At 51.8% G+C, this 69,575-nt stretch overlaps 3 protein-coding genes across 6 annotated transcripts in view; 2 read left to right on the top strand and 1 right to left on the bottom strand.

Annotated features, from left to right (window-relative positions):
• Window positions 1-10,271, top strand: part of mcf2l2 (MCF.2 cell line derived transforming sequence-like 2) — an 83,005-nt gene extending 72,734 nt beyond the window's left edge. Inside the window, 5 exon segments of the mRNA XM_064329983.1 lie at window positions 419-502; window positions 1,143-1,214; window positions 2,247-2,366; window positions 3,391-3,506; window positions 8,630-10,271. Of these exon segments, the coding sequence (XP_064186053.1) occupies window positions 419-502; window positions 1,143-1,214; window positions 2,247-2,366; window positions 3,391-3,506; window positions 8,630-8,719 (482 nt within the window). The 3' untranslated portion in view covers window positions 8,720-10,271.
• Window positions 10,272-14,143: 3,872 nt separating this feature from the next.
• Window positions 14,144-48,953, top strand: ect2 (epithelial cell transforming 2). 4 transcript variants are annotated; one of them, XM_064329970.1, is made up of 26 exons: window positions 14,146-14,482; window positions 15,450-15,610; window positions 15,741-15,820; window positions 17,292-17,384; window positions 18,183-18,365; window positions 20,695-20,784; window positions 21,494-21,601; window positions 23,370-23,443; window positions 23,604-23,734; window positions 24,185-24,300; window positions 25,279-25,341; window positions 27,261-27,483; window positions 29,472-29,596; window positions 31,087-31,206; window positions 31,559-31,627; window positions 31,853-31,963; window positions 32,440-32,536; window positions 33,389-33,470; window positions 33,631-33,709; window positions 34,900-35,019; window positions 36,475-36,613; window positions 40,004-40,158; window positions 40,601-40,708; window positions 41,472-41,612; window positions 44,574-44,856; window positions 47,998-48,953. In XM_064329970.1, exons 2-25 carry the CDS (start codon window positions 15,478-15,480, stop codon window positions 44,841-44,843), a joined length of 2,910 nt encoding a protein of 969 aa, XP_064186040.1. In that variant the 5' UTR covers window positions 14,146-14,482; window positions 15,450-15,477; the 3' UTR covers window positions 44,844-44,856; window positions 47,998-48,953. The 4 variants fall into 4 exon arrangements, with proteins under 4 accessions (XP_064186042.1, XP_064186043.1, XP_064186041.1 ...); XM_064329972.1 differs by lacking the exon at window positions 44,574-44,856 and having other exon boundaries at window positions 14,144-14,482; XM_064329971.1 differs by lacking the exon at window positions 17,292-17,384 and having other exon boundaries at window positions 14,145-14,482.
• A 14,926-nt stretch (window positions 48,954-63,879) lies between these two features.
• LOC135254069 (spermatogenesis-associated protein 16-like) overlaps window positions 63,880-69,575 on the bottom strand; it is a 60,389-nt gene continuing 54,693 nt past the window's right edge. The window contains exons 11-12 of the mRNA XM_064334020.1: window positions 67,234-67,317; window positions 63,880-64,612 (exon numbers count right to left, since the gene is read on the bottom strand). Of these exons, the coding sequence (XP_064190090.1) occupies window positions 64,463-64,612; window positions 67,234-67,317 (234 nt within the window). The 3' untranslated portion in view covers window positions 63,880-64,462. The remainder of the gene's footprint in view (window positions 64,613-67,233; window positions 67,318-69,575) is intronic.

The following is a 69,575-nucleotide window of genomic DNA, read 5'->3' as shown; positions in this document are numbered from 1 at the left end:
CTCTGGCGCTCTGTGTCTGTCGCTCTGTGTCTGGCGCTCTGTGTCTGGCGCTCTGTGTCTGGCGCTCTGGTGTTCTGTGTCTGGTGTTCTGTGTCTGGCACTCTGTCTGGTGTTCTGTGTCTGGCGCTCTGTGTCTGGCGCTCTGGCGTTCTGTGTCTGTCGCTCTGTGTCTGGTGTTCTGTGTCTGGCGCTCTGTGTCTGGCGCTCTGGCGTTCTGTGTCTGGTGTTCTGTGTCTGGCGCTCTGTGTCTGTCGTTCTGTGTCTGGCGCTCTGGTGTTCTGTGTCTGGCGCTCTGTGTCTGGTGTTCTGTGTCTGGCGCTCTGTGTCTGGCGTTCTGTGTCTGGCGTTCTGTGTCTGGCGCTCTGGCGCTGTGCGGTTTTGGCGCGGGGCTAATCGCTAACGCTGCCTCTTCCTTCAGCGGCTCCGCCTAAGGAGACTGATGTCCCCCGCCGCTTCTCTTTAACCTCCTCTATCAGCGCCGCGGCCGCCACACGCACAAAAGGTAGCTGATTGCCCCCCCCCACCCCCCCGTCCCCCTCCCCATCCCCCCTCCTCTGCTCTTACACACTCTTTTAACTGCCTGGAGCAGGAACAGACCAGTTCGTTAGAGAGCCTTTGTGGAGAGTCAGCTGAAATAATGAAACCTGGAAAGAGAGAACCCTAACCCCCCCCCCCCCCCCCCAACTCGTCCTGCCCCCCCCTTTCCGTCTCAGTCATACAGGTTTTAAAGGCTTTATGAAATTCATGAAATGCATAAAAAAAACATAAATTTGATGCGCACAGAAAGGGATGGAGTGGAAGAATAGGGGAAACGGGGGACTCTGTTGAATATGAAATAAGTTCATTGGTAATAATGTGATGTTTTTTGATAAGCTGACATTTGGAACGGAGGCTGACTTTCACCGCAGAATCGCAAAAGGCTGTTATTGTTGGAATTCAGATTAGAATTTCAGCCCTCTCGAAGGGGTGTGGGGGAGGGGGGGTACTTCTCTCCAATCAAATCAAATCAAATCAAATTTCACAATCTTGCAGGTGATGCTAGAGAAGCATTAGTTTGAACAGAATGTTTTTCAGCCAGGAGAGGATGTTTCATTTATTAGTTAATGTGTTTTTAACGGCATGTTACCCTGTGCACTGTACAGGTCCTCTATCTGGTCACCTTAAAGCCAAAAGACAGGAAATTAAGAGTGACCCCACTCCACTGGGGTATGAAGGTATCCCATGATGCACCGGGGCTCTGCATGGGGAATGCTGACTTTATAGACGCAGTGTGTTTTGGTGTGACGTGTGTGTGCCTCTCTCTGATGTTTATGGTATTTTATTTGCATGGTATGCTGTAATGCAAATGGGGAAGGAGTGTTTCTGGCGTTGGAAATGACTCTGATATGAACGGGATAATTGGAATAATATTTTTCGGGTTATTTTCTGTGGACGCTTTTTGTTGCATGACGTACTGCATCACGCATGTCGTGTGTCGTGGACATTTTGTGTTTGGAGTTTTGGTGAAATTATGATTTCGCTTTTGGTGCATGTGTACGTTGTGACCGCGGTACATTGTGACTGCAGTACGTTGTGACTGCAGTGATGTACATTGTGGCTGCAGTAACGTACGTTGTGACTGCAGTAACGTACGTTGTGACTGCAGTAACGTACGTTGTGACTGCAGTAATGTACGTTGTGACTGCAGTAATGTACGTTGTGACTGCAGTAACATATGTTGTGGCTGCAGTAACGTACGTTGTGACTGCAGTAACGTACGTTGTGACTGCAGTAATGTACATTGTGACTGCAGTAATGTACGTTGTGACTGCAGTAACGTACGTTGTGACTGCAGTAATGTACGTTGTGACTGCAGTAACGTACGTTGTGACTGCAGTAATGTACGTTGTGGCTGCAGTAATGTACGTTGTGGCTGCAGTAATGTACGTTGTGACTGCAGTAATGTACGTTGTGGCTGCAGTAATGTACGTTGTGACTGCAGTAATGTACGTTGTGGCTGCAGTAATGTACGTTGTGACTGCAGTGATGTACGTTGTGGCTGCAGTGATGTACGTTGTGGCTGCAGTAACGTACGTTGTGGCTGCAGTGATGTACGTTGTGACTGCAGTAATGTACGTTGTGACTGCAGTAATGTACGTTGTGGCTGCAGTAATGTACGTTGTGGCTGCAGTAACGTACGTTGTGTCTGCAGTGATGTTGAAAGCAGTGTGAAATGCAGTAAACGGGTTTGTGTTCCACTGGCGCAGATACGTTGCATCACGCGATCCAAGCTCAGCGCAAGCGTAACAGCACTTCAGGTACGAGCGCTGCCGTGCCCCGATCTGCCTCACAGAGCGCTGTTGTGCACCGATCTGCCTCACAGACAGGTAAATCACAGGAGACTCTGTCCGGGACTCCATCACCAGCATCGCCTCCTCCTCGTCACAGTCCTTTTTATTTCATTTTTTATTTTTGGTCATGTAACCGTTCTTTTTCCTGTGGTCTTTGGTGTCTCTTTTGTTTCTGCATTTACTTTTATAGGCTGCATTTATTCATTTTTGAAGTGGCATTTAAACCATCAAATCAGCTTCTCCCTCGTGCCTGTCTGTGTTTTGGGGTACCCCCATGCGTACCCCCGTGCGTACCGTGCTTTGTGGGCCGAGCCTCATGATTGCTTCCTTCACAGGGTGCACTGTGTGTGATTTGTGTAGAGAGTGTGCTTGTTTCACGCTGTGTGATATTTGTTGTGTAGATAGTGTGTGTGATATTTTTGTTATGTAGACAGTGTGTGCTTGTTGAACGCTGTGTGATATTTTTGTTATGTAGACAGTGTGTGCTTGTTGAACGCTGTGTGATATTTGTTGTGTAGACTGTGTGCTTGTTGAACGCTGTGTAATTTGTTGTGTAGACAGTGTGTGTTGACATTTGTTGTGTAGACAGTGTGTGTTGATGCTTGTTGTGTAGATGGCGTTGTGTGCTGTGTAGACAGTGTGTGTTGATATTTGTTGTGTAGTAGACAGTGTGTGTTGATATTTGTTGTGTAGTAGGCAGTGTGTGTTGATGCTTGTTGTGTAGACGGCGTTGTGTGTTGTGTAGACAGTGTGTGTTGATATTTGTTGTGTAGTAGACAGTGTGTGTTGATGCTTGTTATGTAGACAGCGTTATGTGTTGTGTAGACAGGGTGTGTTGATATTTGTTGTGTAGTAGACAGTGTGTGTTGATATTTGTTGTGTAGTAGACAGTGTGTTTTGATGCTTGTTGTGTAGTAGACAGTGTGTGTTGATGCTTGTTGTGTAGATGGCATTATGTGTTGTGTAGACAGCGTTGTGTTGATGTGTGTTGTGTAGTAGACTGTGTGTGTTGTGTAGACAGCGTTGTGTTGATGTGTGTTGTTGTGTGTTGCTGTTCCAGGCTGGCCGCAGAGACGTCTCCCATCCATGGATAACGAGGATTTTGAGACCATCCCTTCCAGCGCCGAGGAGCTCTCCAACTCCTCCGACGCGGAGGACGAGTGCGGCAGCAAAAACGTACGTAAAACAGACGGGTAACCCCACCTGACCTGCCTAACTGACCGACAGGTACCACCTGACCCCTGCCTACACACGACCCACGGTAACCACCTGACCCTGCCCTTAAACCTGACCCGACAGGTAAACCCACCTGACACCTGCCCCTTACACACGACCTGACAGGTAACCCCACCTGACCCCTGCCCCTTAAACCTGACCCGTCAGGTAAACCCACCTGACCCCTGCCCCTCACACACGACCCGACAGGTAACCCCACCTGACCCCTGCCCCTTACCACGACCACAGGTAACCATGACTGTTACCACCCACAGTAACCCCTGACCCCTGCCCCTTACACACGACCGACAGGTAAACCCACCTGACCCCTGCCCCTACCACGACCCGACAGTAACCCACCTGACCCCTGCCCCTTACACACGACCCGACAGGTAACCCCACCTGACCCCTGCCCCTCACACACGACCTGACAGGTAAACCCACCTGACCCCTGCCCCTTACACACGACCCGACAGGTAAACTCACCTGACCCCTGCCCCTTACACACGACCCGACAGGTAAATCCTCCTCACTCACGCGCTGCAGACCCCGCCCCCTTTCCACCCTTTCCTTCCCTGGAACATTCACTCCTGCACTCCTTCCTTTCCTTTCACCATCCTCCTGTCCGTTCTCACTTCCTCTTCCTGTTCTGCTTTCCCATTCCCTGTTCTGGTTCTCTCTCCTTCCTTCCTGTTGCTCCCATTCCTCTTTACGCTCCTGAAGACCCGACCCGTCGTCACTGACGTGAGCGAAGACGTCCCTGACCTCTCGGGCGGGACTTGGTACAGTTCCTGAAAGCGGAACGACAGTGTGATGACGCTGCCCCTTACTCCGCCCACTGACAGGAGGCTGCCCCTTAGCTCCGCCTCACTGACAGGGAGGGCTGGCCCCTTAGCTCCGCCCCACTGACTTAGGAGTTGAACCACACTCCTCCTCACTGAACACGGACGGAGGGAAGGGTGCCGGCACTCCTGCTCCTTCACCACCTGACAGGACCCCCACCTCCCCGCCCCACTACAGCCGAATAGCACCCTAGCTCTCCACTGACAGGAGCCATGCTTCCCTTACCTACCGTACATACTGAACCAGACGACCAGGCTGCCCCTTAAGTCCGCCTTACTGTAATGCGCTGCAGGGAGTCCCCCTATAGCGTGCGATGACGGGCGCGGTGCCCTTTCACTTCTTTACCGTTACTGAAATGATCGAGCTTCCTCCTTACTTGGTCGCTTTTGCCTCCCCCTTCCCCCTGTCGCTTCCCTTACTCCCCCTGTCTGCTTCCCTTTCCCCTCTGCGCTGGCCCTTTCCCCTGCGTTCTGCCCCCTTCTGCCCCCGTAGGGAGGCCGCCCTTTCCGGCCACTGACAGGGGAGCCCAGGCCTGTCCCCTGAGTGGGAGACTTGTCGTCCTGGAGGAGCGGACACGGACAGGGAGGGCTGGCCCCTTAGCTCTGCCCCACTGACAGGGAGGGCCAGGCCCCCTTAGCTCCGCCCCACTGACAGGGAGGGCGGCCCCCTTAGCTCCGCCCCACTGTCTTTTTCACAGGAAGTTGAATCTCATTTTCTCGCCTCAATCACTGAAACACGGATATTTTCCGTGAGGGGAGGGTGCCGGGTCATCTCAGGCTTCACTGTCACTCTACCTGACCTGTGCCCCCCACCCTCAGCCACCCCCATCGTCATGCCGATATGCACCTCAGCATTTCTCTTAGTCAGGAGCCAATGAAAAACGATTACCCACCTACCGTACATATAACCAGGGCGCGCATCTTGCCTGTGTTTTATAAGGTGCTTTTTATCTGTAATGCGCTGCAGTTCGGAGTCGGCCTTATAGACCGTGCGGGATGTTTAACGGGCTTGTCGAGTGGACGTGTTTCATTCTGGCAGGGGAAACGCAAAGTTTACATGAATAATAGATTTAATATTCAGAGCATTCCTCTCTATGGAGATCTATGGTTCGCCACAAATAGAAACAGCTTCCAGAATCCGGCTCAAATGGCAACGGGCGAGCGTCTGTGCTAGTGTCACAGGCGGGCTTTGCGGTGTTTTTGGGGTGACTAATACCCCGCTCCTTTAATGCCGCTCTTTGGAATGCTGAGGAGAGACTGCTGTTTCATCAGCTGATTCATATTTCATATTTCATCTCCATTTCGCATCGTTTCCATCTCAGCTTTGAGCATTTAAAACTCTCATGATCTTGCTCGTCCGCTCGTCTCTGCTTTAAAGATGCAGGTCATTTTTTCCCCTTTTCTTCCCTGTAATTTTAAATCGGCAGCAGCCCAGCTCAGCCTGGCCTGGTGCTCCTGCAGTTTTCAGATTTTGGCACCCACACCGCCCTGTCTCTGATGGGACGAGTGACTCCCCAGGGTCCCGCACTCCCCTACACCTGTCTGGCAGCGAGTGTGTGTTCCGCGCTCTCCTACACCTGTCTGGCAGCGAGTGTGTGTCCCGCGCTCTCCTACACCTGTCTGGCAGCGAGTGTGTGTCCCGCGCTCTCCTACACCTGTCTGCCAGCGAGTGTGTGTCCCGCGCTCTCCTACACCTGTCTGCCAGCGAGTGTGTGTCCCGCGCTCTCCTACACCTGTCTGCCAGCGAGTGTGTGTCCCGCGCTCTCCTACACCTGTCTGGCAGCGAGTGTGTGTCCCGCGCTCTCCTACACCTGTCTGGCAGCGTGAGCGCTGCAGCTCGCTGTCTCTGCGCCGGCTGTTAGCAGCTTGTTTCTGTCAGAAATGAGGACAGTGCGCCTGTTAAATCCTGTTATTACACGCGCCTGACAACCGCGCTCCTGCACACGCTCAGTACGCACTCCCGCACGCGCTCAGTACGCGCTCCCGCACACGCTCAGTACGCGCTCCCGCACACGCTCAGTACGCACTCCCGCACGCGCTCAGTACGCGCTCCTGCACACGCTCAGTACGCGCTCCCGCACGCGCTCCTGCACGCGCTCAGTACGCGCTCCCGCACGCGCTCAGTACGCGCTCCCGCACGCACTCAGTACGCGCTCCTGCACATGCTCAGTACGCGGTCCCGCACGCGCTCAGTACGCACTCCTGCACATGCTCAGTACGCACTCCCGCACACGCTCAGTACGCACTCCTGCACATGCTCAGTATGCACTCCCGCACGCGCTCAGTACGCGCTCCCGCACGCACTCAGTACGCGCTCCTGCACATGCTCAGTACGCGGTCCCGCACACGCTCAGTACACACTCCCACACACGCTCAGTACGCGCTCCCGCACGCGCTCAGTACGCGCTCCCGCACACGCTCAGTACACGCTCCCGCACGCGCTCAGTACGCACTCCCACACGCTCTCCCGCACGCGCTCAGTACACGTTCCCGCACGCGCTCAGTACGCGCTGTGAGACAGCTGGGAGATTATGCGCAGCCACGCAGCCCAGGCTTCACACACAAACCGCTGACAGATTTTTGCTTAACCGGCACGTCCGATGATAGCGCTGTCAAAGGAAGCAAAAAAACAAAACAGAAAAACAGCAGTGAGAGCGCCAGAAATGGAAGGGTTTTGATCGGCCATCTTTGCTCTTCTCCCTCAGCTGCGGCCCAGCAGCTCACAGGCAGGAGTACAGAACAACAGACCCAAGCCTGAATATGATGGAGCGCAATTTAATGTTTAGCACAAAGATCAGGCTCAATATTTCAGCCTTACCAGCAGTCCCAAGCAAGCCCCACCTCCCAAACCTCATGTGACTGAGCATGAAGGACATGTGCGTGTGCGAGTCTGTGCATGTGTGTGTGCGTGTGTGTGTGCGTGTGTGTGTGTGTGCATGCGTGTGCGTGTGCGTGTGTGTGTGTGTGTGCATGCGTGTGTGTGCCTGTGTGTGTGTGTGTGTGTGTACGTGTGTGCATGCGTGTGTGCCTGTGTGTGTATGTCTGTGCCTGTGTGTGTGTGTGTGTGTGTGTGACCGTGCACGTGTGCGTGTGTGTGTGTGTGTGTGCGTGTGTATGTCTGTGCCTGTGTGTTTGTGAGTGTGTGCGTGTGTGTGTGTGTGTGCATGCGTGTGTGCCTGTGTGTGTATGTCTGTGCCTGTGTGTGTGTGAGTGTGCGTGTGTGAGTGTGTGTGCGTGCGTGCGTGTGTGTGTGAGTGTGCGTGTGAGTGTGTGTGTGTGCGTGTGTGTGTGTGTGTGTGTGTGAGTGTGCGTGCGTGTGTGTGTGTGTGTGATTTCAGCCCCAGATTGAAGGCCACTCTCTTTCGTGTTTTAGGCTAGTGAGGAATGTTATTACTCAGAAGACAGGGCTGATCCCACCCAGAATTCTGCAGCCGACAGGAGGAGCTCAGATTTACCGGAACACCGGTACTTTCCTGCTAACACACCCACTGCACCGGGGCTGCTAACCAAGCTCAACCCCCCCACGCCGCAGTAGAACGGGGGGGTCGTAGGGGAGGGGGAGCTGGGGGGAATAATCTTCTGGCTTTAAGATGGACAAATAGAGCATGAATTCTCTGCCGCATGTTCTCTCTCTCTGCTGACCCCACCCCCCCTTTGCTCTGCTCACGGCCACTGCCCCCCCTGAAACCCGCCCCCCGCCCGCTCATGTCTGCTGCCCACCACCCCCCCCCCCATGTCTGCTGCTGCGCTTTGCTGATGGCTTGGACTTCTGCCCTTTTCATAACAAGTGTCTGTTTTTTATGGCACGGGTTAAGAGGATGTCCAGTGTTCATTACTCCCTTCAGCAGTTTTACTGCATCACGCCTGGGGGGGGCAGGCTGAACCTTTATGACTGCCTCATATATACAGTACGTATATATTCATATATTTATATATATATATATGTGAGCCTTTTTTAGAAGAGGCAGGCCTTCATCACTGCAGTTCACTCATTCATTTAATTTTCATCTTTATTAATTTTTTGCATCATCACATCATGTCACATTCCTTACTCACAAATTTATTGATTTAATGATTTTTTTGGATCAGTGGATGGTTTATTCCCTCCCCCAGGTCATGTGACAGTAGCCAGGCTGGAAGTGGTTGTTGCTGGAGTCACCTCCCGTTCCCTGCTCCTGCCCCCGTTGCCTGTCACTCAAACAGAGACACTGAAGCCCCGCCCCCCCTTCCTTTCTTTTGCAGATATCTTCAGCGACATGTGCACCGCTGCTTTCACAGACACGGAGGAGCAGGAGGCGGAGTCTGTGGCTTAGGCCACAGGAAGTGGACTAGCTTATACAACCCAACAGACTGGTGGAACCCAACAGGCTTATGAAACCCAGAATAGCCCTGTAACCCAACAGGCTTAAGGAACCCAACAGGGTTATGAAAACCAGCATGGCCCTGTAACCCAACAAGCTTAAGGAACCCAACAGGGTTATGAAAACCAGCATGGCCCTGTAACCCAACAAGCTTGTGGAACCCAACAGAGTTATGAAACCCAGCATGGCCCTGTAACCCAACAAGCTTAAGGAACCCAACAGAGTTATGAAACCCAGCATGGCCCTGTAACCCAACAAGCTTAAGGAATCCTACAGGCTCGTGGAACCCAACAGGGTTTTAAAAACCAGCATGGCCCTGTAACCCAACAAGCTTAAGGAACCCTACAGGATTATGGGACCTTACTTGCTAATGAAACCCAGTACCCATCCCTGCACGCCCCCAGACTGTAAATCGCTCTGTCCCGGGACTGCTGTGGGGTTCTCCTGGGTTCCACCCTCTGCTCAGCCTCTCTGGAGAAACACGAGCCTCGGTCCTGTACATCAGATTGCCTTACACTGCAGCACCTGCAGCCGTCAGGTACTAAACACACACACGCACACACAATCACACACACACATATCCACACACATGAATATACACATACACACACACACACACACACACACTCAGCTGCCATGTCCTCTGTGGATCTCCGATCAGGGGGCTGGACCTGTGCTTCCTACGTTCCCCAGCAATGCTGCTGTGCCTTTGTCATGCAATACCGATACCTTCCTCCGGGAGGCAGCACAGAGCCATCGCTCAGAAAGAGCAGGACCAAGCCATGGGGAGACTGGAGCACTGAGGCCTAGGGCGAGGACTGCTGGTCAATGGGGCGACGGCCGGTTTGGAGACAGACTCTGTTGTGTTTTCATCTCCATTCGCTGCTGTCAGTCAGGCCCAGAACTGTACTGTTGGACTTCTATGCCAGTAGATGGGACACATTTTTAAAATTCTGCTTATTTGTTTTTTTTTTTTTTTTAACATTGGACCCAGTATGTTTTTGGATTGTTGATGACACAGCAGAAAACAAATACACCATCATTTCAAAAAAAAAAAAAAGAAAAAAAAAGCTTGTTAAAAATAAAAACAATCTAGTTCAATCATTTTTATACTTCTGAGACAGAGAACTTTTGGGGGCGGGGGGGGGCGGACTGAAGTAGATTGTTTTGTTTTTGCTTGGAAGAACAGCATTTGTATCAATTGACTGCAGGATGAAAAAGCTCCTATCTGAATGTAAATCAAACATCTCTGTGTAATTTCCATCTCCAGTTCTGCTGTCTGATGTATTAAACTTAGAGTGGTTGTTCACTTCAGCTGGTTTAAACTCATCAGCATTTTACTCCAGAGCGCCACCTTACTGTCATACCCATTTTTAGCAGGACTGGGAATTTCCTCCTAGCAATTGTTCCCCTTATTTATTTTAGTAACCGTCTACGGAAAAATATCATTATGGTAACATTGATATTTAAACAAGACATTTAAACAATGCAGTATAGCCAATGTGAGGTTTGGTGAATGTATTTCTTGTATGTTCTGTCTTTTTGCAATATTATGATTGGGTATTTATATATTTTTTTCCTTGAGCATGTCCTGACATCCACTTGGTTCACCTCAGTAATAGTCTGGCCATTAGAGGAAAAACATGCCCCTGGAATCTCTGATCTTTGTGTGCAGTAAATGACAGTTAATGCTAATTTAAACCATGCCATTAAAACAGATCACAGCGCTCGAACCCCAGCGGAGGTAAAAGATGCTTTTTCTGGCTTTGATATTTCAGGGGGATGAATGTCATTTTCTCTCAGTCCAAACAGAATGTAAAAGCAGAAGTGAAATATTAGCCCCTTCGTGTCTGGGGTGGCCATTTGCCATCTTTACAGGAACTGTATTTGTAAATGTCTGGGGGTGAGGTGGGGGAGGGTGGGGGGGGGGGGTCGAAGGCATTCTGTAAAAACGAGACTGTTCAAACCCCTTCCTGTCCTCCTGACCTTTGAGAGATGTGTACTGAGGGGATACTATGCATGTCCTTTTTAGTCCGAGGTTCTTAAGCTCAATCTGCTGATTTCCAGCCGTATGTAAATGTATTATGAATATTCTTGTTATTTAAAGAAGGAGGAAGGGAGAGACTGAAAGATCCGTGAGCTAAATCCCGAGCTTCTGAAGGCCAGTGTTGTTGGAGTGAAACGTGTAAATGAACATTTTCTGTACATTTTTATGCCCATGTAGAGAGAAATACAGCTGTTAAGCTACGTGTTTGTGCGTGTGTGAGTGTCTGTTTAATGTGCTCCATCGCGTGTGAGGCACCGCGGTGTTCGGGCTCCCCGTTACCGTCCCAGGCGACCGACCGGCTTCCTCAGAGGAGAAGACGTTTAGCGTTGGGCTGAAAGGCCCGCCCGTCGGCTGGCTGCGGCGCTCGGTCTGTGGCTGGGACGCTCGGTCTGGGCTGCGCACGTCGGTCTGTGCGCGGCAGCGTCTGTGGCTGCGGCACGCTCGGTCTGTGGCTGCGGCACGCTCGGTCTGTGGCTGCGGCACGCTCGGTCTGTGGCTGCGGCACGCTCGGTCTGTGGCTGCGGCACGCTCGGTCTGTGCGCGCACGCTGTCTGGTGCTGCGGCGCTCGGTCGTGGTGCCGCTCGCTGGTTGTGGCTGCGGTCGCTCGGTCGTGGCGCAAGCCGCTGGTCGTGGCTGCGTGCGCTGCTCGTGTCTGTGGCTGCAGGCTAGTCGGTTGTGGCTGGTGCTGCTGGTTGTGGTGTCGCTCGCTCGTTGTAGGCTCGCGCTCGTCGGTTGTGCTGCGCGCTCGCTGCTGCGCTCGCGGTCTGTGCTGCGCACGCTCGGTCTGTGGCTGTGGCGCTCGCTCGGTCTGTGGCTGGGCACACACACTACACACGATACCACACACTTCTGATCTCCTTCTTCCCAGAGATGAAGGTGTGTGTGGTGTGGCATGTTGTGTATGTGTGTGTGAGTCTGTGTGTGTGTGAGTCTGTGGTGTGTGTGTGTGTATATGAGTCTGTGTGGTGTGTGAGTTTGTGTATGCGTGTGTGAGTCTGTGTGGTGTGTATGTGCGTGTGTGAGTCTGTGTGTATGTGTGTGTGAGTCTGTGTATGTGTGTGTATGTGTGTGTGAGAGTCTGTGTATGCGTGTGTGAGTCTGTGTGGTGTGTATGTGCGTGTGTGAGTCTGTGTGTATGTGTGTGTGAGTCTGTGGTGTGTGTGTATGTGTGTGTGTGAGTCTGTGTGGTGTGTGTGTGTGAGAGTCTGTGTATGCGTGTGTGAGTCTGTGTGTGTGGTGTTGAGTTGTGTGTATGTGTGGGAGCTGTGTGTGTGTTGTGTGTGAGTCTGTGTGTGTGTGAGAGAGGTGTGTGTGTGTGTGTGTGTGTGGAGAGAGAGTGTGTGTGTGTGTGTGAGGGTGTGTGTGTGAGAGTCTGTGTGGTGTGTGTATGTATGTGTGTGTGCGCGCACATTGCAGGCTCTCCGGTGTGTGTGTCATTCTGAGACGCGATGCTCCTCGTCGTGCTGTCGGAGCGGAGAGCTCTCCTGGCCGCATGGCGCCATGGTTACGGCCGCTGTGATCAATACCTCATTAGCCCCGCCCCTGGAATTTACACCTCAAAGCACTGCAGTCAGTCAGAAACATCCTGCTACAGTATCCGACATCCAGCGGCGCAGGCCCGGAGAAATGTACCTGCTTACCTCTGTGGAGCCCCCTCCCCCACACGCTTTCACAATGAAAATACCTGCTCTGGGGAATGTTGATAACCGCTGGGGATTCTACTCACCTGGTCGATGACGAGCTTAATGCAAAGCAATTGAGGACCCCGCAGGGTCACTGAAAGCGCGTTTAATACCGACGCGATCGCCCTCTTCTCCAGCGCGGTAGCTATGGGGAACATTCTCGTTGGCGGTTGAGGGGGGATACTCCAGGCGGTTAGATTTAAATTGAGCCGTGCGCAGGATTATGTGGATCTGTGAGCAGTGGGTGCTCTAACTGAGAATTGCTCTGCAATTGCAAATTGGGCAGAGGGACAACTGCAGCACATCCGCTGAGTGTGTTTTCACGCTCAGAATCAAGCCAGCACACTTATGCTGCTTCTTAAACATAAAACCCTGCCAGTGGCCTGTTTGAGTGGAGAGCATATCTCCCTAAAATGATTGTGGGGTTGTTACAGCCTATCATTAAAAACACACACACACACGCTTGCTGTTGATCATCCATAGAGGCGGCTGTGAGTGCAGTTTTGAGGACGCAGGGGCGGGTGGGGTGGGGTGGGGTAAACGAGGTGAGAGAGAGTCTGGCTGGTTTTAAGTGCGGTTTGTGCTAGAGAGCGCCTTTTCAGGCTCGGGGGACGGCAGACGTTTGATGCTCTGGCACGGCGCGCGCAGTATGTGAGCGGAATGCAGAGACCTGTGCACGAGCCGCTCACAACATGCGCGCTATCTTCCAAGCGCTGCCAGGTCTGCAGAGGCCAAAGAGGCCCCCTGAGGTCTGGTCGGGGATTCGTCGTCTGGATTTGCCCCTGCCAACGAGATTTGCGGAAATCACACAAGGGACGTTCTGTGGGCAGCACGGAATCGCCGTTTAATGCCAAAACAAATGGCAAGATTCGCTCTTTTCATATATCCCGGGAAGGGACAATGGAGAAATTTGTACAAGGCAAGATATATTCTATTGCTGAAAAGCTGTCTGTGAAAGCCAGCATCTATAAATTAAAACCGTTTTCAACTGCAATGTAATATTGCACCGGCACTAGTTAATCAGAATACATCTGTGATAATTTCACACGCACACTATGAGTGCACTGTGATCTCGAACTACAAAACTACGTCATCGGTATTTGTGTTTCTCGACAGTATATGAGTTTTAATAATTGTTACTCGTTTCTCGTTTATATCTGTTAAAATTAATCTAGCAACATTTTCCCTCTACTGGGCTGCCAAGTAACTAGAAAGTGACAGCTTTTGATTACCTGGAAATTGACAACCAACTGGAGATTTCAGCGTTGGCGTTTTCTAAACTAGTTATCTATGGCTAGTTGAAATTAATATTTAAGTTACCACATCTAGATCCTTTGTAACTGAAAGTGTTGCGATGTAACTTTTTGACTAACGTTACGACACAGTCAGTAATCATTCCGAGATTAACCAGTAAAACGAAAAACATTGCTTTAAATTATGTCAGGTGCATTTTGAAATGCAAAGTATGAAGAAAATTATAAAAAGAATGCGGATCAAGGGGAATGACCGTAATCTATGCATTGACCTACACTACTAGCAGTTACACCAACAGCAGGTTACACATGAATCCTGTGCATTGCAGTTTGAAAATTCCAGCCAATAGGATTCATTTTCATGCGTCACTTCCGCTAAGATATCGACTCTTGTCCAATCAGAGAACAGCTTTCGAGTTTGTCTCGCGTTTTGAATTTAGGTGGAGTTTGAGAGATGGCAGTCAGCATCAATAGGATTTACTGTTAAACGATTACATGCAAAAAATGAATTATTTTATAGTGTTACGTGTTTTGCGCTCAAAGCTTTACGGGAATTGGGTAATTTAGCCTGTTCGAAGCGCATATTCTGCTACTGTAAGTCGTTTAAGTAAAGTTGTCCTCGTTGAGTGTTTACCTTTGGAAGGTTTAGCTAGCCTGGAAGCTACCTGGCCGCTACCCGGTTACTGAGTACTTAACTCGGGGCCTGTCTGTGCGTTTTTATTTCCTTACTGGCGTCGTTGCATTCCTCTTGGTGAGTTTTTCGTCGTCATTGATTATAAACGGAAAGCTAACTGTACGTTATTGTAGTGGTACACATGTCAAAGTGTTTTGTAAAGGTTTCCTAGTCTAACAAAGGTTAGGTTCCGTCTACTCGTGTAAACTAGCCAGTTTGCTGATTGGTGGTAGGAAGTCAAACCAATTAACATCGCTAACATTTAGTAGAAATTAGACTAGCTGTTTAATCGAGCAATTAGTAACGATACACACCGAACTAGTACCCTAGCTAGCATGAACTAGCTCGTAGAAAACAGCACCGTAGCCCATAGCTGGTGAACTAATTAGCAAACTTGGTTACCAGCAGTGCAGAGAGTTGGCTAACGTTACATTGTTGTTACCTAGCTAGCCAAGTTATAACCATGTGCATTACACTACGGTCATGTTCTTTTTTAGTCTCCCTTCAAAATCTTAAGTAACGTTATTTAAAAGCAGAAAAGTTAGCTGTGTTAGTTTATATCGTAACGTGTCAAACAAAGGCAACCGAATGTACTGCAAAATGTATTTTTGGTATCCAAGTTAATGTTTAAAAGACATGACCGATTTCTCTCATTTATTTAGAGCCAGTTATAGAAGAGACCATATTTCACCCTAGAAATATGAACTACAGTCCAATAATCATTCGAGTAATCTGTTCGTCTCTATATAATAAGTATTGAAAACACTTAGTGTATCACAGTACTCACTCATGAGTTGTGTGACATTAACTGTCGGGCTAAGGTTGTGTTTTCTTTCAGTAAGTTTTTGGATATAACAGTTACAGTAACTTAATATGGATTCGTGCTCAAGATACCGTATAAAAGAGAATTTGGGAAAGCCAGTTTGCGAGCTTTCCTAATTTATATGTTATTGAACAGGCTCTGCATGCGCTTGGGTTTTGGGTTGATACCTGTCCTGGGATGGAATTAGCTCGTTCACTTTGTAATATTTCTATCCCGGGTAAGATTGAGCAGCCGCCTTCCTCATCGCACCATGGCCGACAGCAGTACGATCACTTTGGGCCCTGCGCGGAGTCTCCTGGTCGACTCGTCGGTGTACGACTCGAGAATGGCCGAGACGTCCAAGGACCAGCCGTTTCTGGGCTTAACTCCGGAGGACGCAGCAGGTGACTCGGACCGTTCCTCGGGAGATCCGAGCACGCCGACGCGCATCTGGGCGACATCATTCTCCGTGTCATTTGCTCTCAGTTGCGTACATTCCATAATCATACCATCGATGTTTGGTCTGTCTTTCAGACATACTGCCTCCAGTTGAAACCAGAGTGGTGCTGGTGGGAGACGCCGGCAACAACGAGCAACTTGTGAAGGCATTGGAGGTGAATCCTGTTTGGGGTGGGGACAATACTGACCAATTTCCAGTTACATTTGTGACCTCCATGCAAGGAACATATTTAATAAATGTCTGCAACCACCGAAATAGATTATACGGCACAAACTGTTTTGGATAAATTGGTTGCAGTCTGGCTCCATGCTTTGGCCTGTTGAAATGCAGAGGAGACCTAGCACATAGAGAGGGCTTATTCATTTAAAAAAAATGTTTTATTGTTTGGGCAATAACTGGTGCAGAAATTGGTACACGTGTAAGCATTTTGATAGTTTGTTTGTGGAATAAAGCTGAAGAAGTGTTCACCTCTCCGAACTCTATAATTGCTTCAAATCGTTTATAGGGACAATTAAACCGGGAATGTACTGTCACTGAGAAGCTTTCTATGCTAGAGACCCGAGTCAGGTGTTCTGTGAATAAGCCTCCGCATGTGCGCTTTGCGATAAGGGGAAAGTTTATGGGGAATTTTCCAGAGATACTAGGCGTATCTTCCTGAATTTTGAAAGGCTTTAAATCATTTCTGCGCGTGGAAATAAAAGGGCGCTTTGATTTGTTTGTCGCTCGTGGCAGTTAATCTTGTTGACAAACACAAGCGGCGCTTAATTTCCTGTCGGCTCGTGGCGCTGGAAGCGGTTCGGCCCGGTTCTGTCCGCCTCTGGCCCGGCTGCAGTAAGGAGCCGGATTTTTCGGGGACCGATGTTTTTCATGTGAAAGTGAATAAAAGGGAAAGTTCACCTTATTCGCCTGCTGTATAATGTGTGTAGATAAGCCGGCTGTACTGAGCGCGGGTTGAGTAGAGCTAAGCGTTTCACTGTGGGGCGTTTTCCGAACCCGCTGCTGCCGCCGCAGTGGTGCAAACCTGCAAGGTGAGGCTGTAATAAAGCTGTATGGTGGCTCGGTAGGGATGGGTGTGTGCGCATTGATCGGTTGTGTATGTTGAGTGTGTGTCTGTGTGCCAGTGTACACATCCATGTGTATGTTTTCTGGTATGTGTGTTTGCATTGAGTGTGGACGGCCGGGGATGGGATTTTGTGTGCGATTGTGTGCGCGCGTGTGTGTTTGCATTGAATGGGGATGGTATTTTGTGTGATTGTGTGTGCATGTCTGTATGTGAGTGTGTGTATGCGTGTGCGTGCATACGTACACGTGCGAGTGTGTGCCTGTGTGTGTGCCTGTTTGTGCGTGTGCGTGTTTGTGTTTTAAGACCCTGCCCAATCAGAGGGCTTTTTCCTGTGATGTGCGGCAGCAGTAGCAGTGCGGAGCCTGGTGTAATCAGGTCAGACCTGCCGTGAATCGCCAAAAGGCTCCGCGTCTTTGAACTCCGCCGTTTGGCTGAGTCCTGCCGCGGCCGCTTGGCCATCTTTCCTTCGCTCTTTTGCATAAAGTTCATGCCTCGTGCATCGCGGGGACACGGGTTTCAGTCAAGGGGTTGCCAGCTTTAATCCACTCCCTCATTTTCACAGGCCATCAAAATAATGGAGGTCCCGGTGGTAAAGATTAAAGGAGGAGAACCCGGCTCTGAGGGCGAAAAGTTGATAAAATCGATAGTCAATATGGTACGTTTTTGGATGTGCTTGTTGCATGCTGAGATCCACGGTGGGTTTGTCTGCATGGTCGATCTGATGGTGGCGGTGTCCTTCCCTGTGTCGTCTTTGTCACAATTAAGTTTCAAGGTGTCCTTTTAACGCACGGTGTGAAGCTCACAGTTTCTAACTAAAATGATGCCATGTCGTCCTGTCTCCTTGTACCTCTGAATTCTCAGAACTTGCGTCCTGACCCTGGAGAAATGACAGTCCGCGGTTCATTTTTAACAAGCCTTATCTGTACTTGTCACTTGAGCGGGTCTCTGAGTAATTTTCTAACAAGTGTTATCTTGAACTTTCACAATTCTGTTTTTGCGCTTCATTGACTTCGCGGAGAAGGTTGGTGCTTGTTTTCCCCTGTTTTGGATAAAGACATTGTTGGACTGTTTTAAATAACGTAGTTCGGCTCTCGTCTAACACAAGGGTAAGAACAAAATTCAATACAACTCGATCCCTATTGGGAATCTTGCTTATAACGTATGCCTAGTCTGTGTTTATGTAGAAGAAGGCAGATCTGTAGTGTGGAATAAAAGGTCGTCCGTCTCTTTAAATTGAAATTCTTGCTTGCTGTCAGGACGCGGCCGATAAGTCAGCCTTTTGACACGGCGCATTAGTAGTCTTTTGTCCCCGCCATTTAAATGCGGCCGACGCCATCGATGGCGTGTTTACCGCCAATGTGCCGTTTGGCCCCTGCTGATGTTCGTAATGTTAATATTTATGGCGGGGGCTGAAATGACCTCTCCTTTACCCCCCCCCCCCCCCGTTCCTCAGGACATCCACACGCCCTGCATAAAGACCAGCGAGGTGGCGGAGTTCGGCGACGGGGAGAACGCGGAGTTCGAGACGGTGTTCGTCCTGACAGACTTCACGTCTCCGGACTACAGCTACCTGTACAAGAAGGACAACCGCATCATCGGGCCCCCTGTGGTGCTGCACTGCGCTGCCAGGGAGGAGGTGAGGAGGGGGGAGAACGGCCAAAATTACCCCCCTTTTCCCCTCAGCCTTTGACCGCTTTCTGAGTCTGTTAATGAGACAGTCCAACTTTTTGGGAAATTCGCTTTTGGCTGTCTTACCCACCGTTAGACGATAAGATCCATACCTATTTCATCCCTGCTCGTCCAGTACCAAGAGTACAGAGGTATTAGACAATATCGATGGGCTGCATGCTAACTGTGCTAGCTCTATGAATGGCTGCAGGTGGAAGCAATGTTCGTTGTGCTAAGTGAAGGGACAGAATTACAAACATGAGTTGGGGGTTGCCAGGTGTGCGTATCACTGACTTTAAACTTGCACTCCCTCTGCAAATCCCACTGTAGCCTATAGTACTGCATACCTGGCAACCCCAAACTCACTAGAAGAGAGTGAGGAAGTACAAACGGTTAAAAAAAATATATTTTTTTTAAATAAAGAAAGAAAAAGGCGGAAGGGGGAAAAGTTGAGCTGAGAAGTTAAATTGATTCATAAGCCGCTTTTGATTGTTGCGGTGAAGCCTGAAACTTGAGTCGCCCCTTATCTGGGCCCGGAGCGGAGCACCTGTTCGCCTCGCTCAGATTTGGGGAGAGGCGCACGCTCGACTGCGCGCAGATCAGCAATCTCACGCTTTGCAGCCCGTCGATTAATGCAGATGTGCGAGCCCCTGTACTACACCCCGGCCCGGCCCCCGATAGAGACGCGCGGGCGCGCCGCTGCGCCTTTAAGGAGGCCGCTGCCGCTCCCGGCGGGGAACAGATTTTAAAGCCGGGGGAATCCTGAGAAATGAACCTGGAAAGAAACGCGTTGTTTTCTTTGAATCTGGAGGAGATAAACAAGTATCAGCGAACGGAATGTCAGAATTTATCTGAAGAGACTCGGGGCTCCTGTGTGGTTGTGCTTTTCTCTCCTAAGTGCGGTGTTCTCTCGGATTTGATTGTGTTATTGTGCGGTGATGTGTGCTGTTTGCCTGATTGTGTTTTTCTCTGCAGTGGCCAAAGTGTTCTGTCTGTATTTTTCTGTCTCAGCGCAGTGGTCTTAGTCATTTCCCTGATTGTGTTTTAGTGCAGCCTCAGTGTAGTGGTCTTAGTTATTTCCCTGATTGTGTTTTAGTGCAGCCTCAGTGTAGTGGTCTTAGTTATTTCCCTAATTGTGTTTTACTGCAGTCTCAGTTATTCCCCTGATTGTGTTTTAGTGCAGTCTTAGTTATTTCCCTGATTGTGTTGTAGTGCAGTCTCAGTTATTCCCCTGATTGTGTTGTAGTGCAGTCTCAGTTATTCCCCTGATTGTGTTTTAGTGCAGTCTCAGTTATTCCCCTGATTGTGTTGTAGTGCAGTCTCAGTTATTCCCCTGATTGTGTTGTAGTGCAGTCTCAGTTATTCCCCTGATTGTGTTTTAGTGCAGTATCAGTTATTCCCCTCATTGTGTTTTAGTGCAGTCTCAGTTTAGTGGTCTCAGTTATTCCCCTGATTGTGTTGTAGTGCAGTCTCCGTTATTCCCCTGATTGTGTTTTAGTGCAGTCTCAGTTATTCCCCTGATTGTGTTTTAGTGCAGTCTCAGTTATTCCCCTGATTGTGTTGTAGTGCAGTCTCAGTGTAGTGGTCTCAGTTATTCCCCTGATTGTGTTGTAGTGCAGTCTCAGTTATTTCCCTGATTGTGTTTTAGTGCAGTCTCAGTTATTCCCCTGATTGTGTTTTAGTGCAGTCTCAGTTATTCCCCTGATTGTGTTGTAGTGCAGTCTCAGTGTAGCGGTCTCAGTTATTCCCCTGATTGTGTTGTAGTGCAGTCTTAGTGTAGCGGTCTCAGTTATTTCCCTGATTGTGTTTTAGTGCAGTCTGTTATTCCCCTGATTGTGTTGTAGTGCAGTCTCAGTTATTCCCCTGATTGTGTTTTAGTGCAGTCTCAGTTATTCCCCTGATTGTGTTTTAGTGCAGTCTCAGTGTAGTGGTCTCAGTTATTCCCCTGATTGTGTTTTAGTGCAGTCTCAGTTATTCCCCTGATTGTGTTTTAGTGCAGTCTCAGTTATTCCCCTGATTGTGTTTTAGTGCAGTCTCAGTTATTCCCCTGATTGTGTTGTAGTGCAGTCTCAGTGTAGTGGTCTCAGTTATTCCCCTGATTGTGTTGTAGTGCAGTCTCAGTTATTCCCCTGATTGTGTTGTAGTGCAGTCTCAGTTATTCCCCTGATTGTGTTTTAGTGCAGTATCAGTTATTCCCCTGATTGTGTTTTAGTGCAGTCTCAGTTATTCCCCTGATTGTGTTTTAGTGCAGTCTCAGTGCAGCGGTCTCAGTTATTTTCCCGCTCGTGTCCCCGCAGCCCCTGCCGTTCTCCTCCAGGCCGCTGTACTGCACGGCCATGCTGAACCTGTCCCTCTGCTTCACCGGCTTCCGCAGGAAGGAGGAAGTTGTGAGTGTTCCGCCGTCCACAGGCATCCCACCGTCCGCAGGGTTCCCACCGTCCGCCGGTGTCCCACTGCCCCCAGGCGTCCCACCGCCCCCAGGCGTCCCACTGTCTACAGGGGTCCCACCGTCCCGGGAAGTCCTGAACCCCTGGGAAAATCCTGGGAAATATCTTCATCCTCGGAATTCATTAGAAATTATGGAAAGAGCTCAAATATCCCATTATCCCTGAAAATAAGGGAAGATTGGCCTTATGATGATGATAATAATAATAATAATACTTTGCAGTGAACAAACAGCATCCATCTTTCTTGCTAACTCTCTGGTATATCAGGCACTGTAATATTATTGCGTGGGTAGTGCTGCTGTAACTAACTGGGACAGCTTGCAGGATTTAGTGTTAATTCCTTTATCAGAAGTCACCGGTCACTGTGGAGTGACTTGTGTTCCTTCTGAAGACACAGAATATTCTGAAAGTAACATTCTCAACATGCGGTTCCACCTCTAAAATACAGCACTAAGAAGCCTTGACTATTGTACCAAAAACAATAATTGGAAAATGAATAATTTACCCTTTTGGGCTTGAGTGAAAAGCGCATGTAGATCCGAAGAGAGAGAGCTGTGGCTTATCTGTGGTTCTCGCCCCACCGTGGGCAGGAGGTGCAGATGGTCCGGTTTTGGTCGCTGTGGAGTTAATGACCCCCCCCCCCCCCCAGGTAAACCTGGTCAGTCTGGTTCATCACATGGGCGGAGCCATCCGCAAGGACTTCAGCGCTAAAGTCACCCACCTGATCGCACACTCCACGCACGGGGAGAAGTACCGGGTGAGTGCGTGCCCGGGGGGGGGGGAGGGGTGGAGTACCGGGTGAGTGCGCGGTGGGCGGGGGGTACCGGGTGAGTGCGCGGTGTGGTGGGGGGGGGTGTGGAGGAGTACCGGGTGAGTGCGCGGTGGGGGGGGGGGGTGGAGCACCGGGTGAGTGCGCGGTGTGGGGGGGGCGGGGGGAGTACCGGGTGAGTGCGCGGTCCTGTGGCTGGGGGTGTATGCAGTGTTAGCTGCTGCCTGAACACCGTGCTGCTGTTCTGCACCTGTGCACTGAACGTGTTAGGCAGACTCAGGTAGGCAGGTAAGTGCTGGCTGATCCGGAGGCCTGAGGTCAGTGGTTCTGTTCGGAGCTGATCCTCCAGCTCAGCCCTCAACGAGACGCTTTTCTCCTCACCTGCATTTCCTCTCCTGAGAGATTTACTCGATGACAGAGCTGTTCACTCTATTGATTCTCCTGGGCCCTCACTCTTTCTCCCTCCCTCATTCTCCCTCTCTCTCCCTCCCTCACTCTGCTGCTCTCTCCCTCTCTCTTGCTCTGTCTCACTCTCCCTCTCTGCCTCCCTTCTCCTTTCTGTCCCTCCCTCCCTCGCTTTCTCCCTCTCTTGCTCTCTCCTCTCTCTCTCCCTTGCTCTGTCTCACTCTTCCCCCCTCCCTCTCTCTCTCCCCCTCCCTCTCCCTGCCCTGCTACATGCTCTGCTCTGCTCCAGCAGCTCCGGCTCTGTAAATAGCTCTTGCCTGCACGCGCGCAGGCCGTTTTTAGCAGACGCTCAGAGTGCTGCTCTCAGCCCAGCGCGCTCTCAGCCCAGCGCGCTCTCAGCCCAGCGCGCTCTCAGCCCAGCGCGCTCTCTGTGTGACCCCTTGTTGCCGTGCTACGGTCGCCATCACAGCCGCTTTAGAAAGGCATCCCATTGATTTTTACTCGTAGTTCAGTTTCAGTGCAGTCAATGCAGAAAATGTGTTTGTTATTTTTTTTACGTATATTTTGCCAGGAGTAATTCCCATTGAGATTTATAACCTGCTTTACAAGGCAGTACTGGCCAGGACAACATCACAAAAAGGTTCTGGTAAAAACACAGAGTCGCGTACATCAGACCATGAATTTACTGTATTCAGCACTTTAGTCTGCACCGCATGAGCATTCAGTGGCTAAGCAGTCCTTAATCCTGTTAATCTTCCACACTACAATACAAATGAACTCAAATTCACAGAAAAATCCTTGTAGATCCTTTCCTGGATTGGCTGGATTGTAATTAAATTGACCAATCGGCTCCCAGCACGGCTGTAGTAATGTAGGAGAGGCAGACGCTCTCAGGGTGTTGAAGTCCACACCTGACGCAGTGCTGGATGCTCTCTGGTCTGCAGGTAAATGAGGAGCCTTGATGGGCTGATTGGCCGGTTCTCCTCATTATACATCTGCAATTAATTAAACTGAAAGGTTGAACAGGAATGGAAATAATGAAGTATATCCGTCATCTGAGGTGGAGATATTTAAACATCTCAAACATACGAAAGCCGGTGATGAGTTCAGCAAGTGTGATATGTTAGGCAGGGTGTGATGTGTTCCCTGAGTGTGATGTGTTCAGTAAGTTTGTGTTCAGTGAGTGTGATGTGTTCATTAAGTTTGTGTTCAGTGAGTGTGATGTGTTAAGCAGGGTGTGACAAGTTGAATGAGTGTGATGTGTTCAGTGAGTGTGATGTGTTCAGTGAGTGTGTTGAGTTCAGTGAGTGTGTCCTCTCTGGTGGACGTTGACTGTGCCATCTCTCGGCAGCTGGCGGTTTGCATGGGCACCCCCATCCTCACCCCGCAGTGGATCCACCAGGCCTGGGAGCACCGGGACCAGGCGTAAGTACGCCCCCCTCAGGCAGAACACGCTAACAGCCGCTGAAATACGTTTCCCATACTCCCCCTGCTCCGCTCACCCCTTCACCCGCCCGTGCGATGGGAGCGGCGTTCCCGGCGGCGTTCCTGGCGTTCCCTGACGCGCTGCCTGTCCTTCCCACAGGAATTTTGCGGCGGGAGACGAGGAGTTCCGCTCGCAGTTCAAAGTGCCCCCGTTCCAGGACTGCGTGCTCAGCTTCCTGGGGTTCTCCCCAGAGGACAAGGCCAACATGGAGGAGCGCACACTCAAGCACGGTGTGTGTCCTGCTCTGGTCCTCCCTCCCTCCCCCAGTCCTCCCTCCATCCCTCCCCCCTCTCCCTCTATCCCTCTCCCTCCCTCTCTCCTGCCTTCCCCCGATCCTCCCTCCCTTCCTCCCTCTCTCTCTCCTTCCCCCGGTCCTCCCTCCCTCCCTTCCTCTCCCTCCCTCTCTCCCTCCCTCCCTCTCCTCTCCCTCCCCTCTCCTCCTCCCTCACCCCCAAACCGCGCCGGGGCACCAGGCCTCTCCCCACACTGGGGCTCTCTTCTGCTTTCTCAATATTTTGCTCCCCTGAGATGATGATGATGATGATGATGTTTGATTATTTATTCATTTAGGCTCCTCCTAGGCCAGTGGATGGTGTTTTCTGTTATGCTGAGTATCTTCCCTGCAGCACTGATCTCTTGCCCAGTTTAACATGTTGCCTACCTGTGATTCCTCCCCGCAGGTGGCCGGTACCTGGAGGTGGGGGATGAGGAGTGCACTCACATGGTGGTGGAGGAGAACTCCATTAAAGAGCTCCCCTTCGTCCCGTCCAAGCGCCTCTACGTCGTCAAGCAGGAGGTGAGCGCTCCTGCTGTGGTCACCAAGGAAACGGGCGTTACAGGTGCACTAACACCGTTTCCTCGGTGACTCGGTGTGTCTGTGCACCTGTAAGTGCTGTGTGGGGTCGTACAGGTGCAGGCCTGAGGCATGAGAAGGTGCTGAGTGTGTTTGAGTCGCAGTCCTGCAGAAGGCGCTCTTGTTCCTGCTTCATTTCTCTGCTTGATTTGATTCTGCAAACAGAATCGCATGCAGTAAACAAATCTACATCAGACACTCTGTTTAAAAACCTTAACTCCTTAAATACTGATAAAATCCCCAGATAGGTTTTAACTGAACCAAGATGTTCAGTTAAACGAAAGAGTTTTGTTCTTAATGTTGGTGAGAATGGATCTTTAATACAGTCTTTTAAGAACTGTTAGTAATCTGCAGGACTGTTAATAGCCTGTGATGGGATGGAGTATTTCAGATTTCAGATGAAGCGTTTGGGCCGAGTCTGGAGGAGTGCTTGCAGTGTGTATGACGTGAGCATCTCGGGCTGACTTGTCCTCTGTAGTTGTAGAATGAGCCGCACTCACGTTTGTCTAAGAGAGAATGTCAAAGCGCTCATTATATTTGCTGTCGGGACGTTTATCTTCTTGTCCGTGTCACAGTTGCCGTAAGTGTTTGTTGTGTATCTGTCTGCTCACATCTGTAGTTTTCCCTGATCAATATCATATTTCACGACAAAACATTATTTCTAAAGGAGATGTGCCGCAGAGTTTCACAGCTTATTTAAGCTCTATCTCCATTTTTCTCTCTCTATCTCTCTCTGTCTATTCTTTTTCTCTCTGTCTGAAGTCTGTGTTCTGATGGTTTTATAGTTCTGTATTGGCATTATTTTGTTTGTATTTTCATTATTGGTCTTTTGTCCCTGTTTAATTTATTTTGGGTGCATTATTCTGGATTGAACTTTTTGCAATGTTTCACTAATCATGTTAACCCCCCCCTTTTTTTCAGTGGTTCTGGGGCAGTATTCAGATGGATGCAAGGGCTGGGGAGTCCATGTATTTCTATGAGAAGGTGAGTAACTGCAGCCAGGCTAACGCGTGCACACACACACTCACACACACACACACACGTGCATTTTGAGTCCTCCATTACAGCAGGACATCAGGCTGAAAACCTGCCTGTTAAATCTGCACCTGAGTTCAGTAAACCTTTAAATCTAAAGCCTTTATTGTTTATTGTGTAATGGCGTGTGGATGGTAGTCTGTAGTTTAGGCGGTGTTTATGGTGTAATGGCGTGTGGGTGGTAGTCTGTAGTTTAGGTTGCGTTTATGGTGTGATAGCGAGCTGGTGGTAGTCTGTAGTCTCAGCGGTGTTTATGGTGTAATGGCGTGTGGATGGTAGTCTGTAGTTTAGGCGATGTTTATGGTGTAATAGCGTGTGGATGGTAGTCTGTAGTTTAGGTGGCGTTTATGGTGTAATAGCGTGTGGATGGTAGTCTGTAGTTTAGGCAGTGTTTATGGTGTAATAGCGAGCGGGTGGTAGTCTGTAGTCTCAGCGGTGTTTATGGTGCAATAGCGTGTGGATGGTAGTCTGTAGTCTCAGCGGTGTTTATGGTGTAATAGCGTGTGGGTGGTAGTCTGTAGTTTAGGCAGTGTTTATGGTGTAATAGCATGTGGATGGTAGTCTGTAGTCTCTGCGGTGTTTATGGTGTTATAGCGAGCGGGTGGTAGTCTGTAGTCTAGCGGTGTTTATGGTGTAATAGCGTGTGGACGGTAGTCTGTAGTTTAGGCGGTGTTTATGGTGTGATAGCGTGTGGACGGTAGTCTGTAGTCTCAGCGGTATATATGGTGTAATGGCGTGTGGATGGTAGTCTGTAGTCTCAGCGGTGTTTATGGTGTACTAGCGTGTGGCTGGTAGTCTGTAGTTTAGGCGGTGTTTATGGTGTAATAGCGTGTGGGTGGTAGTCTGTAGTTTAGGCGGTGTTTATAGTGTGATAGCGAGCGGGTGGTAGTCTGTAGTTTAGGCGGTGTTTATGGTGTAATGGCGTGTGGATGGTAGTCTGTAGTTCAGGCGGTGTTTATGGTGTGATAGCGAGCGGCAGGTAGTCTGTAGTTTAGGCAGTGTTTATGGTGTGATAGCGAGCGGGCGGTAGTCTGTAGTTTAGGCGGTGTTTATGGTGTAATGGCGTGTGGATGGTAGTCTGTAGTTTAGGCGGTGTTTATGGTGTGATAGCGAGCGGGTGGTAGTCTGTAGTCTTAGCGGTGTTTATGGTGTAATGGCGTGTGGATGGTAGTCTGTAGTTTAGGCGGTGTTTATGGTGTAATAGCGTGTGGATGGTAGTCTGTAGTTTAGGCGGTGTTTATGGTGTAATGGCGTGTGGATGGTAGTCTGTAGTTTAGGCGGTGTTTATGGTGTGATAGCGTGTGGATGGTAGTCTGTAGTCTCAGCGGTGTTTATGGTGTAATAGCGTGTGGAAGGTAGTCTGTAGTTTAGGCGATGTTTATGGTGTGATAGCGTGTGGATGATAGTCTGTAGTTTAGGAGGTGTTTATGGTGTGATAGCGAGTGGGTGGTAGTCTGTAGTTTAGGCGGTGTTTATGGTGTAATGGCGTGTGGGCGGTAGTCTGTAGTTTAGGCGGTGTTTATGGTGTGATTGCGAGTGGGTGGTAGTCTGTAGTCTCAGCGGTGTTTATGGTGTGATAGCGTGTGGATGGTAGTCTGTAGTCTCAGCGGTGTTTATGGTGTAATGGCGTGTGGGTGGTAGTCTGTAGTCTCAGCGGTGTTTATGGTGTGATAGCGAGCGGGTGGTAGTCTGTAGTCTCAGCGGTGTTTATGGTGTGATAGCGTGTGGGTGGTAGTCTGTAGTTTAGGCGGTGTTTATGGTGTGATAGCGAGCGGGTGGTAGTCTGTAGTTTAGGAGGTGTTTATGATGTGATAGCGAGTGGGTGGTAGTCTGTAGTCTCAGCGGTGTTTTGGTTTTGCGTTTGGCAGCCCGAGAGCCCTGTGATGAAGAAGGCGGTGTCGCTGCTGTCGCTGACCACGCCCACCAGCAACCGCAAGCGGCGGCGGCTGCGCGACACGCTGGCCCAGCTGAGCCGCGAGGCCGAGATCTCGCCCTTCCCGCCGCGGAAGCGCCAGTCCGCCGAGCACTCGCTCTCCATGGGCTCCCTGCTGGACATCTCCAACACCCCGGAGACCAGCAAGGCTTTGGGAGGTGAGGAGCGAGGCCTGGGAGGGCTGTGGGTGGGATCAGGGTGTGGGGAGGGGGCTGGGGAGGGCAGGGGGTGGGACCATGGAGGGCTGGGGGCGGGCCTAGAGAGGGCAGGGGGCGGGGCCAGGGACGGGTGCAGGGGGTGGGACTGGGAGGCAGGGGGCTCTGTTGCTGTGGTAATAATCTTGGCCTGACATGTTTTCTCTGTACTGATGCTTAAATAGTGGGGACATCCATCAGCCAGCCAAAAACATCCTGTTTAATATGCTGGTGCTCACTTTGTATAGTAAATAAATAACTTGCCAGAATAATTTAACAATTATGATTTAATAATAATGATGATGATGATGGATGGCAATGGGCTTCACGGTGAAGGGGGAGGAACTCCCATCAGGTACCTGGGTGATGCACGCTCACCCTGGCCTCTCCAGCGATGGGCTGGCGGCGTGAATCTCAGCCAGATAGGGGCGCTCTGTCCCAGCGGATGATCGTAATGAAACATGTCAGGGGGAGGGGGGGGGGGGAGGGGGGGGTGGAACGTGCGTCTCCGCACCACTGGCTGTGGTAAAACACCCGTGATGTCATCTTCCTGACAGAAAACAGAGAGGAGATCAGCCAATCGTAGGCCATGTCAGTTACGGCTAATGGAACAGCGCGAGTGCATACACTCCGGGTATTAGCCAGGCAGTAGTGTCCACCAATCACTGTCTGTAGTGTTCGATTGGTTGTTACCAATGTAGTCTGTGATTGGTGGAAGTCCTCTCTGTGTTCTACCAGTAACATCTCCCCATTTTAGTGGGTGTGTTTACATTTAGCCGTGTAGCAAAAGCTCTTGCACGAGCAGCTGACACCGTTTTGAACCCTGGCCTTTTTAAACGGCTGTGTGTTTACACTGAAGCCGCTCAGGCGAGGCTTCTGTTAAAACCTGCGGTCAGACCTTCAGCCAGAGTACCAGTGCAGATCCCTAACTGCTCTGTTATCATCCCCGGTGTAGATGACAGGTGTAGGAGAGGAGGTGCAGAGGAGTCGAGCAGGAGGTGTAGGAGGAGTGGAAAGGAGAGCAGGTTTAGGACAGAGGCGGAGGAGAGGTTTAAACACACCAGCACCCCCAAGCAGGAAACAGGGCTCCTGGGAAGCCCCGCCCCCTCAGACAGAGGAGGGGCGGAGCTGGCCTCCCTGACCCCGCCCCTCCAGTCGCAGAGGGACGAGGTCACAGAGATGGAGGTCTCGCTCGGCTCCCATTGGCTCGCTGAGAGTGAGGTCACAGCAGGACAGGAGGCAGTGCAGGAAAGACAGGAGCGCTGCAGTGAGGCCACGCCCCCAGATCCCAGCAAGCCCCGCCCCCCAGACTCCCAGGCCTGCAGATTGACAGGTAGACCTGAGCCTCGGTTCCCAGCGAGATGAGTCGCGCACGCTGAGGGTAACGGGGCGAGAACCCGAACCCTGTGCCAGAGGCAGCGGGTCCGCACGCGCTCAGTAAGACCCCTGCTCCTGCTCGCACGGTCTGCTGCGTTCCGCTCTGACTCAGCGTGTGATTGGTCAGGGAAAGCGGTCGGTTATGCAGGTAACTCACCTGGCCTGGCTTCCAGGAGAAGAGATACAGAGCCCTAATTAAGAGAAACCAGCCAAGCATAAGAAACTCATACAGCCCCCCAGTTACTGTTAAAGATAGGAGAATACACACACAGCATACACACACACTCTCTCTCTCTCACACACACACACATACACACATACGATGCACACACACTCTCTCACACACACACTCTCACACACACTCATGCACACACACACACACACTCGCACTCACACATACGCATATACGATGCACACACACTCTCTCACGCACACACTCTCACATACACTCATGCACACACACACACACACACTCTCTCACAGATGAGCACACGCGCACACACACATTCACACACACACACACACACATGCCATCCCCGCGTGCTCAGTCGTGCTGATTGACGGCTGTCTTGCAGAGAATTCCAAGCCCTCGAAGAGCTCCACCCCCGCGCCCCAGAAGCAGTCGGCGCGCTGGCAGGTCTCCAAGGAGCTGTACCAGACGGAGAGCAACTACGTGGGCATCCTGGCCACGGTGCTGCAGGTGTGTGAGCGTTAGCATGGCTAACGTGCTTCCTGTCTCTCCCTCTCGAGCACGTTCTAATGGCACTGTGCCACACACAGGTGTGTGAGCGTTAGCATGGCTAACGTGCTTCCTTTCCCTCTCGAGCACATTCTAATGGCACTGTGCCACACACAGGTGGGACGTTTGTACATAGCATTCACATTTATACAGTTAGGTGTATACGGAAGCAATGCAGGTTAAGTACCTTCCCCAAGGGTACAACGGCAGTGTCCTAGGTTCTGGAATCGAACCTGTGACCTTTAGGTTACAAGACCAGTTCCTTACCCAGTATGCTACACTGCTACACCCAGTCAGTGTAGTCAAATCCTCCGTCAGAGAGAGAGAGAGAGAGAATAAGGTTCTAAATTTCTCTGCTTAAACCTCTCTGTGCAATTTTGAAAGTTGCATAAAGATAATGTCTGCCCTCTGTTTAATGCTCCCAAGAAGAAACAAATTAATTGGAACACAGGACAGGAAGCAGGACGTCATTTCAGTGTTTCGCTCGTGTGAATGTGCTTTTAATGCATTGTAGGTAAGCTGGAAACGTTTTAAGATGGAAGCTTTCATAATCATTTTTTTATGCTCTTTTCTAAAATGCCATAGGGGAGCTGAAATGAGACGTCACATGGGATGACGTGTCGTAGCGGGGGCGTCCAGTCTTATCCCAAAAGGGCCGCTGTGGGCGCAGGTGTGCGTTTTCAGCCCAGAGTGCGAACACCCGAGTCGACTGTTTAACTAGCGATGCTCTTCAGCCAAGACCTTTAAGGAGAAGGGGATGTCTGTATTGCTGGGCTAAAACACAAACCTGCACCCACACTGGCCCTTTTGGGATTAAATTGGACGCCCCCCCGTAGAGCTGCACCCTCAGGGGTGGGCGGGGCAGTCCCCCTCACGGCGAGAAGTGCCCCTATTAGCGTGTAAAGTACCCGCCCACGCAGGCGCTCCGCGCGGTGCTCTGGATGTTTACTCGGGAGATTGGAGTCAGAGTGGCCACTCCTCGCCCACGCCATCGGTTCCTGTGCGGAGTGTAGGGCAGCAGTGCATGCTGGGTACTGCTCTCGCTCCTCAGCCGGGCTCTAAAGAGGGGAAATAGAGAAATCGGCAGCCTGTTTTTTATTCCTGAGTGTGAGTGTGTGAGTCTATCTCTGAATGCTGAGTGTTGTGTGTGTGTGTGTGTGAGTGAGTGTGTGTATATGAGTGTGTGTGTGTATGTGCGAGTGAGTGAGTATCTGAATGCTGTGTGTGTGGTGTGTGTGTGTGTGTGAGAGAGTATCTGAATGCTGTGTGTGTGTGTGTGAGTGTGTGTGTGTGTCTGAGTGTGTGTGTGTGAGTGTGAGTGTGTGTGTGTGAGTGTGTGCGTGTGTGAGTGAGTGTGAGTGAGTGTGTGTGAGTGTGTGTGTGTGTGTGTGTGTGTGTGTCTGAGTGTGTGTGTCTGAGTGCCATGTTTAAGGAGCCCCCCTGTCCTGCAGCTCTTCAAACTCCCCCTGGACACGGAGGGGCAGGTCGGGGGCCCCATTCTGCCCCCGGAGGAGGTGAAGACCATCTTCGGCAGCATCCCCGAGATCTACGAGGTTCACACCAGGATAAAGGTGCGGTCCCACACACACACAGACACACACACACACAGACGCACACACACACACACACACACACTTACATGCACACACGCACACACACATACACCCACACAGACACACGCACGCACACACACAGACACACCACACACACACCCCACACACACATCACACACAGACACCGCACGACACACCAACACCCACACGCACACACACACAGCACACACACACACACACACACACACACACACACACCCACACACACACACACACATACACCCACACACACACACACACACATTTTTCCCCCTTTATATTCTGAAGGATGTGGGCTCGGCCCGGGGCCTAATGAATGAATGTGCTGTAGGCTGATCTGGAGGAGCTGGTGATGGACTGGTCTGAGGATAAAAGTGTCGGAGACATCATTCTGAAATATGTGAGTAAGAATAAATGAGGATTTGGCCGTTTTGTCGCCTTTGATTTACGATTGTGGAGCTTCAAAGCAACTCTCCTTAACAAGACTTTGTGTTGTGTCTGATGACTCTCTGTCACCTCCTCTCTCTCTCTCTCTCTCCCTCCTCCTCTCCCCCCTCTCTCTCTCTTCTCTCTCTCCCTCCCTCTCCCTCCTCCCCCCCTCCCTCCTCCTCCCCCTCCCTCCCAGTCGAAGGATTTGATCAAAGCTTATCCGCCGTTTGTTAACTTCTTTGAGATGAGCAAGGAGACCATCGTTCGCTGCGAGAAGCAGAAGCCGCGGTTCCACGCCTTCCTGAAGGTAAGGAGCTCTGTGATTGACGGTGGAGACCGAGCAGAGAGGATGGGTCTGTGGAACTTCTGTGATTGGTGAGAGTGAGGTGTGGAGCCTGTGTTTGGTGGGAGGGAGGTGTGGTGGAGCTATCTGTGATTGGTTGAGATGAAGGCGATGGGTGGTGTGCAAGCTCCCCCGATTGGCTGAGAGAGAGGGATGGGTTTGGTGAGCTTCCCTCTGATTGGCTGAGAGAGAGGGATGGGTGTGGCAAGCTCCTCCCTGAATGGCTGAGAGAGAGGGATGGGTGTGGCGAGCTCCCCCCGATTGGCTGAGAGAGAGGGATGAGTGTGGCGGAGCTCCCCTCAAACGCAGGTGTGAACTCGTCTCTCTGTCTGAGCAGTGAGGCTAGTGGTCTGCTTGTTCTCTCTGTTTGTAGATTTATGGTATAATTTATGTATATCTGAGTGTTTTTTGGTTATGTTCCTGTGATGGTTTTTGTGCAGATTAACCAGGCCAAGCCGGAGTGTGGGCGCCAGACGCTGGTCGAGCTGCTGATCCGTCCCGTACAGAGGCTTCCGAGCGTCGCTCTCCTGCTCAACGGTAAAACTGAGCGTGTGCGGGTCCCCTTACCTGGGCCCCGTTTGGTAAAACTGAGCGTGTGCGGGTCCCCTCACCTGGGCCCCGTTTGGTAAAACTGAGCGTGTGTGGGTCCCCTCATCTGGGCCCCGTTTGGTAAAACTGAGCGTGTGTGGGTCCCCTCATCTGGGCCCCGTTTGGTAAAACTGAGCAGTGTGTGGGTCCCCTCACCTGGGCCCCGTTTGGTAAAACTGAGCATGTGTGGGTCCCCTCATCTGGGCCCCGTTGGTAAACTGAGCGTGTGGGGTTCCCCGCATTTATACTTGGGGCCCTCGGCTGTTGGTAAAACTGAGCGTGTGTGGTGTCCCCTCATGCGTGTGGCCCCGTTTGGTAAAGCTGAGCGTGTGGGTCCCCGCTACTTGCTGCTGGGTCCCCGCTCGGGCTGTTGGTAAAACTGAGCGTGTGTGGGTCCCCTCAATGCGTGTGGGTCCCCTGTCCGTTTGGTAAAACTGAGCGTGTGCGGGTCCCGCGCTAGGCCCCGTTTGGTAAAACTGAGCGTGTGTGGGTCCCGCGCTAGGCCCCGTTTGGTAAAACTGAGCGTGTGTGGGTCCCGCGCTAGGCCCCGTTTGGTAAAGCTGAGCGTGTGCGGGTCCCGCGCTAGGCCCCGTTCGGTAAAACTGAGCGCGTGCGGGTCCCCACACACTGTGTGGGTCCCCGCTGCCGTTTGGTAAAACTGAGCGGGCCGCGCTGGCCCCTAACACTGGGGCCCCGCTGGCTTGGTAAACTGAGCTGTGTGGGTCGTCGGCCTGGTCGGCTAGGTCCCGCCGGTAGGTAAAGCGGTGTTCCGCGTCGCTGACGTGTTCCTCCCTGTTCCAGACATTAAGAAGCACACGGCGGACGACAACCCGGACAAAGCCATGCTGGAGCGGGCCATCGAGTCTCTGAAGGAGGTCATGATGTAAGCGGGGGCGGGGCGGGGGGGGGTCCGGGGGCGGGGACGCGAACTGTCCTGTTTGGGGTTCATGACGGCGGGAGCCGTCCACGAGGTTTGGGGTTCAGCCGGAGAGGCGAAGGTGTGCTGATGGCTGTTCTTTTGGCTGTTCCTTCTCCCCCCCCAGGCACATAAACGAGGACAAGCGGAAGACGGAGGGGCAGAAGCAGATCTTTGACGTGGTGTACGAGGTGGACGGCTGCCCGGTGAGTGGGCCCTCCTGCAGGGGACGGCTGCTCCCGGAGCTGTCTAAGGGCGGGGGGGCATTATGCGATTCACTCACGCGTTAGTACAGCGGCGGACTTCACACCTGGAAATGTATCTCCCTTCCTCCTCTCCCTCTTTCTCTCTGTACTTCTCTTCCTCTCTCCTCCCTACTTCTCTCTTTCCCTCGCTTTCTCACTCTCTCCCACCCCTCCTCTCTCCCCGCCTCTCTTTCACCCTTCCTCTGTCTCTCTCTCCCTCTCTCTCTCTCAGACTTGCTAATGAGTGTTTTTGGCTGAGTATAGTATAGTACTCATACCTGTGGAGCTGGGTGTTCAACGTGCATCTGATTGAGCAGCAGCCCTCACTGTCCCTGTCCCTGACAGTGTCTGTATCCGTGTCCGTGTCCCTGACAGTGTCTGTATCCCTGTCCCTGACAGTGTCTGTATCCGTGTCCCTGTCCCTGACAGTGTCTGTATCCCTGTCCCTGTCCCTGTCAGTGTCTGTATCCGTGTCCCTGTCCCTGACAGTATCCATGTCCGTGTCCCTGACAGTATCCATGTCCCTGTCCCTGACAGTATCCATGTCCGTGTCCCTGACAGTGTCTGTATCTGTGTCCGTGTCCCTGACAGTGTCTGTATCTGTGTCCGTGTCCCTGACAGTGTCTGTATCCGTGTCCCTGTCCCTGACAGTGTCTGTATCTGTGTCCGTGTCCCTGACAGTGTCTGTATCTGTGTCCGTGTCCCTGACAGTGTCTGTATCCGTGTCCCTGTCCCTGACAGTGTCTGTGTCCCTGTCCCTGTCAGTGTCTGTGTCCGTGTCCCTGTCAGTGTCTGTATCCCTGTCCCTGACAGTGTCTGTATCCCTGTCCCTGACAGTGTCTGTATCCCTGTCCCTGACAGTGTCTGTATCCGTGTCCCTGACAGTGTCTGTGTCCCTGTCCCTGACAGTGTCTGTATCCGTGTCCCTGACAGTGTCTGTATCTGTGTCCGTGTCCCTGACAGTGTCTGTATCTGTGTCCGTGTCCCTGACAGTGTCTGTATCCGTGTCCCTGTCCCTGACAGTGTCTGTATCCCTGTCCGTGTCTATGTCTGTGTGTTCCTGAGGAGTTCTGGCGTTCTGCTGTTAGCCGTCACTCAGGAAACCCATTCTGCCTCCTCTTCATCGTCGTCCTCCTCTTCCTCGTCCGCAGGCCAATCTGCTGTCCTCACACCGCAGCCTGGTCCACCGCGTGGAGACCATCGCCCTGGGAGACAAGCCATGTGACCGCGGCGAGCACGTCACCCTCTTCCTCTTCAACGATTGCCTGGAGGTTAGCCCTGACCCCGCCCCTAAACCATGGCCCCGCCCCCAAACCTTAGAGTCCAGAGTCCTGGGAATGCGGATACTTCAAAAACACAGCTATGGGCAATGGGCTGGTGTACACACACACACAGACACATACACACACACACACACACACACTCACGCACACACACACACACACATTCACACACACACACTCACACACACGCACAGACACGCACGCACGCGCACACACACAGACACACACACTCACACACACGCACATTCACACACACACACACACACACACATAGTTGTGGGCTGGTACAGACACTGGGTTGTAGCAGCTGTGTAGGGCAGTGAGACGTCTTGAGGAAAGATTCTCTTTAAGGGGGCATTTCTGTGTCTGCAGACGATACCCAGAGCTCAGCAGCTCTATTGGGCTGCTCTATGAGACACTGCTCCTAATAGTTGACCCAATTACTCCTGATAATGCCCTCCGCTCGTGGCTCCTGCAGACAGCACGCTGAAGTGCGCTGCGTTTATTCAGCAGTGGCTTACAGTGTGACAGAAACGTGAGCGCGTTCTCCAGATTAGGACTCAGTAATGCCCGCCCTGGCGGACAGCGTTACGCAGTGTTACTGGTGGAGCAGCACTAAAGCACACAAGTGCAAATGAGCTTTTCTGAGCAGGAACAAAAATGAAAAAGACCTGGATGCTCAGTGCAGCCCCGAGAAGAACAATGTAAAACAAAATAATATATTATTACCTGAACTAGTACAGAAAGTATGAGAATGGGGGGTGGGGGGGGGTGTGGGGAGGTTGGTCAGACAGACCAGGATTTCCATGTCTGGTACCCACAGGTGTTTTGACCATGCATTGGGGAGAGATCTGGACGGGCTCAGACCCTTTGAAGTTGACTTTCTAGCCTTGTTTTGCTGGTTCTGTATAGACCTCCCCCCCCCCCCCTTTCTGGACGTCTCTGTGTCCGATGCAGGAGCGCAGGCTGGTCTGCGCAGGCTGGTCTGCGCGGCGCGGGCCGGGTTGGCGGTGTGCATTATTCATGCGCGCGCGGTCCATCGCTGCTGACTCCGCTCCTCACCCGCTAACTCACTAGCGCCGCGGCGCAGCGTAATGAAGCTAGCGCCGCTCGAACCCGAGCCCCGCTCGCATTCCGCCCTGTCAGAGCCCCCCGTCCCGCTCCGGAGCAGGGGGAGCAGCAGCGCCTGCACTCCTCAATTATTAACGGGTTTGACTCCATGTTCTGTGTTCCTGTCTCCACCCCCCGTCTCTCTGACGGGGCCCAGGCACGGGGCCCAGGCACGGGGCCCAGGCACGGGGCCGTTAAGGGGCTGCTAACGAGGGGCTCGTTTAGCTTCATTAACGACTCATTGATCGTCTCTGCTTAATGGAGCCCCTCCTGCACGGTGGGGGGGTTTAGGCACGATGGTAAACCCCCCCCCTCCCGCTCTCTGTGTTCCAGATCGCCAGGAAGAGGCACAAGGTGATGAGCACCTTTAAGAGCCCCCAGGCTCAGGCTCGCCCCCCCGCCCAGCTCAAACACATCACCCTCATGCCCCTGTCCCAGATCAGGAGGGTGCTGGACCTGCGGGACACTGAAGGTAAACCCGCCGCCCCCCCCCCCACGCGCACACACACGCTCACTGTCTCACACACGCATGCACTCTGTGTTTGAGAGTTTGAAAGTTTGTGTGTGAGAGTGAGTGTCTAGGGGTGTGTGTGTGTGTGTGTGTTTGAGAGAGAGTGTGTGAAAGTGAGTGTCTATGGGTGTGTGTGCATGTGTGAGAGAGTGTGAGTGTGTATACAGCTGATGTGCTGGAAAGCTTTACTTTGTTTTCTTCACAAACAGTTTGAGTTCAGCGATCGCTAAAATAAACTCACCAAGCAGAGTTTGTCAGGGGGAAATGCAAGTCTTACGTTCACTTCTGAGTCAAAGGACAAATGTTGACTGGCTGCAGGCCAAGCAGCACAGACGCACACAAACACTGTCGCTGATCGTATGCACAGACACTGTCGCTGATCGTACGCACAGACACTGTCGCTGATCGTACGCACAGACACTGTCGCTGATCATACGCACAGACACTGTCGCTGATCATACGCACAGACACTGTCGCTGATCATACGCACAGACACTGTCGCTGATCATACGCACAGACTGCGACACAGACAGAGCGTCAGAAGTGCTGCCCTGTTTCTGAGCTCAGAGACACGGCGGTGTCTTCACGCAGACGAGCAGCTGCTTAGTGACTCTGTCACATTCATCGGGTTTAGCAGTCTGGCCTGGGAAAGGGTCTGGGCTGCGGTTAGCGGTCTGGCCTGAATTAAGAGGGGGACGTTTTTATTCCCGAAGTGTCGCTGGATATACATCAGACTTATTGACTCCATCTGAAAATATGCTCTGCTTTTACAAAGTGCTTTTTGCTATTCAAAGCCCGCTTTTTATTACTTGAAGCCAGTGGTACAGACTCCATTATTTAAAAGTTGAATTTGAGATTAATTTAATGGTGTGGGTAAAGCTGCGGTATTAAATAACCTTGAAATGAAGATTCTGCTGGGCGGGGCGGTCTGGAGGGACCGTACTGAGACAGGGGACAGATTCTGCTGGGCGGGGCGGTCTGGAGGGACGGTACTGAGACAGGGGACTGATTCTGCTGGGCGGGGCGGTCTGGAGGGACCGTACTGAGACACAGGACAGATTCTGCTGGGCGGGGTGGTCTGGAGGGACCGTACTAAGACAGGGGACAGACTCTGCTGGGCGGGGAGGTCTGGAGGGACGGTACTGAGACAGGGGACAGATTCTGCTGGGCGGGGCGGTCTGGAGGGACGGTACTGAGACAGGGGACAGATTCTGCTGGGCGGGGCGGTCTAGAGGGACGGTACTGAGACAGGGGACAGATTCTGCTGGGCGGGGCGGTCTGGGGGGACGGTACTGAGCCAGGGGACAGATTCTGCTGGGCGGGGCGGTCTGGAGGGACCGTACTGAGACAGGGGACAGATTCTGCTGGGTGGGGCGGTCTGGAGGGACCGTACTGAGACAGGGGACAGACTCTGCTGGGCGGGGCGGTCTGGAGGGACCGTACTGAGACAGGGGACAGATTCTGCTGGGCGGGGCGGTCTGGAGGGACCGTACTGAGACAGGGGACAGATTCTGCTGGGCGGGGCGGTCTGGGGGGACCGTACTGAGCCAGGGGACAGATTCTGCTGGGCGGGGCGGTCTGGGGGGACCGTACTGAGCCAGGGACAGATTCTGCTGGGCGGGGCGGTCTGGAGGGACGGTACTGAGACAGGGGACAGATTCTGCTGGGCGGGGCGGTCTGGAGGGACCGTACTGAGACAGGGGACAGATTCTGCTGGGCGGGGCGGTCTGGAGGGACCGTACTGAGACAGGAGACAGATTCTGCGGGGCGGGGCGGTCTGGAGGGACCGTACTGAGACAGGGGACAGATTCTGCTGGGCGGGCGGTCTGGAGGGACGGTACTGAGACAGGGGACTGATTCTGCTGGGGGGGGCGGTCTGGAGGGACCGTACTGAGACACAGGACAGATTCTGCTGGGCGGGGTGGTCTGGAGGGACCGTACTGAGCCAGGGGACAGATTCTGCTGGGCGGGGCGGTCTGGAGGGACCGTACTGAGACAGGGGACAGATTCTGCTGGGCGGGGCGGTCTGGAGGGACCGTACTGAGACAGGGGACAGATTCTGCTGGGCGGGGCGGTCTGGAGGGACGGTACTGAGACAGGGGACAGATTCTGCTGGGGCGGGGCGGTCTGGAGGGACGGTACTGAGACAGGGGACAGACTCTGGCTGGGCGGGTTGGGGCGGTCTGGAGGGACCGTACTGAGACAGGGGACAGATTCTGCTGGGCGGGGCGGTCTGGAGGGACCGTACTGAGACAGGGGACAGACTCTGCTGGGCGGGGCGGTCTGGAGGGACCGTATTGAGACAGGGGACAGACTCTGCTGGGCGGGGCGGTCTGGAGGGACCGTACTGAGACAGGGGACAGATTCTGCTGGGCGGGGAGGTCTGGGGGGACGGTACTGAGACAGGGGACAGATTCTGCTGGGCGGTGGCGGGTCTGGGGGGGACGGTCTGACTGAGCCAGGGGACAGATTCTGCTGGGCGGGGCGGTCTGGAGGGACGTACTGAGACAGGGGACAGATTCTGCTGGGCGGGCGGTCTGGAGGGACCGTACTGAGACAGGGGACAGATTCTGCTGGGTGGGGCGGTCTGGAGGGACCGTACTGAGACAGGGGACAGATTCTGCTGGGCGGGGCGCCGTCTGGAGGGACAGATTCTGCTGGGTGGGGCGGTCTGGAGGGACCGTACTGAGACAGGGACAGATTCTGCTGGGCGGGGCGGTCTGGAGGGACCGTACTGAGACAGGGGACAGATTCTGCTGGGTGGGCGGTCTGGAGGGACCGTACTGAGACAGGGACAGATTCTGCTGGGTGGGGCGGTCTGGAGGGACCGTACTGAGACAGGGGACAGATTCTGCTGGGCGGGGCGGTCTGGAGGGACCGTACTGAGACAGGGGACAGATTCTGCTGGGCGGGGCGGTCTGGAGGGACCGTACTGAGACAGGGGACAGATTCTGCTGGGTGGGGCGGTCTGGAGGGACCGTACTGAGACAGGGGACAGATTCTGCTGGGTGGGGCGGTCTGGAGGGACCGTACTGAGACACGGGACAGACTCTGCTGGGTGGGGCGGTCTGGAGGGACGGTACTGAGACACTAACCCCGTGTGTGTGTGCGCGTGTCTAACCCTGTGTGTGTGTCGAGCGCAGACTGCAGGAACGCGTTCGCGCTGGTGGTGCGTGTGTGTGTGCGTGCACGTCTCTAACCCCGTGTGTGTGTGCATGTGTGTGCGCGTCTCTAACCCCGTGCGTTTGTGTGTGTGTCGAGCGCAGACTGCAGGAACGCCTTCGCGCTGGTGGTGCGCGTGTGTGTGTGCGCGCGCGTCTCTAACCCCGTGTGTGTGTGTGTCGAGCGCAGACTGCAGGAACGCCTTCGCGCTGGTGGTGCACCCCCCCACCGAGCAGGAGAACCTGCTCTTCAGCTTCCAGCTGGTGGCCGAGGACGCCGGCAAGGCCGCCTGGCTGAAGACGCTGTGCCGGCACGTGGCCGACACCATCTGCAAGGCCGACGCGGTGAGCGGCCCGCGTTCCCACGGCGACGCCCGGAACGCCACTTCCCCTTAACGTAACGGAGAACACTGAAGCATGCTGGAACTTGAAGTTTTCTGTAGGAACTCATGCAGTTATATTTTGAAACTAATCTGGTATTTGAATGCACAAACAAGCAAGAACCTAAGAATACTTACTGAGGAGAGCAGGCCATTCAGCCCATCTAGAACATAAGAACATAAGAAAACACAATGAAGGAAAACAGGCTATTCAGCCGTGTACTGGGTAGGATTAGCCACAAGGTGGCGATGTGCACCTCTCTTGACTCCTAATTGATTTGCTTGTCTGAATAGAAATGGGGCTCTGGCTGCTTGTGTGGAGAGGGAGCTCCACACTGCAGTTCAGCTGAAGTCCTCTGAGCTCACGTGTGTGTGTGCGTGTGTGCGTGTGCGCGTGTGTGACACAGGAGGAACTGATTCAGTGCACTGATCCCGAGTCCGTCCACGTCAGCACCAAGGACATGGAGAGCACGCTCAGCCGAGCGTCCCGCGTCATCAAAAAGACCTCCAAAAAGGTACGAGTCCGCCACACACCGCCAAACCCCCGAGTGAGTGAGTGAGTGAGGATGTTGGAGTGGTGAGTGAATGAGTGAATGAGTGAGGATGTTGGAGCTGAGTGAGTGAATGAGTGAGTAAGTGAGGATGTTGGAGCTGAGTGAGTGAGTGAGGATGTTGGAGCTGAGTGAGTGAGTGAGGATGTTGGAGCTGAGTGAGTGAATGAGTGAGTAAGTGAGGATGTTGGAGCTGAGTGAGTGAATGAGTGAGTGAGTAAGTGAGGATGTTGGAGCTGAGTGAGTGAGTGAGGATGTTGGAGCTGAGTGAGTGAGGATGTTGGAGCTGAGTGAGTGAGTGAGTGAGTGAGGATGTTGGAGCTGAGTGAGTGAGTGAGGATGTTGGAGCTGAGTGAGTGAGTGAGGATGTTGGAGCTGAGTGAGTGAGTGAGTGAGTGAGTGAGTGAGTGAGGATGTTGGAGCTGAGTGAGTAGTGAGTGAGTGAGGATGTTGGAGCTGAGTGAGTAGTGAGTGAGTGAGGATGTTGGAGCTGAGTGAGTAGTGAGTGAGTGAGGATGTTGGAGCTGAGTGAGAGTAGAGTGAGGATGTTGGGTGAGGAGTGGAGTGAGTGAGGATGTTGGAGCTAGTGAGTGAGATGAGGATTTGAGTGAGTGAGGATGTGTGGAGGAGTGGAGTGAGTGAGTGAGTGAGGATGTTGGAGCTGAGTGAGTGAGTGAGGATGTTGGAGCTGAGTGAGTGAGTGAGCATCTCCTCTCTCTCTCTGCAGGTCACGCGGGCGTTCTCCTTCACTAAGACGCCCAAGCGGGTGATCCAGAGGGCCTTCATGGCCAGCAGCACCCCCGACGACAAGAGCCCCGGCCCCGGGTCCGAGAGCCGCGCCCGCCTGGGCAGCTCCGCCACGCTGTCGGTAAGCCCCGCCCACCCCTGAGAGCAGGGCTCCCCAAAACCAGGTCCAGAGGACCACAGGGTCTGCTGGGGTCCCCAAAATCAGATCCTGAGAACCCCGGGGTCTGCTGGGGTCCCCAAAACCAGGTCCAGAGGACCACAGGGTCTGCTGGGCTCCCCAAAACCAGGTCCAGAGAACCACGGGGTCTGCTGGGGTCCCCAAAATCAGGTCCCGAGATCCACAGGGTCTGCAGGGCTCCCCAAAATCAGGTTCTGAGAACCACAGGGTCTGCAGGGCTCCCCAAAACCAGGTCCAGAGAACCACAGGGTCTGCTGGGGTCCCCAAAACCAGGTTCTGAGAACCACAGGGTCTGCAGGGCTCCCTGAAATCAGGTCCTGAGAACCACAGGGTCTGCTGGGGTCCCCAAAACCAGGGATAAAACCACAGGGTCTGCTGGGGACCCCAAAACCAGGGATAAAACCACAGGGTCTGCTGGGGACTCCAAAACCAGGGATAGAACCACAGGGTCTACTGGGGTCCCCATTTTCTTCTGTGGTCGGTTTTAAAATGATTAGTGGCTGCTCGCACAGTGATTCAACTGACTTTTTTGTGAATGTTTCTTTGTCACACAGGAACCAATCAAATCACAGGAAGTGATCTAAAGCTGCATTAGTGATGTTGGAATATCAGCTGAAGTTCATACAAGCTGAACATTACGATTTACACGCAAGCGTGAGAATGTTTAAAAAGTCATTTTTAAAAAGTCAGTTTGTTGCCTTCCTGTGTGATGTCACAGCTGTCAGCCCTTTAGATGAGACTCATGAGCTATAACGATGTATAGTTGTCCCTGGTACAGTGATTCTGCTGGTGTGTCTCTGACATGCTACCTGGCTGACCTGACGAGCTGTTAGCTGATTGGTTAATCAGCAGCGCTGTCAGACCAGAAGTGTGAGAACGCGATGCGTGTCCAGCGTGCAGCAGACTGATTAGACTTTCATGTTGAGTTTGAATCCATGCGATGATTTGACAGCCTTTAATTTTTTTATTATCAGAAATGAAAAAGCAGAAAATGTTTTCAGAGCTGACGTGCGTGGGGGCGTGGGTTAATTAGTTAATTTTGCTCTGGATTTGGGGTGGAATACCTTTTTGTTTTGGCAGAAAGTTGATGTTTCTATTCCTCCTGCCAATTAAACGACAGAACAATCTGTTTCATTCGTCTGACTTTGACCTGCACTTCTGCAGTTACTATGGCGAAGGTGATGTGTGGTTACTATGGCGAAGGTGTTGTGTGGTTACTATGGCGAAGGTGATGTGTGGTTACTATGGCGAAGGTGATGTGTGGTTACTATGGCGAAGGTGATGTGTGGTTACTATGGCGAAGGTGATGTGTGGTTACTGTGGTGAAGGTGATGTGTGGTTACTATGGCGAAGGTGTTGTGTGGTTACTATGGCGAAGGTGATGTGTGGTTACTATGGCGATGGTGATGTGTGGTTACTATGGCGAAGGTGATGTGTGGTTACTATGGTGAAGGTGATGTGTTTTTGATTGAACCCAGTCTAATATCCTCTGGGTTTATTTTATAGTGAGTCTAGTCTGTGGGCTTTTAAGGGGTAATACCAGGCCCTGTTCCCTGTGTGAGGCCATTTTAAAACTCTTTGAAATAAGCCTTATATTAAATGTATTTCCTTTCCTGGAGTCTCCTGCTAATTTCTCTCTGCAGGAATGTGATTTTGGGGAAGCAGGAGCTTCTTGTGCTTGCAGGGAGAGGCCAGATCATCTTCTGGGGCGTCTGGGTTTGAAGTGCCCGTTCACCTGCCTTTTTCCTCTGAGTCTCAGCGAGATGCTGATGGTGTGGGCCCCGTACCTTTAGGAAGCAGGTTTTTATTTTTTAGGAACGGCGTAGGCTTTGTTCTTTGTGCTCTTCTGTTTACTTTCCCTAATTAAAAGGGAACAGACCCCGGGTGGGAAATATGTGCAGAACCTGTGAGGGTTTTGTTGAAAACCTGAAAACTGCCAATAAAAGTAATAAACGCCTCATGAAAACACACGTAGGAATGAACCGTGCTGTGGGCGTGGCTAACGGTCTCTCCTCCCTGCTGTGGGCGAGGCTAACGGTCTCTCTCCCTGCTGTGGGCGTGGCTAACCGTCTCTCCTCCCTGCTGTGGGCGGGGCTAACGGTCTCTCCCTGCTGTGGGCGTGGCTAACGGTCTCTCCCTGCTGTGGGCGTGGCTAACGGGCTCTCCTCACTGCTGTGGGCGTGGCTAACAGTCTCTTCTCCCTGCTGTGGGCGTGGCTAACCGTCTCTCCTCCCTGCTGTGGGCGGGGCTAACGGTCTCTCCCTGCTGTGGGCGTGGCTAACGGTGCCTCCTCCCTGTTGTGGGCGTGGCTAACGGTCTCTCCCTCCCTGCTGTGGGTGTGGCTAACGGTCTCTCCTCCCTGCTGTGGGCGGGGCTAACGGTCTCTCTTCCCTGCTGTGGGCGAGGCTAACGGTCTCTCTCTCCCTGCTGTGGGCGTGGCTAACGGTCTCTCCTCCCTCGTGTAGGCGTGGCTAACGGTCCTCTCCCTGCTGTGGGCGTGGCTAACGGTCTCTCCTCCCTGCTGTGGGCGTGGCTAACGGTCTCTCCTCCCTGCTGTGGGCGTGGCTAACGGTCTCTCCTCCCTGCTGTGGGCGTGGCTAACGGTCTCTCCTCCCTGCTGTGGGCGTGGCTAACGGTCTCTCCTCCCTGCTGTGGGTGTGGCTAACGTCCTCTTCCTCCCTGCTGTGGGCGGGCTAACGTCTCTCCTCCCTGCTGTGGGCGTGGCTAACGGTCTCTCCTCCCTGTGCGTGGCTAGGTCCTCCTCCTCGTGGCGTGAGCTCGTACGTGGCTCTCCGCCTCCCTGCTGTGGGCGTGGCTAACGGTCTCTCCTCCCTGCTGTGGGCGTGGCTAACGGTCTCTCCTCCCTGCTGTGGGCGTGGCTAACGGTCTCTCCTCTCTGCTTAGATGCCTCGCTCCACCTCTACGTTCAGCATCAATAACTCCGGCAAGAGCGCGGTCGTGCAGCGGTCCAACTCCTTCGACCCCGCCCCCCGCCCGCGGGTGCCCGTCTGCATCCGCGCCCCCAGCAGCCCCGACAGAGCCCCCTGTAGCTCCGCCCAGGCCGCTGCTCCAGCCCCGCCCACTGTCACCCTAGCCCCTCCTCCCAGGGCCTGCCAGGATCCCGTCCCGTCTGCAGAGCTCCGAAAGGCCCCCCGCAGGGAGACCCTCCTGTAGCCTCTGCGTCCATGTGAGCCCCAGTACCCCCACCCCCAAACCTGCACCCTACCCTACCCCCTACCCCCAAACCTGCACCCTACCCCCTAACCTGCATTCTACCCTACTCCCACCCCAACCCCCTACCCCCAAACCTGCACCCTACCCTACTCCCACCCCAACCCCTACCCCCTACCCCCAAACCTGCACCCTACCCTACCCCCTACCCGACCCCCCAACCCCCTACCCTACCCCCACCCCAACCCCTACCCCCAAACCTGCACCCTACCCTCCCCAAACCCACACCCCTACCCTACCCTACCCCCACCCGACTCCACCCCACCCCACCCTACCCACCCTCCAACCTACCCCCCACCTCACTGTATTATGGTGGCACTCACTTAACCACTCATCCATGTGCTCACTCACTCACTCACTCACTCACTGGGAGCTTCAGAGACGATCCACCCCTCGTTCCTGCCACCCCTGCAATACTTCTTCGAAATCTTTAAAGAACTCTGTGGTGAAATGCTGGGAATCCTCTTGAGCGTTGAGCACTGATTCACTTCATCTGGCCTAATTACTCTGGGGATTAAGAGTCAACCACAGACCAAAAAAAACATCCTAGAGCTGCTCGCTGGTAAATTATGTGCGGACGGTGATTTAGTCATTTTGCTGGATCATGGGTGTGTGGCGGGTGCTGTGGGTGTGTTAGTGTGGTGGCTGTGTTGTTGTGTGCTTGGTGTGTGTGCCTGTGTGTTGGTGGAGGTGTGTGTGTGGCTGTGTGGGTGTGTGTGCCTTGTGGGGTGTGTGTGTGCGCTGTGTGGGGTGTGTTTGGGCTGGAGGTGTGTGTGTGTGTGCTGTGTGGGGTGTGTTTGGGTGGATGTGTGTGTGTGTGCTGTGGGGTGTGTGTGTGTGCTGTGTGGGGTGTGTGTGTGGGCTGGAGGTGTGTGTGTGTGCGCTGTGTGGGGTGTGTGTGTGGGCTGGAGGTGTGTGTGTGTGTGCTTTGTGGGGTGTGTGTGTGGGCTGGAGGTGTGTGTGTGTGTGCTGTGGGGTGTGTGTGGGGTGTGTTTGGGCTGGAGGTGTGTGTGTGTGCGTGCTTTGTGGGCTGTGTGTGGGCTGGAGGTGTGTGTGTGTGTGTGCTGTGTGGGGTGTGTGTGTGGGCTGGAGGTGTGTGTGTGCGTGCTGTGTGTGCTGTGTGTGCTGTGTGGGTGGGGTGTGTGTGTGTGCGTGCTGTGTGGGGTGTGTTTGGGCTGGAGGTGTGTGTGTGCGTGCTGTGTGGGGTGTGTGTGCGTGCTGTGTGGGGTGTGTTTGGGCTGGAGGTGTGTGTGTGCGTGTGCTGTGGGGTGTGTGTGTGCTGTGTGGGGTGTGTGTGCGTGCTGTGTGGGGTGTGTTTGGGCTGGAGGTGTGTGGGGTGTGTGTGCGTGCTGTGTGGGGTGTGTTTGGGCTGGAGGTGTGTGGGGTGTGTGTGCGTGCTGTGTGGGGTGTGTTTGGGCTGGAGGTGTGTGTGTGTGTGCTGTGTGGGGTGTGTGTGCGTGCTGTGTGTGTGTGTTGTGTGGGCTGGAGGTGTGTGTGTGCGCTGGAGGTGTGTGTGTGCGTGCTGTGTGGGCTGGAGGTGTGTGTGTGCGCTGTGTGGGGTGTGTGTGGGCTGGAGGTGTGTGTGTGTGTGGGCTGGAGGTGTGTGTGTGTGCGCTGTGTGGGGTGTGTATGTGCTGTGGGGTGTGTGTGGGCTGGAGGTGTGTGTGTGCGCTGTGTGGGGTGTGTGTGTGGGCTGGAGGTGTGTGTGTCCCCGCTGTAGAGGGCTTTAAGCTGAGACACTGGGACTCAGAGTGGGGGGGGGGGGGGCCTGTGTACAATGCGCACAGCGTTTAGGTGCGGCTGGCCTGGAACGGTGAAAGGTTTCAGTGTTTTTACAACATTTCTGACACTCCTCTTCTCATGTGGTCGCCGGGGTGTGATTGGAGAGGTAATGCATCGCACCCAACGTCAGCAGACAACGCTCTGCACCAGACACTCAACACTGAGTCTCAGCTTCTCAACACACCACCAGCACTCTGCAGCCAGACACTCAACACTGAGTCTCAGCTTCTCAACACACCACCAGCACTCTGCAGCCAGACACTCAACACTGAGTCTCAGCTTCTCAACACACCACCAGCACTGTGCAGCCAGACACTCAACACTGAGTCTCAGCTTCTCAACACACCACCAGCACTGTGCAGCCAGACACTCAACACTGAGTCTCAGCTTCTCAACACACCACCAGCACTCTGCAGCCAGACACTCAACACTGAGTCTCAGCTTCTCAACACACCACCAGCACTCTGCAGCCAGACACTCAACACTGAGTCTCAGCTTCTCAACACACCACCAGCACTCTGCAGCCAGACACTCAGCACTGCAGAGTCTGAGATTCTAAAAGTCTGGGGAATTTTCCTGTACGTTGAACACGGCCCCTGGCCCTGGTGGTGGGTACCTTGGTGTAGGATTGCGTTTGTTGCGCCCCCTGCTGTTCTGCCGGGGCGTTCACACAGAAGGAGCACGGCGGTGTGGTGTGTGTGTGTGTGTGTGTGGTTCTCACCGTGCCGTTCGGTGGTGCCTGTTTCAGCGGTGTGTGTGTGTGGTGGTAACGAGCCCGGTTTGAGCTGTCCCTCTGCCCCCACCACCCCCCCCTCCCCCCCCGAGGGCGAGGGGGGGCTGTGAGGCAGCGTTTGGGTCTGGAGCCCCTTGTGCCGTTTAGAGACACCCGCTGTCCCGCCCACACCATGTTCCTCCAGGAGCGCCCGGTCACAGCCACAAAACCGCCAAAACAGGTCACCCAAACGTGCCTCTCTAACCCAGGGCTAACCAGCCTGCCCCAGGGCTACCGTCCTGTAGGTTTACACTCCAGCCCTAACAGAGCACAACTCATTCAACAGCTGGAGATGTGCATTGAGCTGCTGATGAGGACAGTCAGGTGTGCCAGATTAGGGTTGGAGGGAAACCCTGCAGGATGAGGATGGTAGACGTGCAGGAGCAGGGCTGGAGGAAAACCCTGCAGGATGGTAGACGTGCAGGAGCAGGCTGGTTACCTGTGCTAACGGTTCTCACTGCTCTAACAGGAGACACTGTGGGTCTGCGGGCGAGCCGGCCTCCTCTGGGTGGGCTCTTACACTCTCACCTTTCTGTCCTCCAGGCTGTCCATTCTCCATCCATGGTCAACCTGCCGTCCATGTTCGAGAGGAAGTACCACACGTTCAGCAGGTCAACCACTCATCTCATATGACGGACCAACAACGAACCGGTCGAAGCTAAGCACCCTTCATCCCTGGCTGGGAGTATCGCTATCGCTAACCTGTGCAATGGTACTGATCGCAATCCTGTCCTGTAAGTCTTCAATTAGCAAAAATTTGGGCTGATGTTGTCGAATTTGAAAAATGAAGGATACCGTGTTTTTATATATATATATATATATGTCATATATATTTGTTCTGTCTCTTTCTTTCTTGCACAGTACATTCACTGACACTTAGAAGTGCTGTTTCCTTGTCATTTTTTTCTCCATCAAAGGACAGATTTATTTTCACTAAATAATTAACAGTTAGAAGTATATCTATATATTTTATGGAAACAAGCCAGCCTTTTCTTTAACATAGCGCACAGAATGCCCAGCTTTTATAAAGCTCATGAATATTAACTTTTAAAACCGCAGATCAGGAGGAGTTAGAAAGGTAGGAGTCGGTTACAGTTTTAAGCAGTTGATTAGTTTTATAGTTGGGGGGCGGGGGCGGGGGGGGGGGGGGCATATATTAATGTTCCAGTGTCTCCGTTGTCAACAGTATTTATATGTAAATATGTTTTCTTTTTTCCCCTGAAGTGTCATACTTTGACTACCATTGTCAATCATTTTTTAAGTTTAGTTTTGTCTTTAAACACATGCTCTGAATCAAAGGCACTTATGCATCTTTTATGTATGATTATACTGTTTTTAAATAAATGTCATAGTTTTTGTATTGTAGTCAGCCATTTGCAGCTTGTCTTTGCAAACAAGATGGAAAAATAAGCACTACGTATGTTGAATTATTCTGTTTGACTGATTCTAAACATTTGTTGAAACTGACAATTTACTCTTCAATAAAAGGGAAAAAAGCAGGGTCCTTTCCTGGGGGGCATTTTTGTTTTTTCCTCTGTAAAGGGGCTCACTCCGTGTGAAATTTGGGGTGCTCCTGATAACAGCCCCCCGTTTTCCAGCCAGCCGGAGGTCAAAGCTCCATTTTCCTTTATTTTTATTTATTTATTTTTTCTTTTTTTTTTGCAGCTGGTTTCTCTGCTGAGAGAGTCTGTCCTCTGCTTTTCTCTGTCCTCCTCGTTTAGACATGTTGGCTTGGAGCAGTTTTTAGGTTTTTACGGTTGTTTTTTTTGTGAGGTTGAAGACTCGGTGGAGGGTTCTTCTCACTTTAAGGGGCGACGCCCACTGTGGGTCTGCAGAGCGGCAGCTTTAAGGGCGACGCCCACTGCGGGTCTGCAGAGCGGCAGCTTTAAGGGGCGACGCCCACTGTGGGTCTGCAGAGCGGCAGCTTTAAGGGCGACGTCCACTGTGGGTCTGCAGAGCGGCAGCTTTAAGGGCGACGCCCACTGTGGGTCTGCAGAGCGGCAGCTTTAAGGGCGATGCCCACTGTGGGTCTGCAGAGCGGCAGCTTTAAGGGGCGACGCCCACAGTGGGTCTGCAGAGCGGCAGCTTTAAGGGCGACGCCCACTGTGGGTCTGCAGAGCGGCAGCTTTAAGGGCGACGCCTACTGTGGGTCTGCGAGCGGCAGCTTAAGGCGACGCCAGTGGTCTGCAGAGCGGCAGCTTTAAGGGCGACGCCCACTGTGGGTCTGCAGAGCGGCAGCTTTAAGGGCGACGCCCACTGTGGGTCTGCAGAGCGGCAGCTTTAAGGGCGACGCCCACTGTGGGTCTGCAGAGCGGCAGCTTTAAGGGCGACGCCCACTGTGGGTCTGCAGAGCGGCAGCTTTAAGGGCGACGCCACTGTGGGTCTGCAGAGCGGCAGCTTTAAGGGCGACGCCCACTGTGGGTCTGCAGAGCGGCAGCTTTAAGGGCGACGCCCACTGTGGGTCTGCAGAGCGGCAGCTTTAAGGGCGACGCCCACTGTGGGTCTGCAGAGCGGCAGCTTTAAGGGCGACGCCCACTGTGGGTCTGCAGAGCGGCAGCTTTAAGGGCGACGCCCACTGTGGGTCTGCAGAGCGGCAGCTTTAAGGGCGACGCCCACTGTGGGTCTGCAGAGCGGCAGCTTTATGCAGTTAGTTTCCCTGCAGGGTCCCTCCGGCCTGTGGGTTTACCCCCCCCCCCCACACACACACACACACACACACACACACACACACACACCCGATGGCTGGGGTGTGTGTGGTTTTTTGGGGGTGTTTGTGTAATTCTCCACAGACTCAGCTGAGAAGCTGAAAGGGGGCTATATTTCGGAGGCTGCATGCCATGTTTGTTTGTGCTGAGTCATTATCTTCCTTTAGAAACTGAATAATTTTATGATGGAGGATGTGATCTGTCTCCGGGTTTGGAGGCTCCTGCTCCGTTGTGAAAGCAGCTGACCCCGCAGGTGCCTGTTTACCCTCAGATTTGGGGGAGCGGTGCTCTCCTCTCCTCCTGGACCAGCCTCACCGTTCCTAGACCTCAGACACAGTGCGAGCGCGTGCTGATTGGGTAGAGGAGTAATCACTGATTTGCCATCATATGCTGATTGGGTAGAGGAGTAATCACTGATTCGCCGTCTCTGTGTTGGCTGTTTATTCATGTGATGATTGTGTGACACTCTCTTTTTCCTGTGCTGTGTGTTTTTCTGCTTTCTCCGTTGCTGTATTTTTGTTTACTTTTTCATTTTTATTCCAAACCCTTTTTTTCCCTGACGTGTATCTTTAGGTTTGAGAAACCTGTGACAAGGCAGTTTTTTTAAATCTGAGATTGAGTGAAGTGTTTTTAAATTTCTGTCATTTTTTAAAAACTTTTTTTATTTTTACACTTGCTTTTAACATATTTCCTGTATGGTACGATGGATAAAAATAAGTAAAATAAATAAATGAGCCCCAGATTGTTTGGTTCTGGTCTGGCAGGGTCCTGATGGCTTTGATGGACCTTCCCCGCCCTTTCTTTTCCCCAGTTGGACCAGCCAATCGTACTCGTGCTGTGAGACTCGTCACCGGCTGCGCTGTCCAATCAGGAGAGGGCAGATGAGCATGTGCTGTCCTCCAGAGTATCTATTTCAGGCCTCGTTTCAGTTCACAAGTCAGGTGTGAGTGTGCATGCGTGTACACACACACACACACACATATACATGCAGACACACATGCACTCATGTGCACACACGTACATGTACATTTACACGCACACAGTGCATCCGTGTATGTATAAATGAACATTGGACCAGCAGTAGGCACAAGGTTTTGCAGCAGCCTGCTAAATGGTAAATGTCAGCTGACTGGCAGGATACACACCTTGTGGGAGGGGTCTGTGGCTCTGAGCACTAATGTCTGGTGTGTTCAGCTTTACTAAACCCTGGCAGGATCGCCTTTTCTGTGCTTGCGTTTCGCAATCCGCCGAGCGTCTGTATCGCCTCACTTAATTCGCAACGGGGTAATTGGCTGAATAAAGCTATGATTAGGTTAAGAGAAAATCACAGGTTTGGTGAAATTCTCGCATTCAGAATGCGGTTCACGAGTGGCTTTATTTGGGGGTGTAATTAGGGTTTTCTGGCTCAGTCAAGAGGCCGCTCCAGACTGCTGCTGTAAATCACTGCTTCTGGGGTAAGCGCTGGCTGCAGAGCTGTGTGTGTGTGTGTGTGGGACTGGGGGTTCTGGGGTAAGTGCTGGGTGCAGAGCTGTGTGTGTGTGGGGCTGGGGCTTCTGGGGTAAGTGCTGGGTGTTTGTGTGTGGGACTGGGGCTTCTGGGGTAGGTGCTGGCTGCAGAGCTGTGTGTGTGTAGGGCTGGGGCTTCTGGGGTAGGTGCAGAGCTGTGTGTGTATGTGGGTCTGGGGTAGGTGCTGGGTGTGCAGAACTGTGTGTGTGTGTGTGTGGGGCTGGGGCTTCTGGGGTAGGTGCTGGCTGCAGAGCTGTGTGTGTGTGTGTGTGGGGCTGGGGCTTCTGGGGTAGGTGCAGAGCTGTGTGGGGCTGAGGCTTCTGGGGTAGGTGCAGAGCTGTGTGTGTGTGGGGCTGGGGCTTCTGGGGTAGGTGCAGAGCTGTGTGTGTGTGTGTGGGGCTGGGGCTTCTGGGGTAGGTGCAGAGCTGTGTGTGTGGGGCTGGGGCTTCTGGGGTAGGTGCAGAGCTGTGTGTGTGTGTGTGGGGCTGGGGCTTCTGGGGTAGGTGCTGGGTGCAGAGCTGTGTGTGTGTGTGTGTGTGACTGGGACTTCTGGGGTAAGTGCTGGGTGCAGAGCTGTGTGTGTGTGTGTGTCGCTGAGGCTTTACAGCCATTTCCGGGATTTGAGCCGGAGCGAAAATGGGAAAAAGCGGGAAAACGTGCCGGCCGTTCTGGAATGGAGCGCTGCGCTCCGCTGATGTCGCCGTTGATCGCATCGTGCAGTCGCTGCCGTCACGGTGACCGATTAACTGATCGATTTAATTGATCTCTTCGGGTAGCCTGGTCTTCTTCACTAATGGCCACTGCTCTCTGATGAAGAACGCGATGCGAAAATGACAAACAGATTTTAACCAAGGACAACCATCTTCAGTCGATCACAAAAAGCACAACCCTGATTTTTCGGGCAAATAAGGGGGTGTCCTCGCAGTTTAAATGAGCAGTAAACATGCCTGCTCTGTTAATGATCATTTGGGACAGGCCAAGGATTGTGGAGGAAATTACAAGATTCACATGATGATGAAATTCAATGGAGAAAGAGTGCAGTGCGTCAGGAAATAGACTGGGTGTGTATTCAGATGGTACAATCTCAACATTTATGAATATTCAAGCAGTAAGTGGACATTAAGCAAGACTGTGCACTTTAGTGGTAGCTTGACCGTAACAAATAATAGCTTCTTGCAATTCTGAGGTTGCTATTATGGTTGGTAAAAAACCTTTTCTTTAGCATACACAGGGATCCTGGAACTTAGGCCAACTAAAAAAATCCCAGCTGGCTGTTTTCAGATCTCCATTTTCTGTAGGCTGAAGCAGAGTCTGTAGACTGTCTTCGCTAGTTTAGCTTTCTAGGTATGTGTGAATTCTGAATTCTGTGGCTGTGCGTTTTATACCTCTTAATTGTGTCAGGGTTCCCGCTGCTTTATTTCCTGGGATTAGAAAGGACCGGCGCGCCTGGATCTCTCCCCAGATGTGAAGTGGAACGCAGTTAATTTGCGTCTGACCTCCGACCCTCTTGTATGAAGTAACTGCAGTTTTACGCGGTTCGCTGTAGTTTGGGGAAAAGCTTGCAAATTAACGGAATGGAGAGGTCAAATGTAGCCTACTTGGGTTTGGGGGTGGGGGGTATTAACCATCCAAATGAAACATGGGAGAAAACCAAGTGTGACTTCGATAAATTAATTTCCTCCTCAGAAGGTGAAGCATGACTGAAGCCCTCTCCTGTGAAGCACCTCGGTGAAATATTATGTAATCTCATTTTAATGAGCTCCGTCGTGAGTCACGTTACGCGCTGTACGTTTTTCAGAAGTGCGTTTGGGCGCCTCTTCATTTACATTTCCCCGTCTGGAAAAAGCGACCGTCGGAGAGAGGAAGAAAAGGTATTTTTAGTTTAGCTCGCCTGCTACCCTGTAATTGCCAATCACGTAGCATCTGCAGACTCATTTTCTTGCAAAACCCCCGTCCGTCGAGCCGCAATTAAGGTGCAGCCGACTTCAATCAGGGTATTTGTTGACACCGTTGTCAGGTTTTCGCCGTTCTGTCGGTTATTATTTCAGCTGAACCCTGGCTAAGTGGGCGGAGATGCAGGCTATTCCCGTGATTCATTTTTTTTTTCCTTCTAATGATTTTCCCCACACAAATTAAACTGTAGCGTCACGGGTCTCAAATGACCTCAGTCTGAAACCTCGAATGATGAACATTCGAGGGGCTCGGGAGTAATCTATCGCTTGCTGTAAACTGGACGCGGAGTCCGGGACGACGTGGATCAATGTTTCAAATAAAGAAAAATGGACGTGCGAGCACCGGAGGCCACAGCCAATCACAGATGAGAACCACCTTTGACCTCGCGCCCAACAAAGGGAGAAAAAACCTAAAGATTTCATTTATGTTTGTTCTTCACGAGGACACTCAAGGGTAGATGGATGTCATGTCCTCCTTCTGAAAAACACACTCGCAGCATTACTTTAATCTGATCACATAGTCAAGAAGATTTCTGTCTGTATAAATACAAGCAAGCGATTTAAAAAAATAAAATAAAACCAGACTCGGCCATGCAGTTCACCGTGTTGGGTTGTATAATTTGCAAGCTTCGTTAAGTAGTTTATTTTGACGGCGTGATTAGACGGTGGAAAGCTGTGCATAATTATTTTTCTTCTCAAAAGGCACTGGACAATAAAGTGTTCCCTGTATCGGAATCACAGGAGCCGTACTGAGGCTAATTATGCGGCTTTCAAACGGTGCCGCCGGAGTATGCGGGCCGAACGTCCCGTATAATAACGTTGTGACAACCCCTCGGCTGCTCGGAGTACCTCTTTAGCGGCATGTCGAAATGTTAGGCAGTATTTTTTTAACCCCCAGGACACGCATTATTCGGCAGTGAATACACCGATGAATATTTATAAAAAGCCTGCATAGCACGCCGTATTTACCCACGCATGGGTCCTGTTATCCAGCCATTCATTCCGTCCTGCCTGTGAATACGGGCTTACAGTACATGTCAGCGGTAATGACACGGAATCGCGTTTGATTTGGGAAGGGGGGGGGGGGGGGTTTGTGTGAGTGTTTCAGGAAGGGAGGGTGTGTGTGTGTGTGTGGAGTGTGATGCGTTTTTATGCATGGGTGAGTGAGTACTTGTAGGCCTATGTGTGTTTGTTTGTGTATGGGGGCGTCCTTTATTTGCTTATGTCTATGCGGGCGTATGTTTATGTAGGTGTCCCTCATTTGTGTGTTTGTGTATGTGGGCATCCTGCATTTATTTGTGTGTGTATTTGTTTATATGCAGTGTATGTGCAGTGAGATGTGTGTGTATGGAGCGTGTGTGGAGTGTGATGTGTGATCTCTTTAGATGTGAATGGATTCCTATCTGGAGTTCTGTCACAGTTATCTGCTGAAGGAGAGTCATGGACAGAGAGCCCCTCTAATCACTCGCTTTACTGCAGTGCTTCCTCGTCTGTCTGACACCTGGGAGGGGGGGGGGGTGATGTTGGCATATAGGCAAGGGTGTGGTCACCTAAGGCACCCCCCCCCCAATCCCTCACCTGTCCCCAATCTGGCCTGGGGTGGGGGGGTGGGAGGGACAGAACGGCTAGAGCTGTGCCTGGGGAGGGAAACGCCCACGAGACAGGCGCAGTGACGTAGGCACGCAACCGCGAAGTGACCACTTTTCCGTTAGCGCCCGACTAGCGTCAGTCGCTCCGGGCTTTTCCCCATTTACGCTGTTTGAACTCCCTCGCGGTCGATTCCTGGTCGCCCGCACCTGTTTTCGGAAGCTGAGAGGACGCAGAGAAAAAGCGACAGGTGGATTAACGGACGTGGAGTGGAGTTTCGTAGGTTGTAACGTACTCTAAATGCAAGCATTAGGTTCCCTGTAACCCAAGGTCCACAAGTAAACATCTGTATGTTAGCTACTTATACACACCCGTGTGTGTCTGTGCGATGTATTTAGACAGCCATATGGATGAATACACAATACAGCCCCTTGTTTCTCTTTCTTTGAGAGCCTGGTAAGTTTCTCTTTGGTTCGTATCCAGCCATTTGTTTCAGTAATTGCTACTTGCAAAAAAGTTTCTCAGTCAATTCAAGTGCTTTGTGTGTTCAAAAGACACCGATTTTGCACAAATGAGTTTTGTACCGTATTAACTTGAAGGTGACGGTAATGAACTCCATTTTGAGCGAGGAACAAAAATTTTCAGAGCGAATACAAAGGAAATGCAGCCGGCGTCGCCCGCCACAAAGAACTCTCTCTTTCCTCTCCATTCAGTCAAACGTCGCGCAGGATCGCATTTTTAAAAGAACCGATTAAATGCAGACTGTTTTAAAGGGGGGACTTGCCTGACAACCATTACACTTAAGGACGTCGGCCTTAAAATGCAGCTGGGTTCAGAAAGACATCCCACCCAATCCGATAAGAGGACTGCGTCACAATAAACGCTTTCATACGTCGGAGTCGAAATGGCAGCAACCCCGGTTCTGACAGCTCAGAGAATTAACCATTACCATTTCAACCTGCATGTTGGGGCGGACACGCTGGCATAGTGGTTAGCACTGTTGCCTCGCAAGAAGGAGGTTTTAGGTTTGAATCCGGGTCCGACCGGATCCTCTCTGCATGAGTTTGCATGATCTCCCCGTGTTCGCGTTGGTTTACTCCATGTACTCCGGTTTCCTCCCACACTCAAAGACGTGCATGTTAGGTGTGCTCCTGCAGTTGCCCTTGACCAAGGCACTGGCCTCAGAACTGGAGTTGGTCCCCGGGCGCTGCACTGTGGCTGCTCACTGCTCCTAAGTAACTAGGATGGGTCAAATGCAGAGGACAAATTACCCCAAGGGGTTCAATAAAAGTATATCTTATCTTAATCTCTGGCAAATGAGAAGTATTTCTATCTCTTTACCTTTAGCCGAATAATGTCATCAAAGGTTTATATATTTTAAAGATTATATATATATATATATATATATATATATATATATATATATATATATATATATACACACACATATATATATGCGCGCACACACACGCAACAGTGTTGGTTCAGTTGGAGACGATTTAAATTGCTATCACACCTCCTGTGCTCATGAGACCAGCTCAGCCGTTTACTTCTATTCCCATAAAAGTCTTCAGACGGTTCAGTCAACGCGGCTTTGAAACCAGTTTAAGAAGCTCTCACTGAAGAGGTTTCCCTTTGCGTTTGAAATTTAACTTTATAATTATTTTCTGTTTGCTTCTGTGGATCGCCATTTCACGGAACTGAATAGTTGCGGAGCGCACCGCTTTAATGGATTATAAGCGAGAAGCAAATCTCTTTAATTGTTATTTTTGTAGGCTGTACCCCGAAAAATTCTGCAACCTTGACGGAAGGTTTGGCGAGCTGTCAGAACGTGCTAAAGGTTAGTGCCGTCTAAACCTTTGATGGAGACATGATTTGCTTAGCTCCGAATGCTAAGTTGAACACAGTGAATATTAATGAGAGAACTAAGCGCGAGGCCTTTTCATGTGCCTATATTCCCCCGTGTCCGCTAAATGCATCTCATATCCGCTTTTTCTTTAGCTACGCTTCCAATTCTGGCGGTAAAAGAGACGCAGTCACGTGATTTTGGAGGTATGCTACCGGCTTTGAAAGCACCCGTCCCTGCAGTGGGCCAACTGTTTGATTACTTGAAAGAGCAGAGAATAATTTTTTTTTGTGCAGAAAAACAGAGAGCCGGAGTGAGAATATATAGGATGAACTACCTGTCAGCCTCGTGGAATTGCACGAACCCTTGCAGAAAGAAATGGGCCTGCTTGCTTGCTGTCTTTAATACAGATTTGAAGAGGCTTATATATATATTTCGGTGTAAGTGGTTCTGGTCTGGTAAAGGAGCAGTCGCTAAATGAATGTCATATATGTATGTGATGTATGTAGCCAGTGTGAGTGTGTTTGAGTGTGTGTGTGTGTAAAATGGGATTTTCACCGCAAAAAGAAAATAAATAAAAGTCCAGAGTTGTGCAGGAGGAGTAGCACGTTGCTCTTCCCTGGGGAAAAGCTGGCTCAGGCCTCAGGAGAGGAGAGTTCTGGTCCAGGCGGGGTTCCAGACAATCCCGTCAGCACACTGCTGGGCTCCACTCTGAGGCCCTCGGAAGGTCAAGAAGGGGAGGGGAGGAGGACTCCGCAAAGCGCCAGGTGGGTACTCGGCCTCTGTGGAAGGGGGCACTGTCATCTGAAAAGTCTGTGTCTGCAGGAGAGAAATACTGTGCTGTGGAGAGAAGATGAGCGCTCAGTAAGGAATGATACGGGCCTTGCCCTGAAACGGGTGTGTGTGTGCGTTTGTGCGTGTGTGTAGGCGTGTGGGCGTGAGTGTGTGTGTGAGAGAGAGTGTGTGTATGTGTGCGTTTGTGCGTGTGTTTGTGCGTGTGTGTAGGCGTGCGTGTGTGTGTGCGTGTGTGCGTGAGTGTGTGTTTGTGCGTGTGTGTGTGTGAGAGAGAGTGTGTGTATGTGTGCGTTTGTGAGTGTGTTTGTGCGTGTGTGTGTGTGTGTGTGAGAGAGTGTGTATGTGTGCATGTGCGTTTCTGAGTGTGTGTTTGTGCGTTTGTGTAGGTGTGCGTGCGTGTGTGTAGGTGTGCGTGCGTGTAGGCGTGTGTGTGTGTGTGAGAGAGAGTGTGTGTATTTGTGCGTTTGTGAGTGTGTGTTTGTGCATGTGTGTAGGTGTGTGTGCGTGTGTGTAGGTGTGCGTGCGTGTAGGCGTGTGTGTGTGTGTGAGAGAGAGTGTGTGTATTTGTGCGTTTGTGAGTGTGTGTTTGTGCATGTGTGTAGGTGTGCATGCGTGTGTGCGTGTGTGTACGCGCTGCACCCAAACAATGCCAGGACCGGGCAGGCAGCCGCAGAAGGCCTCAGTCCCTGCCGGAGCTGCTCTTAGTGCCTGCACCTCGCTCCTGTCTCAGGAGTTCTTCCAGTTCACACGCTCCACACCCACTGCACAGCTGTGTTTATTATTTGTGATTATTTGTGCCTTTACCTGTGTGCACACACACACCTGTCACAGACGGATGACTAATGGACCTAATGAGTGTTTCGTGTGTTACACAGGACTGCTGTTCAGCATGGGGGTTTAGTGTGGCCTGTTTGGAGGGGCTTTACAGGTACTTACTCAGGCAGTTATGCATGTTGACAGTGAGGAGCCTAATTGGACCTTGATTGTTGTTTGCATGTCCAACACCAGCTCAGTTATTGCTATCTTATTTATTTATTTATTTATTTAATTTTAGACCCATGCAGCCTACTGGTTAGCCTATCAGAGGTGTGATATCCGCGAATTTGGAGAAGGCCAAGTGGGAGTCATTGCCATGGTAATCCCTGCTGATGTGCCAAACGTAGTTCCAGGTGCATCACATTAAAGGCGGTATTGGTTGTGTGAGCATCGGGGACGTGCGGAGCTCACGATCCTGCGCTTATTTAAAAAAAAATTAGTTTGGCGCATCTCTGGATACCCCGTTTCCCCACACGGCGGATTCCAATCGCGTTTGATCACCAGACGCGGGATAACCCGCTCAGTTCCCGGCTTTGTTGACAGAGTCGCTTTCGGTTTCAGGAGACCGAACCCGCTACAGATTACGGCGGCGTGTTGACGCGGGGATTAGTGACTGTTTTCCCGGGACAGGACGGCGTCTCTGCCCTCGCGTGCTGCACAGCTGCTCCTGTGATGTGCCACACGGCGGCGGCGTTTTTACTCGGCGCCGTTTGATCAGACCGAAAACCTGGCAAACGAGATGTTTACCGCCGTGCCCTCCCGGCCGCCGAGCAAACGGTTTATCTCGCTGCTTTCCTACTGGATCTCAACTTCCTCCCGAGTCTCAGCTGCGGCAGCTTCCATCTCCCACTGACAACAATATATCTGTAAGTCAAACAGACCGGGTGCCAGAATCTTATATAGCATTATGATTGTTTTTCTTGTAACTGTTTGTATTGTTTATTTTATTTTATTTTTTTGCTTTGTTTACGTGTTAGCGTGTTGCCACTTATCTACGCCACTCACTACACAGGCTTGTTTTTTAGGGCTAAATTTTCGCATAATCAGACGGACAAGTTAATATTTCCACTTCACGAACTAAAAAAGTTAAGTTTGGGTCTCGCGTCTGCAGTGCGCGCTCTACTCCTGCAGCGCCGGGAGTTGCCTGTCTGTGGCTTTTCCCGAACGGCTTCTCCGATCCCCTGTTCCCGCTTCTTTTATTTGCCATGTAATCGCTTAATCAAGACTGTCTATTATGTCTTTAATTAGATGGGTGACGAGACGGTTAACTGGGGGAATCTGCCTTCCCCCGCACGTAGTGCTCAGCTTCTGAAATGCCCCCCCATTCAAGAACAGGATATTCATTTATTTTACATGGAAACAAGCCAGGTTCAGGCTGGTCTTTATGCGTGTTTTCACTCAAGTATTCCCATGTTTTCATCAGCAGTGATCAATACTTAGCATATGAATGACATGAATAATTTAGGCAATGGCGCAAGTCATTGCAGAACATGCAACAGCAGGAGTACAGTTTCAGGTGCTTTCTGCGACGGGACAACTTCACGGTTGATGAGAATATTGAGCACGTGCTTGAATTAGAGGCCCTGGTGACCTGCTTGATTTGCTGACATCTTCACTAGCCTCTAGGGCCTAGCGACTGTATACTTGAGGCATTTGAATTCCAGATTTGAAATAATAATGAGACAAAAGTATAAACTGTTTAATGAAGTTTACATGTGTGTATCTTTTACTGTTTTCCAGAAATAGCTGTTTTTGTTTTCGAGTCATCCCATTTCAGCTGTGCAAAAGTTAACGGAAGACTATCACGTTTCCTTTTGCATGGACTCTTCACAAATGAAAGAGCAGTGAGTGTCTGGTCTTGGTTTTAGCCTTTGTTTTCGTGTGTGGAAATTGCATTTGGAGTCAGAGGCGTGCACCATCACAAAGACCAGAGGCCTGACTGGCAGAAAAACAACTCATCTGTAAGCTGAGCGCGCAGAAGAATTCATTAAGAAGGACAGCGCAGAAAATGGGCATATTTGCTACGACAGTTTGCAAAGTCTTGAAAAAGAAACCACTGGTGGAAATAAACACCATGCAGGTCAGCCAAGGAAGGAAACGGCAGCTGAAGACGGATAAATCCTAAAAACCCTAAAACAACGGTCAGTGACATCACCAGCCGGCTCCAGTGGGCTGGGGTGAAAACATCACAAGCCTCAGTACACACAAGACTTAGAGAGCAGAATTATGGAGGCTGCACTGCGAGAGGCAGACCTCTCATCAGCCGCGACAATCGAAAGGCCAGATTAGAATTTGCCAAAAGATACTGAGACCAGCCAGAAGAGTTCTGGAACAAAGTTTTATGGACAGATGAGACCAAAATAAATCTTCACCAGAGCGATGGAAAGGCCAAAAGTGTGGAGAAAGGAAGAATAAACCAATGATCCGAATCACCCCACAACCCCCTCTGTGAAATGTGGAGGAGGTAGTGTCATGGCTTGGGCATCTGCGGCTGCTTCAGGAACAGGCTCGCTCATCTTTATTGACGGTGTAACGCAGGATGGTGGCAGCAGGATGAACTCGGCAGCGCACAGAGACAGATTTTGTCTGGCTGTGTACAAAAAGATTCCTACGACCTGCAGCGAGACGATGACCCCGAACACACCGCCCGGGCCTGCGCACCCAGGCCACTCATCAGCGCAGGCGAAACGGTGGGAAAGCTGGCCAAGTCAGCCGCCTGATTTAAATCCAATCCAGCAAACATTTCACCTGCTGAACAGGAGGCTGAAGACAGAAACCCCCTGAAACAAAGATGAAAGCAGCTGCAGAAACGATTTCAGTGGGTCGCAGACTTGATGCAGTTATTGTGTTTGAGGGCTATGCAACCAAATAATAGCCTTTATTACTTTGATTTACTTTTAAGTTAATCTGTTAACCTACTTTTGCACTGCTGAACATGGGGGAACTCAACAAAAAACATTTTTGTAAAATGCATGTAGATACCATGAAATTAAAGTGGACTGTCTGTACTTCTGTCTGATATTCACCTTTTGATCTCAAATCCAAGTGTCTTAAATACCCCATATAACCAAAAGTATTTGGACAGCTCTTGGTCTGGGGCTGTTTTTCATGGTTTGGGCTTGGCCCCTTAGTTCCAGTGAAGGTAAATCTTAATGCTACAGCATACAATCCCCTTCTAGACGATTCTGTGCTTCCCCAACAGTTTGGGTAAGGTCCTTTCCTATTTCAGCATGACAATGCCCCCAGGCACACAGCAAGGTCCATATAGAAATGGTTTTCCAGAGAATGGTGTAGAAGAACATGACTGGCCTGCACAGAGCCCTGACCTCAACCCCATCCAACACCTTTGGGATCAATTGGAAAGCCAGCTGTGCCCGACCTCACTATTGCTCTTCTGGCTGAATGGAAGCAAATCCCAACAGCTAGTATGAAGCCTTCCCAGAAGAGTGGACGTTGTTATAGCAGCAAAGGGTGGACCAACTCCATATTAATGCCCATAATTTTGGATGAGATGTTGGATGTCAGGTGCCCATCTGTTTTTGGCCAGGTAGTGTATATCGCAAAAATCACAAATTTCTCTCTTCCATCGACATACTTCTGGAGTGCAGTGCATATCCAAATGGGCTCATATATTTTTGTTTCATTAACATTTGTGACATCGGCTACTATGCAGCTAATCAAACACCCCCATAACGTTCTATCAGTGGCCTTTAATTTATATATACATTAAACGCCTTGGATTAAAATAATTGTTTACCAATTGGAAAGTGGCGCAGACATAATGAATCTCTCAGAAGCGCCGATATCGCGCAGAGCCCGGGGGCTTCGTTTCTGACGGCTCAACAATGGAGCCATTCATTTATTCTGTGCGGAAATGAACTCGCGGCTGTACCGCTGATCCCGACGCCTGTGTGTCCGTGTGTCCATCTGTCCGTCCGTCTGTCCGTCCGTCCGTCTGTCCGTCTGTCCGAGCGACCGCGGCTCCTCGCTCCCCTGTCCCGCCCACGCTATCGCACTCCGATCGGAAGGCCGCTATAATGGGAACTTCCCGCGGGGAATAATGGGGTTCCTGGGCGAGGGAGCGGAAGCCTCACGGTGGGGTGGGGGCGGGGGGGTATCGATCCAGGGTGCCTCTGGGGGAATAATAAGCTGTTAGCGAAAAGGGGGGGGATAATCACACTATAAAATGGCGTCAAGCGAACGGCGTGGGGCGGTCGGAGGCTCGGGCATTTCCTCTGCAGGGGGGGCGGGCACTGGCGAACATGTCAATAACGCTGAACACTGCTGACTTGCCGTCCCCGGGGGGGGGGGACGTTTAGAGGCAGAAGAAGGCGACAGCAGACAATCAATCAGCAGCCAGTGTGAGAGAGAGACACTCCGATCGGTTTACTCAGGGGGGTCACCCCCCCCGCCCCCGCCCCCCGGCTGAATCAATCAAAAACTGCACTTTTTGCATTAAAGCGAATGTTACTACAGACGGTTGAGATGATGACATCACTGCGTGTAGAGCAAATTAGTCAGGCTTGGGTCTTACTTCAAGTGCTGCAGTCATTGTGTGGATCTCTACTGTGCAGATTCTAGAGTGTAACTAAATGTGTGTGTGTGTGTGTGTAGATTAGAGAGTGTAACTGCATGTGTGTGTATCTCCATGGTGTAGATTAGAGAGTGTAACTGCATGTGTGTGTGTGTGTGTGTGGAAATCCACTGTGTAGATTAGAGAGTGTAACTGCATGTGTGTGTATCTCCATGGTGTAGATTAGAGAGTGTAACTGCATGTGTGTGTGTGTGAAACCCCAGGGTGTAGAATAGAGAGTGTAACTGCATGTGTGTGTAACTGCATGTGTGTGTGTGTGGACCAGAGTGTAAATTAGAGAGTGTAACTGCATGTGTGTGTGTGTGTGGACCAGAGTGTAGATTATAAAGTATGGCTGCATGTGTGCGTAACTCCATGGTGTAGATTAGAGAGTATGACTGCATGCACTTTGCCAGCTACCCATTGCTGTTTAATTGCCTTAGACCTGCGCCCAGCCTAAGTTGTATCTGCATGTCCCCAGCAGGATGCGTTCTGCAGTGATTCAGGCTGAGCGTGCTGCTCAGGGACGCTCTGATAGCAGCCCATGGGGAAGCTGAACTCACAGGCCTGCATGTAAAACCCGGCTGTTCTACATAGGAGGCCTGCAAAGGGGAAATTATTCCAAAAAAACTCTTTAATCCGTAATGAGATGCACGAGCTGGAGTCAGGCACGTTATTAGGATGCACATGCACACTGAGAGTGTCTTTTTTCTTTTGTTTGTTTACAAACTAGGTCTGCTTTGCATTAACTGGAACAAACAAGCATTAATGCAACACACACTCACACACATTTTTGCACACACACACACATCATACACACACACTTTCTTGCACACACGCAAACATGCACACATTCACACACATGCATTCTCATACACACGCACACAATCTCTCTCTCGCGCACACACACGTGCACACACGCATGCACATGTGCACGCAGACACACACACTGTCTCGCTCTCTCTCTCTCTCACAGCACACACACACACACTGTCTCGCTCTCTCTCACTCACACACACACACACACACACACACACACTGTCTCGCTCTCTCTCACACACACACACACACACACACACTGGGCTCAGCGCTGTAAACCCCCTCTGATGGGTACAGTAGGGCGGGGGTGTGAAAGAGCCTCTGGGTATCCGTGTAGCTGGGACTGCAGCAGAACTCCAGTCCTGGGACGGCTGGTTAAGGTGCAGAGGTTCTGTAGCCGCCCCGGTCGTCACGCCCGGGCGGGGTGAGTGCGGGGGGGGATTCTTTTCCTGCCCCGGGGCTTCCTGGCGGCCTTAGGCTTCCTCTGGCCCCCCCTCGCGGCTTTGTCCCTCAGGAAGCTCTCCTCCTGCTCGTACACCAGCTCCTCCAGAAGCCCCACCTGCACACAGGAGTGAGTGAGTGAGTGAGAGAGCACATGGATGAGTGACTGACTGACTGACAGACTGAGTGACTGATGGATAGACTGACTGACTGACTGAGTGACTGACTAAGTGATTGACTGACAGACTGAGTGACTGACTGATGGACTGACTGACTGACTGACTGAGTGACTGACTGACTGACAGACTGAATGATTGACTGAGTTACTGACTGACGGACTGAGTGACTGACTGATGGAGTGACTGACAGACTGACTGACTGACAGCATTCACGTGTGTGTGTGTGTTTGTGTACGTGCGTGTGTGTGTGTGTGTGTGCGTGTGTGTGTGTGTGTGTGTGCGTGTGGGAAACAGCCTTTCATAAGGTGAAATTTATAAGAGCTTTGTTCATAATGACTCATCCAAACAAATGGGACAGTCAATGTGTTTATGAGACTGCAGTGTGTGAATATTGAGCCGCTTGTCGCTTCCCTTTGTCTCGTAATACACTGTTGATTTACGTAAAACAAATACGCCCATCGACATGAGAAAATCATCTCTCCCCTTTCGGTGCCAGTGCTGTAGCGTATAAATAAAAGCATATTTTTGAAGAGGCTCGCCATCGATTATGGATTTTGCTCTTCTTGGTGCATGATTAATAAAATTGATCTCTGTTAGTAACCTCTTTCATCGCCCGTCTGCGTACTGAAGGCAGCTCGCTGGAGAGCCGCTTACTTTACCCTCCGCTGGAGACACGCGCTCCTCCGGACCCCGGCATGCAGGCTCTCGGCATTAAGGGGCCGGGTGTGTCTTAGAGGGTTTCTTCCTGGTGTGATTGGCCGTAGAGGAAAAGCCCTGCGTCTCACTTTCTCTCTGACCACACTCCTTAGTGGTTTTGCTTTTAAGTGGTGCGAGCGAGCGGGGGGGGGATGGCGGATGTTTCACACCTTGTCATTACCTGCAGATTCTGAAGGCTGTGGGATTTTCATATGTGAACATGACCCCAGAGGGCCTGTTTCGCTGCGTGCTGGTGAATGGATCTGCTGCGCGAGTATGAATATCATACCGGGATCCTGGGGGGGGGGCGGAACGCCAGGAAACGATAAATACATTTTACGCACGTTTGGTTTGTATCCAGAGAGAGAGAGAGAAGAGGAAGAGCAGCTTGTGAATCTAAAGGCTTCCAAAAAAAAAACCCCCTGTAAAAACAACCCGAATGCGTGAGTAATGATATTGTACTCTTCTGAAAAAGCTGCACTGTGAGCAGAGTCTGCGGAGGGAAAAACATCTCAATCAGTGACTGGCTGTCATCAGAACTCACAGGGCTGTGCATAATGAGAGGGTATTACACTCTAGACCAGAAAAGCTCTCCAGGAATATCAGCCACTACAAAATTACAGAACAAAAATTAATTCAAAATGGCATCTTGTGAAAATGAGCCGTGCAGTGTAGTTCATGTGAGGACCTGTGGGCATCTGAGGTTAGGAACTAGGCCTGCGCAACGTAAAGAATCGCAGTCTTTTTAAGAATAACCACCATCATGGGGCGTACAGGCAATCTACTTGCCTTTTTTTCTTTAATCATACGCCCCATGGTGGCAGTTATTCTTAATACGCTTTTAAAAAAATCACGATTCTGTATATCGTGCAGCCATAATCGGAACATCAATTATTTTTGAAGTGGAAAATTTCAAATCTGGAAGGAGAAGAGAGGATTGCATTTCTTTAGCTGTTGGCTACAGGCCTTCAGGACCATGGACAGCAGCTGCCTCACATTACACCTTCAGAAAGGACAGTAACTCCTACAGGACTTCGGCACCATGGACAGCAGCTGTCTCACATTACACCTTCAGAAAGGACAGTAACTGCTACAGGACTTCAGCACCATGGACAGCAGCCGCATCACATTACACCTTCAGAAAGGACAGTAACTCCTACAGGACTTCGGCACCATGGACAGCAGCTGTCTCACATTACACCTTCAGAAAGGACAGTAACTGCTACAGGACTTCAGCACCATGGACAGCAGCTGCTCCTACACTTCAGAAGACGTAATTACAGGACAGCACCTGGACAGCGCTGCCTCAACAGTTGCCTGTGCTTTCCACCAAGGCTGTGTTAACCTAGTGTCCAAACAGGATGGTGCCGTCTCCTGTTCATGAAGAGGGAACACACCTGCCCCACAGTCTGGAGTAACGCTGCAGACAGCAGGAGGTCTGGGATCTTTTTTTACCTACGCCCCCAGTGTGATAGGTCTCGGATGTGCGTGTTCAAGTGCACATAACTGGTGACACGAACATGACCGGGAAAGACCTTCGTATTTCAGTTTGTTCCCCTCTGTGGTAATTAGGTGCACCCTGATAAGGGTAACACTAACTGCCCAGCCTGGGGTAATTAAAGAGGGGAACTCCTTTGGGGCAGAAGGTTTAATAAGCCCACCCCCTGCCCCTCATGCTATTATCACTCTGAAGTGGGGTCCACATTGTCCATTTGAACACAGGTGACAGTCGCATCAAAGTGTTTTTTCCCCTCAACGAAATGAACCAATGTAATTTTATCCCAATTTAATTTGTCACTTCCTCCCTTTTGGTTGAGGGGAGCGCCGCCCTTGCCCACTCCTCCCGCCCTCTCTGTCCGTTTACCTTCTGCATTTCGCTCCACACTCGTTCTTTATCTGTCCGTCCTCCTTCCAGGGCGTCCATGCTGTCCGCCATTAGAGACTGCAGCTGCGGAGCGCAGATAAAGACCATGAGGGAACCATTCACATCCCGCCATCACGGCTCTAAACTCACACCGCCATCACGGCTCTAAACTCACACCGCCATCACGGCTCTAAACTCACACCGCCATTGCGGCTCTAAACACACACCGCCATTGCGGCTCTAAACACACACACTTTACCGCTAATTAAAACATCATTTGTCCGAGGATGATTTTACAACTCATTCCTCATGCAGTGAGCGCTGCCATCTTGTTCCGGCTGGTTTTCTGTGAGCGTGTGTGAAAGAGAGAGAGGGTTTCACCACTGGGGGAAGAGGGCCTGCCTCATCCATCACTGTGTGTGTGTGTGCATGAGTGAGAGAGAGGGAGTGTGTGTGTAAGACCGAGAGAGAGAGTGTGTGTGTGTGCATGTGTGAGTGAGAGGGAATGTGTGTGTAAGACCGAGAGAGAGTGTGTGCATGCGTGTGTGTGCATGTGTGTGTGTGAGAGCAGTGGTGCTCCATAGCCCATGCATCAGAAGGGTTTTGACTGGATCAGTGCAGCCTGCTGTTAAAAGAGAGAGAGTCTGAGGTCTCTACCCTCCCGCTCGTGGGATCTGTACATATTCATTCTTACTCCTTTATCCTTGCAAGATTTTTTTCCCCTTTTGCAAAACCGTGAAACTGTCAATTATTGAAAAAAATCACCCCAACTACCATCAGTGTGCTAGCCTCTGTCCAAATGGGCCTGTAGAACTCTGAGATGCATTGTGGGATGAAAGTCCCATCGTAAAAAAGATGTCGAAACACACAGCTAGCTGCTAACACACAGAATTTTATAGCACGGTCCTGTTTCTCAGCACTGTGGCCCCTGTGGCCCCTGTGGCCCCTGTGCCCCCTGGGGCTCCTGTACTTCTCTCTTCTGCTCCTGGTGTGTAATGACCTTCTGAGATGGGAAGCCTCCGAGCAAAACTGTGCTGGGGCAACCCTTCAGTACAGTGCGTTAGACAGAGCTGCGCGCTGTGACTGACTGCGACTGACTGCGCCTGACTGCGACTGACTGCGCCTGGCTGCGCGCTGCGCCTGACTGCGACTGACTGCGCCTGGCTGCGCGCTGCGACTGACTGCGCACTGCGCCTGGCTACGCGCTGCGACTGACTGCGCCTGGCTGCGACTGACTGCGCCTGGCTGCGTGCTGCGCCTGACTGCGCACTGCGACTGACTGCGCCTGACTGCGCACTGCGACTGACTGCGCACTGCGACTGACTGCGCCTGACTGCGCACTGCGCCTGGCTGCACGCTGTGACTGACTGCGCCTGACTGCGCACTGCGACTGACTGCGCCTGGCTGCGCCTGACTGTGCCTGGCTGCGCGCTGCGACTGCCTGCGCCTGGCTGCGCCTGCGACTGACTGCGCACTGCGACTGGCAGCGCCTGACTGCGACTGACTGCGACTGGTTGCGCACTGCGCTTGGCTGCGCCTGACTCTGCCTGGCTGCGCCTGACTGCGCACTGCGCCTGACTGCGCACTGCGACTGACTGCGCACTGCGACTGACTGCGCACTGCGACTGACTGCACCTGGCTGCGACTGACTGCGCCTGGTTGCGCACTGCGACTGACTGCGCCTGGCTGCGACTGACTGCGCCTGGCTGCGCACTGCGACTGACTGCGCCTGACTGCGCACTGCGCCTGGCTGCGCCTGGCTGCGGCTGATGTAAGCGGCCCTGCAGTTAGAGGGCTTCCCTGCGCTCTGTTTGCTGCAGATTTAGCTGCGCTGGCGCGTAAATCACACGCATTGATCCGGGTCAGTCTCTACCACAGCGCTAATCCGGTACAGCCGCGTGTGAAGCTTCATCACCACCCCACACTGAGATTTATGCAACCTATTCCAACCTATTCCCCCTCCCTCCCGCTCCCCCTCTCTCTAAACCTCTCTCTCCCTCTCTCCGTCTCTCTAAACCTCTCTCTCTCCCTCTCTCTGTCTCTCGAAACCTCTCCCTCTCTCTCTAAACCTCTCTCTCCTCTCTCTATAAGTCCTCCTCTGATCTCTCCCTCTCTCTGTCCTTCGCCCTCTCCCTCTCTCTCTCCACTCTCCCTCCCTCCCTCTCTAAACCTTCTCTCTCTCTAGATCTTCCTCTCTCCCCCTTGCTCCCCCTCCCCCTCTCTCTCCCACTACCCTCTTCTCTGTTTGTTTCCCATTCTTCTCCTAAATACTGTCAGACTTCCTTGTTGCACGCACGTTCTCTGTCCCTCTCGTACACTAGCCCCGCGTTTGGTTTCCATGT

Source organism: Anguilla rostrata, chromosome 4 (genome assembly GCF_018555375.3).
Source record: "Anguilla rostrata isolate EN2019 chromosome 4, ASM1855537v3, whole genome shotgun sequence".
NCBI lineage: Eukaryota > Metazoa > Chordata > Actinopteri > Anguilliformes > Anguillidae > Anguilla > Anguilla rostrata.
Note: the sequence above shows the minus strand (reverse complement) of the source record. Positions and strands in the feature narration are given on the sequence as shown.

Excerpts from the sequence above, each read along its gene's own strand:
- ect2 (XM_064329970.1), top strand. The coding sequence starts at position 15,478 with ATGGCCGACAGCAGTACGATCACTTTGGGCCCTGCGCGGAGTCTCCTG. Across the intron at positions 27,484-29,471 it reads GACCAGCAAGGCTTTGGGAG|AGAATTCCAAGCCCTCGAAG; the intron begins GTGAGGAGCGAG and ends GCTGTCTTGCAG. Across the intron at positions 31,964-32,439 it reads GGTTCCACGCCTTCCTGAAG|ATTAACCAGGCCAAGCCGGA; the intron begins GTAAGGAGCTCT and ends GTTTTTGTGCAG.